This window comes from Crocodylus siamensis, chromosome 6 (assembly GCF_052110815.1).
Source record: "Crocodylus siamensis isolate JL-2025a chromosome 6, ASM5211081v1, whole genome shotgun sequence".
Taxonomy (NCBI): domain Eukaryota; kingdom Metazoa; phylum Chordata; order Crocodylia; family Crocodylidae; genus Crocodylus; species Crocodylus siamensis.
In genome coordinates this window covers 44,684,059-44,756,147 of record NC_143400.1, presented here as the reverse complement: position 1 = coordinate 44,756,147, position 72,089 = coordinate 44,684,059, and the positions used below count along the sequence as shown (strand labels likewise).

Sequence of the window (72,089 nt, the reverse complement as noted above, 5' to 3'; positions counted from 1 at the left end):
CAAACTTGGTTCACATCATAAACCCAGAGATTTCAGATAGGAATCCATAGTGTTAAAAACATTCTGCCTTGTTGTGGTGTTTCTCGGTTTTTGCAATTTTAGAGTTGCTCTATTATTTTTCTGCAGCTAAAAATGGAGTGAAAAGTAAGAGCTAGCTCTTTCTGAGGAGGACCATGTTCTAAATAGAGAGGGAGATGTTTGGGGCCAACAGTACAGGGGAAAGCCATGGGCGTGTACCTCAGTGATACCTGGACTCTAAACTGTGGGTACATGACAAAGATTGTATATTCATGAACAGTTTAGAGTCCAGATACCTATATTCACTGCATGCTTCCCTTCTGTACATATAGGCTGCAAGTGTCTGCTACAAGTAAAATAATTGCCTGGGCATGCATGTATTCCTCGGTGTGCCTCAAAGTACTGCTTCTAACAAAAGTGCACATTTGTTGGAGGAGATGGGGCAAGGTGTATTACTGACCAGGTGCCTGGCAGGTGGGATGCTTTACCACCAAAAGAGACACCTGGGTTCTGCCCTCTTCTTAACTCAGGGGTTCAGTTTGCATTCTCCCTTGGAACCAATAGCTAAAACCATCAGAGCACAGCTGAGGCATGACACAGTAAGACAATGAATTTGGCTGTATGCTTCTGGAGTTCATAAAGCATTCAGCTGCCACAACTCCAGGAGATGTACCTCCCTAATTCTCCTGACTTTCCTTGAGGAAGTAAATGTGGAGACCAACTATCCACTCTGCCTTGCTGGAAGGTGGCTGAGAAAGCTTTTCTTATCCTGTCTTTTGGAAGGTTGGTGGAAGCAGAGAATTGCATGGCACTTGTTGATTTCCAAGAGACAACATTGCATCTCTGTCATGATGAGCCAGATTCAGACTGGTCATTGTGATGCTTCCACTTCAACATTGCAATGTTCAGGAGAGGTGTCTGTCTGCCTGGCACTTAGGAACCTGACCTGGGATGCATATTAGAAGCATTCTGATTCAGAATGGCTAGGCCTAGTATTACCTAGCACACAAGCAGACAGCAACCACAAAGGAGCCAATCATATTCAATCACATCCTTTATGGGCATCTGGTAGAATCACTTGGCTTGACCATCTATACAGACCTCAGCCCTTGAACACTACAACCCACAAGTTATAGATTGATTTCATTATCTCTGCGCTAATTTTAACTGGGATAATTATAAAGTGAGATGCAGCTATTCCTGGGACTTCCACCTGAAGAGAGGAGAAGCTGCAGGAAAAGGAAATGAAGAAAGTGCATGTTATGTGGATGGTAATAGACAGGCAATCTGTATGGAGAATTTCAATGCATGTTGGAAGTGTGCTGAAATCATATGACCTAGTTAAACTTTTGTTTTGTTCTGATTTTCACTTCTCTCTCTTTCGCGCGCTCTCCCCCGCCCCAGATGGGGTCACTTTGTTCCAGCTGATGGGAACAAATGGTTTTTGGGTGAAGGTGGGGCAGCATTTCCCTTTGTTGTATAGATTGCTATAAGGGGCTAGAGTCCACACTATAGTACTTCGGGGAAATATTAGCTGGAACTCTCACAAGCTGAAATAGCTCATGTTGGTGGATTGTACCTCACCACTCTTTCCTATCTGTGAGCGAGTATTATTTCTAGGTAAGTTAAGGTTGCAAAAAAAAAAGAAATCAGAGTCTTTCCCGAGGTTTACTCTTCTGCCACGCCTTGATGAGGGTTAATTGAAAAAAAGAAAGCACATGGCCAACTCTGTGATGCTGTCCTTGTTGGAAAAACTCATTTTAGCCCACTTAATGACATTGTGACCCTCAGGTCTGCTCACTCTGAAAGAGGTTACAATGATTCACATTTTCTGTGGGAATGCTCTGCCCGCAGCACTACTCTTAAAAATTGCAAACAAAAAGCGGAAAGGAAAAAAAAAAAGAAAAACTTTTCCATGCTGTCTCTATCCACAACTTGTATATATACCAATTAATTTTGTATCTACAGTCCTGTTATCAAATCTGTAGCTTATAACAAAGTTTATAGTTCTCCCCTGTTACCTTCACTGGGGTTAACCATCCATCAGTTTCAGTCGGCAACTCTGCTCCTTCGGCTCTCACGGAACGCCAAGCTCTGTCGCTTTCATGCCTCTGCACAAAAATTATTACCATTGCAAAATCATCGCGGCTCAGGATTCCCCCTCCAAGGGATCACCACTCACTTGTCCCTGTTTTATCCTTGTTATTGCTAAGTAAATTATATCAGAGTCTCTTGTCTTTCAGGTGCGGCAAGCACTTCCAGCGTCAGTTGAGGACGTCAGCATTTCTCATCATTTCATCGCTCTCAGGGTAGGTTTCTTTCCTCGCTATGCTTGGGTAATGTGTCTCTGTTACATACCTCCCCTCTTAGCTTGCAGTCCAAAACATGGCGTTTCCGCTCTAGTCCATAATGCATGTTGACTCAAACAATCTTCTTGTCTTTTCAACTTGTTTCCTCTCCTGAAGCTGTAGATCTGGATAGAAAGTCTGCTACTACATTCCTCTTGCTGGCTCGATGTTGTACCAAGAAATGAAATGGTTGAAATGTGAGAGCCCATCACATTACACAGGCATTGTCCGTTTTTGCCATTTGCAACCACTTTAAGGGTCCATGATCGGTAATCAGCACAAATTTCCATCCTAGAATATAATAACAGAACAATTCTATTCCCCACCTTATAGCCACGCATTCCCTTTCTATGGTTGAATATTGTGTTTAGGCCTTGGCGAATTTTTTGCTGGCATAAGCTATTGGTTTGTCCTCTTCCTGTACTTCCTGGAATAAGACTCCTCCCATTGCACACCCTGATGCATCTGTTTGTAAGTAAAAGGGTTCCTGGAACTTGGGTACATATAAGATGGGTTCCTTGCAAAGTAAGTACTTAACCTCCTCAAAAGCGCTCACTGCTTGTTCTGACCATCATAGTTGTCTAGGCTTACCCCTTGTCTTGTCTGTAAGAGGTGCCGCCGCTTCAGAAAAGTGTCTGATAAATCTACAATAATAATTGGCAAAACCCAGGAATGACCTGAGTTGCTTCAGTGTTTTGGGCATTTTATATCTCCTTATTGCCTCCACTTTGTCTGCCAATGGCCTCACCCACCCTTGTCCTACCTGGAAACCCAGGTACTTTGTCTCTTTGTGACCCAAACTACATTTCTTAGAATTAGCAGTTAAACCTGCTTCTCTGAGTTCGTGCAGTACCACCCTCAAGTGCCGACAGTACTGTTCCCAACTAGATGAGAAAATTATGATATCGTCAGTGTATGCTGATGCATAGTCTTGATGGGGGCGGGGGGTAACGTCCTATCCATTAAGCGTTGAAAGGTTGCTGCTGCACCATGTAACCCAAAAAATATATGTTTGAACTGGAATAACCCCCAGGGCATCCCAAAAGCTGTTCTCTCTTTATCAGTTGTAGCCCTGGGTTTTTGTCAGTAACCAGTTGTTAAATTTAGCATGGAAGTATATTTGGCCTGGGCTGATCTTTTCTACCATCATCTCCACTTGCAGCATGGGGAAGGCATCAAATACTGCCACCTCATTCACTTTCCTGAAATCCACACACTCTAATAGTCCCATCTGGCTTTGGGACTATCACTAAGGGGTTTCTCCATGGGCTTCGGGATTCTTCTATAATGTCTAGCTTTAACATCTGGGTGATCTCCTGTTTTATGACTTGCCACAAGTGACTTAGCAACCACCACCAGTGGTCCCATATCACGCAGCTGTCAGGCATTCTGACACTATGCACCACCCTTTTTGCTCTAGCTGTTTTTTTCACTAAATATGTCCGGGAACTCTAGTATTAACTGTGTCAACTCCTTTTGGAGGTCTGTCAGCCTTTCCTCCACCCTAGAGGATGGAGGAATACCCTAGGTTCTCCCGCTGTGAGTTCGAATGCTATCGGATCACCTATATCGTCCATATTTCCCACCTCTCCTTCTCCTTGCATAAGCCATGCTTCTCTGCTCTTCCACTATTTAAACATGTTAATATGATCATTTTGTCTCCTTTGGATTGGGGTCATTCTTTGCACCTCATAGTTCACCAGTCCTAGTTTCTTGGTAACTTGAAAAGGTCCTTGCCACCTTGATAAGAATTTGTAATTATTATCCGGTAGTAGGACTAAGACCCAGTCTCCCGCTTTCAGTTCTCTATCCTTCACCTGGATGTCATACGCCCATTTTTGTTTTTGCTGACTATATCCTAAGTTTTGTTGTGCCACTCATCATACCCTCTCCAATCTTTCCTGAAAGTCCCACACAAACTGCGGGTGTCTCTCTTCACCTGGTAGGCTTTCTAGCCATCCTTCACAAATAACACCAATTAACCCCCTAGGTTTATGCCCATAAACTAATTCAAAAGGACCGCACCCTGTGGAGGCTTGGGGAGTCTTCCTGACTGAAAACAGCAATGGAGGAATTATCACCTCCCACCTTCATGGGTCACCCTGAATACATGCTCTTATCATTCCTTTTAATGTCCAGTTGAATCTTTCCACTAAACCGTCTGTCTGAGGTGGTACACAGTAGCTTGGAGCTATTTTATTTTAAGGGTCTGACAGACCCCTTGTAACACACTTAACATAAAGATCTTTCCTTGATCTGTCAAGATCTCCTGCGGGATGTTTTCCCTTGAGATCCACTTTATCGGTTTTTCTGCTGCCTTAGGGGCTGTAATGTTTTTCAGGGGTATCACGTCTAGAAACCTCATAGCATAATCTGTCATTACCAATGTATACTGATAGCCTGCATTACTCTTCATAAATGGTCCTGCAATGTCCAATGCTATTCTTTCGAATTGACGGGTTATCAACAGCATGGACACTAGAGGTACCCTTGCAGGTTTATACCCTGACACTCTCCAGCACTCTGGGCATTCTTTACAGTATTTTCCCATGATCTTATACAGACCTGGCCAAAAAATCCTTTGTTTTAAATGGGCTTCTGTCTTGTCCCTGCCCAAATGACCTGACGTTGAGAGAACTCCAATCAACTTAGGTTCCAGATTTGGATAGTATGAGGACCGTTGTTTAATGAATTCCTGTTGCAATTAGTGGAAGCAAGTAACAATTCCTTTGAATACTTTCAGAGTTAAGTTAATAAATATCACAGGTGCTGGAGGGCAAAGACCACACAATGAATATCTGCACCTGCACTTTTTATTGAAAGTTGAGGTTGTACTTGGAAACCACAGAGAAACCACAGATGTTTCCCATATTCTGTCTGTCTTTATCTTTGTCACTGGTCTTGCCCCTCTCTCTCTCTCTCTCTCTGGCCTCCTCTGTGACACACAATGACCCACACCTATCACTGGACTCTTCTAATAATCTGAATAGCTGATCAGGCCAGGATTGTTTCCAGCAGGATGTTTTTCACACTTTAGATCAAATTCTCACTTGAAATAATTCCAGAGACATTTCTTCTATTTCAGCCATCTCAAATGTCTTCCAAAATCCCCTGTATTGTTTTATTTCACTTTCACATGGGCCCTTATAACCTGCATTACAGGTAGAAGAAGCGAGTCCCTCATTTCATTTGTTTTTTTAAAGATGTTCAGGATCTAAAGGTAAGACGGATGAAGGAAAAAACAATACCAAAAAACAGAACAGAATAGAATAGAATCAAATAGATCTCCCTTTCCCTGCATCAACCTATATGGTCAATCTAAGACATGTACACTTACCTATGCATACACACACACATAGTTGCATCTTTCTGTATAGGGTCAAGCATTGTTGTTACTAAGTAGTGCATCAAGAAAGACATTTTTATTGATGAATTCTGTTTCTGTCAGTATAGATTTTCTGGGTTTTTGCCAGTAACCTTTTGTTAAATCTAGTGTGGATATATATTTAGTCTGGGCCAATCTCTTCTATCATCCCCTCCACCTGTGGCACGGGGAAGGCATCAAACATGCGGTTGATTTTATTGTAAGTTATCACCTGAGCATCAATATACTATATGGTAAAAAGCTCTTACATTTTGCAAGAAAACAGAACACAAATGTCTGCAATGTAATTCCCTTTTGAGTGGCACAGGAAAGCAGTTACCAAATACTTGAGAGAAACCACTAATAGGAAGGGAGAAATACTATGTTCCGTTCTCAAGAAGGAATAGCAGAGGAGATGACTCAGCATGAAAGCATCTATCAAAATGTGTTCTGAAAATCCCATTCCATGCCTCTTCAAAGGACTGTTTTGTGTACATCCATTCTGTGGTGATATTTGCCATTCTGAATTTTTTCCAATTGTTTGGAGAAGCAGCATTTCCTGTTGGTCATACTAATCATCTCCCAGAATGCTTGATGCTATTTTTTCACTCTCTTGTGGTCTTTAGAGATCTGAATCCCATGACTCTCTTAGTTCTTAAAAGGGATCAGACATTATAGTAATAAAAGCACCTGTGAAAACTACAACTGAACAGATGGGAATAGAACAGGTCTTCACAATTTTTATTTACTTTTTTTTTTGGAATTTCTCTTCTTATAAGATAGAACTGACCACACATTTTTTTCACCCAGGATTAATCCATTTGTTTTGTCTAAGACGCCTCTGTATACAGCTTTCTTCCTTGAGAAGGTGAGTACCAGTCTGTCTAATTTGGGAACACTGGCTTCCAGAGGAAATAGGTTGGAGAAATCCAGCTCTGACTGCTGTAGGTTGGTTTTATATTATTCTCTTAAGATTTAAACCAGTTCATTTTCTCATTCACAAGAGGGTGGCAGAGACCAGGGAATGAGAAGCAGCAGCTGTAATTTGTTATGCAAGTAGAAGTTGAGTTTGAAAACCACAGAGAAACCACCAAGAGTTCCCATTCTCTATCTGCCATTCTCCTTGTCTCTCCCTCTTTCTGTGAAAGGCGTTTTACATGAAGTAACTTGCAAACCAGACACTGTTTCATTCAAGGATTCTTCCCCCTGACACTCTCTCTCTCTACCCCTCTCCCCCCACCACCCTCTGCCTTCTCCCCCGAGTAGCTAAATAACCCCAGGGATAGGCCTTCCAGATGGGTGTTGTCAAGCATCTGTAGAATTCCCTGGGTTGTTCTCATTGCCATGGGGGCCCAGAGACTCGGAGCCCTGCCTGCCAAATGGAAGTTACACTGCTTACTGCAGTCCTTGGAGATGCCCTGATATCATGATGATGCATGCTACATAATCCTGAGCTAGAAGAGAAGAAAGTAACTTCTAGTTTAGTTTTGTCTTAGCTAAGCAAATAGAATGGACTGGGATAAAACAGCAGCATTTCTTAAAATGTTTTATACTATTTGGTTCTGGGTACTGAGATACCATCTTTAACTTATCAATGTAAAATGCTATCATTCGTCCATCTGGGCACCAGTTCCCAATGAAGAGCTCTGGGTCTAAAGTCAATTGCAAAGTATCCCTGAACAAGAGGCAGAGAATATCTCAATTGCACATTCTTTAAGGAGGCAAAATAAGTGGTCTGCTGAGTGTGCATGGGGAGCAATCTATCAGTATTTGCTGCTAGTAATGTCCCATTTGCAGGAGAAATACAAATGGTTTAATGTTAAATCAGTGCAAGCTGACCAGTTTTTTGAATTAATATAAACGTTAATATTTAAAAAAACCCAACCTCTGGGTCTTAGAAAATAGCACAGCAAAATGGTAACTGAATATAAGATGACACAGCAAAACAAATGATTCCCCAAGGCAAAAATCTAATGGGGCAGGAAAGGCAATTACAGGTTCAATACGTAGCACTGAATGTCCATTTCTGTACTCGCATTAGACATTCTCTTTTTTTCTACCCACCCATTTATTCATCCTGTGATTTTCACTGGTCATATGGCTGTGAACCATATTCATATTGTTTTCTTTAATTGGGTGGGTCTATTTTATTTTTCTCCACCTTGGTAATGACGTATTTTTCCATGGCTCTGAGGTCATAAACAATTTCTTCTTCTGTGACAGCAACCCAGTCCCCCAGCTGAACTGCTCTGATGTGCAGCCCATACAGCTGCTTAACCTGCTTTCATTCACAATTAGCCTTTTTGGAACAGTAATAGTCACCATCATTTGCTACAGCTGCAGGATCCAGACCATTTTGCACGTCCTCTTTGCCATGGGAGGGAAGAAAGCCTTCTCCACCTGCTCTGCCCACCTCATAGTCATCACTATCTTGTATAGCAGTTGCATCTTTACCTACCTGCGGCCAACACAACAGAGGCACAAGGGATTTTGATAAGGTAGTGGCTATTCTCAATACCATGGTGATCCCGTTGTTCAGTCCCCTCACATACAGGTTTTGGAACAAGCAAGTCAAGCTGGCAGTGAGAGATGTTCTTTCCAGAGCATTTCTTAAGCATCTTGTTCGTAATATATGAGACTGGAGTTTGCTGTTTGAAATCCTTGTCTAGACTTGGGCACCTGACTGATCCCTGCATGGAAAAGGCCAATCTCCTAAATGATTACTTGGTATGGAAAAAGCCAGTCTCCTAATGATTACTTTGTGTTGGTCTTCCACCTGTCCCAAGGAGTCACCCTGTCAGATAAGATGCAAAACATCCAGGGGGCGGGAGATGGGCCCACAATTGATGTAGATCAAGTAACGACTTTGTAACACACAAAGATAAGTAACTTCTGCTTTAACACCATATTTTAGTTTAAGAATGATAAGTTAAGGCACAGTAACCTTTAGCAAGGTTGAATGAGCATTATATGACTTTCCCAACAGAGCTATTGCAGATTTTGATAGTGTTGTGAAAGGCTTTTACAGAATCTGGCTGTTCAATAAAAGTGTAAAGGTAAGATAAGGCCATTTTCCTGAAGCTCTGCTATCTCCTGTCAAAGGTTTTTTTTTTTTTTATACACATTTCCTGTTTTCTTTGCAAAATGGATGGGGTCATGAGCAAATGCTCTATGTGAAAGGCACAGTCTCAGCTTAAAAAGTAGGCTGTTCATTTAGTCCAGATCTTGATTGTTGTTCTAAATCTCTGACCAGGAAGCTACTTCCTTCAGTTTCTAATGAGCTATGATGTTACTGTCAGGGTCATGGCACTGCTTTTGCACAGACATTAGATGGTCTTCTTATTTTTGTGCCTGGCAAGGTTTTCACTGTTACATTCACAGTTTCTCATTGCAGTTATGTAGCAGATTTATAACACCATCCAGTCTTCTGTTATACATCAGTAAACATATTGCACACACTGGCATTCACAATTCTGTGCTCCATTCCTCTGCATCTCCATTCTGATTCATGCACAGCCAAATCCTTGTACTTTTTTCTGGCAGTTTTTCATCACAGTGAAGGAACAAAGTTCTAAGCAGCTTAAATATAATATAAAAAGGGCATGGCCATAAGACCCGACACTATATTATCTGTTCTGTGGATGTGACAGTTTTTCAGCTGCACAAGCAAATTTGTGTGTACATCAGGGGAATACATCAGTGTTTCATAGCCATCCTCAACTGAAGGATAGAAAGTACCAGGCAACACTTCATTTAGGTCACCCATCATATGCTCAAATCCTCCTCCAGAGCCAGCCATTCTATGAGCAGGCTTGAGCCTTTCTTCTATAAGCTCAGTTTCCACCATCTCCACCAGCACAGTCCTTTCACACCCCAGAATTGGTCCCCACCACAGTAAAGCTGCACAGACCCTTTTCCAGTACAGCAAAGAGTGGTGGGGTACAATCGCTCCATCAGGACATGAGCCATTTTGGCTTCTAAGGGTTCCAGCTAATATTTCCCCAGGCAAAGTATTATAATGCGGACTCTAGCCCCTTAAATCAATCCATGCAACAGAGAAAGATGCTGCCTTATCTTCACCCAAAAGACCATTCCCATCAGCTGGAACAAAGTGATCCTGGCTTGAGGGGAAAGAGAGACAGAGACAGAGACAGAGACAGAGATATGAAAAAAGGTTTGTCTAAGTTTCAAGTCTTCACCACAATTAAATCATGCATTGCAATTATCTACTAAGATTGCCCGCTTTTAACAGCCAGATAATATGCACTTCCTTGATTTCCTATGTCTGAAGGTTCTCCTGAGGAACAGCTAGAAACAGCTGCATCTCATTTATAATTATTTCAGTTAAAATTAGTGCAGGGGAAATTAAATCTTACTATAGCTGATGGGTCCTGGTGTTCAAGGGTTGAGGGGCTGTATAGATGGCCAGGCCAAGTGATTCCATGAGAATGCCTGTAAAGGATGGGATTGAATATGATTAACTCCTTTGTGGTTGCTGTCTGAATATGATTAACTCTGTGTGTGTGTGGTTGTAGACTTGGTAGCACTAGGCCTAGGCATTCTGAATCATAAGTGGATAGAGGTTTTTAATATGCTTCCCAAGTCAGGTCCCTAAGTGCCAGGTAGACAGACACCTCTCCTGAACATTGCAGTGCTAAAGTAGAAGCAACAAGATGACCAATCTAAATCTGGTTCATTGTGACACACATGTAATATTGTCTCCTGGAAATAACCAAGAGCTATGCAGTTCTCCGCTTAAACTAAACTTCCAAAAGAAAGGGTGAGGACATTTTTATCAGTCCTCTTCCAGCAGAGCAGAGTGGATACTTGGTCTCCACGTTCACTTTTTCAAGGATAGTCAGGGTAATTAGGGATGTACAGCGCTTGGAACTGTGGCATCTGAATGCTTTATGAACTCTAGAAGCATGTAGCCAAAGTTATGGTCCTACTGTGTAATGCCTCAGCTGTGCCCTGATGGTTCAGGTTGTTGGCTGCAAGGCAGCAGGCAAACTCAGGCCTTGAGTGAGAGATGCAACTGAACTCAGCTGTCTCCCTTGGTTCTAATGTGTCCCACCTTGCAGGCACTTGGTTAAATAGGCACCTTGGCCCATCTCCTCCAACAAATGTGCACTTTTGTTGGAACTAGCGTTTTGGAACCTACCCAACATTACATGTATGTGCATGCAATTCTGTTCCTCATGGCTGACCCTTGCAGCTAAGATGCAGCCTACCTGTTCAGAAGGGAAGCACAGGGTGAACATAGGTATTTGGACTCTAAACTGTAGGTACACGGCAAGCCTTGTAAAATCCTGAATATGTAATCTCCACTTAGATATTGAAAGGGAAAGGGGATTTAACCCATGTTGTCTCCAGAAAGAGAGAGAGACAGAAATTTAGACAAAGACCCCTGATTCTAGAACACAATATGAAAAATTGATCAAAGATATTCTGTCAAAAAAATTCCAAAAAAAAGCTCACTACTTAATTGGCATCTAAAGATCAACAAGTTCATACTAGATATAAGGAACAAGTTACTATTGGTGAGAAAATTGAAACAAGCTACACAGGGACACGGCAAATTCTCCATCATTTCAAGACATGATTTGTTCCTCAGATATAGTCTGTATCTTAAGCAGTAGCTACAAGAATGTTGTGGAATTACGTGGCTGTGAGTCAGCCATGATACTGGGTTAAAGGTCTGGAGTTTGTGAAACGATCACCATGGGTATTATATTTTATGAGTTTATGAAAATTCATTCCTCCAGAATGTATATAGTCATGGTTTCCCTAACAGCCCTAACAGGCAAATAATCATTTTGCCAGGGTTATAGACTGGAAGCGAAGCCTCAGTCACTGAAGTTTATTAAGTGAGGTGGCCAATGTGAATAACATCTTTTTGGTCTCAGTGTACCAACCTATGCTCACCTTGGAACAACCGTAGAAACATTTGGCTATAGAGAAGAGCAATATTAGTTTTTTAAAAAAATGAAGCTGTTAGCTCAGAAATCCAATATGTTTCATAGATTTCATAGACATTAGGGCTGGAAGGGACCTCAGAAGATCATCGAGTCCAGCCCCCCACCCAAAGGGCAGGAAGTCAGCTGGGGTCATAGGATCCCAGCAAGATAAGCATCCAACATACCCTTGAAGGTGTTCAGTGTATGTGCTTGAACAACCACTGATGGCAGGCTGCTCCAGACCTTGGGGGCTCGGACAGTAAAGAAATTCTTCCTTATGTCCCGCCTGAAACAGTCTTGCAGTAGTTTATGACTGTTCAACCTCGTCATCCCTTGGGGTGCTCTGGTGAACAAATGCTCCCCAAGATACTGGTGGTCACCCCGATAAACTTATAGGTGGTCATCAGATCACCCCTGAGCCTGCGCTTTTCCAGGCTAAAGAGCCCCATGGCTCTCAGCATGTCGTCATAAGGTCTGTTTTCCTGACTTCTGTTCATGTGCGTGGCTCTTCTCTGGACTCTCTCAAGCTTCTCCACATCCTTTTTGAATTGTGGAGCCCAAAACTGGACACAGTACTCCAGCTGCAGCCTCACCAAGGCCAATTACAACGGGAAAACGACGTCCTGGGATTTGCTTTAGAAGCATCTATGGATGCAAACCAGCATTTTGGTCACTTTACTAGCTTCATAATTGGATTGCATGCTCATGTTCATTTTGTGGTCAATGATGACCTCCAAGTCTCTTTCTTCCATAGTACTATCCAGCATAGCATTGCCGAGCCTATAAGGAAGCTGCAGGTTTTTCTTCCCAAGGTGGAGAACCTTGCATTTTTTGCTGTTAAACACTATCAGGTTCTCGTCCGCCCATTTGCTGAGTCTGTCTAGGTCAGCCCAGATCAGCCGCCTGCTTTCTGGTGTGGATGCTTTACCCCAAAGTTTGGTGTCATCTGCGAACTTGGCCAGTCCGCTTCTGACTCCAATGTCTACATCATTAATGAAGATGTTGAACAGTATGGGTCCAAGGACAGAGCCTTGAGGGTCCCAAATGGTCACAGGACACCATGATGACTGACTTCCATCAATTACTACCCTCTGGGTCCGACCAAGGAGCCAATTTCCCAGCCAGTGGATCGTGGTGGACCCAAGGCCACAATTAGCCAGTTTCACCAAGAGGTTATCATGGGGTACCACATCGAAGGCTTTTTTGAAGTCAAGATATATTACATCAATCTCTTCTCCCTTGTCCAGGTGATAGGTCACCTGGTCGTAGGAGGAAATGAGATTGGTAAAGCAAGACCTACCCACAAGAAACCTGTGCTGGCTATCCCTTAGGATGTTGGCATCAGCCAGTCCTTTAAAGATGGCCTCTTTAATAAACTTTTCTAAGATCTTCCCCAGGATAGAAGTCAGGCTGATGGGCCTATAGTTATCCGGATCCACTTTCCTCTCTTTGAAGATAGACACCACATTAGCCAGGCTTCGGGCACTACACCAGAGCACCAGGAGTTTTCAAAGATCCATGCCAGAGGCTGGGCTATGATGCTTACCAGCTCCTTGAGTACCGTGGGGTGCAGATTGTCAGGGACAGCTGACTTGAAGGTATCCAGCCTCTCAAGGTGTTCCTTCATGAGGTCAGCATTGATGGAGGGCAGGGGATCTCCCTCACCCAAACCTCCCTGTCCCATAGTGGGCGTGAGCGTTCCATGGGACTGACGAAAGACCAATGCAAAATTGGCTTTTTCCTGGGCATAGTTGTCAGTTGTCCCATCTGGTTTAGCAGGGGTCCAATGTTGCCCTTGCTTTTCCTCCGGCTCCCCACATATCTGAAAAAGGACTTTTTATTGTACTTGATGCTCGAAGGTAGTTGGAGTTCAGTTGCAGCCGTAGCTTTCCTGGTTTGCTCCCTGCAGGACTGGACCAGTGCAGAATATTCTGCCTTGGAGGTGAATCCCATCCTCCATCCTTTGTAGGCCTTTCTTTTTAGCCTCAGGATGTCTGCTAGATCCCTAGAGAGTCAGGGGGGCTGCTGTGCCCTCTTGCTGCCTTTCCTGAGAGATGGAATAGAATTAGCTTGTGCATTCAGGATCACTCCCTTGAGGAGAAACCACTCTTCCTGAACTCCCCTCCCCCAGGGGTTGTGATCCCTTAGGGCCTCACTGATGCGCCTCCTGAGCTGGTCAAAGTTGGCTTTCCTTAAGTCAAGGACTTCAGTGTTGCTGACTGACTTGCCAGCTTTATGGCAGATGGTGAAGATGATCAGCTCATGGTCGCTGTCACCCAGTGTCCCATCGATCACTACGTTGCCGATTAGGTTGTCCCCCGTAGCCAGCACCAGGTAGAGCAGCACTTTACCTCTCGTTGACCCATAGACTTCTTGAGTCGGGTAGAGGTCATCGACGCATGACAGGAAGCTTTACAACCACTTGGATTTTGCTGAGTGATCCTCCCACATGATGTCTGGGTAATTGGAGTTACCCGTGACAATGATAGTCCTGGAGCATGTGGCCCCAGTCAGTTCCCGGGTGAACTTCTGGTCAAGTTCTTGACTTTGGGTGGGAGGTCTGTAGTAGACTCCTACCGTTGTGTTCCCTGTGCCGTGTTCACCATGGATTTTAACCCAGAGGGTCTCTAGTCATTCACCCTGGTCACTAACATCAGCTTTCAGGGATGCATAGCTTTCCTTAACACAGAGAGCTACACCCCTGCCCCTTTTATCTATTTGATCTCTCCTGTACAGAGTATGGCCATCTATACCTATGGTCCAGTCATGGCTATAGTCCCACCAGGTCTCTGTTATCTCTATGACATCGTAATTATTTGTGTTAAGCAGGAGGATGAGTTCCTTCTGCTTATTCCTCAAGCTCCTGGCATTTGTGTACAGGCAGGCAAGTGTCCCCTTGGGGGCTCTTGCCTTGCCCACAGATTGTACAAGAGCAGGGGCAGGGGTGGGCTCCCTTAAGTGCCTTGACTTGCTGGCTTTGCAAGAGTTGCTCAGCAGGCCAGCAGTGGCAGTAGTCCCCCTGTCCCCCAGCAGGCTTAGTTTAAAGCCCGGTGGGGCAGGTCAGCCAGTTTGGCTGAGAAGAGCCTCCTCCCCAGGGGGGAGAGGTGGAGGCCATCTCTTCTCAGCAGCTCGCTGCCTCTCTCACCAAAGAGCGGGCTGTGGTCATGGAAGCCGAAGCCTTCCTGATGACACCAGTGCCGCAGTCTTTGGTTAACTATGTGGATCCTCCTCTCCCTCCTCAGCCCATACCCCGAGACTGGGAGGATCTAAGGTGAATGGGCCACCTGTGCACCCAGACCCTTTAGTCCTGCTCCCAAATCCCTGTAGCACCTCATGTCCCAGCTGGGAGCGTTCCAAGCCATGTCATTGGTGCCCACATGAATAAGGAGCATAGGAAGTGGTCTGTGGGCTGGAGGAGCTTAGGGATCCTCTCTGCAATGTCTTGGATGCAGGCCCCCGGGAAGCAGCAGACTTCCTGGGCTAAGGGGTCAGGGCATCAGGTTACCCCCTCAGTCCCCCTCAGGATGGAGTCTCCCATAACATTTTGTCTTGGGGAGAGCGAGGACGGTAGCTGCAGTTGGGCCTGTGTTGCCTGTGGGAGCTGGCAACTCAGCAGGCTCTGTTGGAACAGCAAGAGGTGTGTACCTGTTGCTAAGGTCCAGCAGGGTAGGGGCCTTGGTGTGGCGGGTCTTAGGGCCCTTGACCACCTTGGTCCATGCCCTTGACTGGACAGAAGGGGAGGTCCCTGAGTCCTCCTTTGTCCTGGAGGGAGACCGTGGTCTACCCTCCAGCTCCTGGGGGAGAAGGGCCTGGCAGTAGGAGTCTATCTCCTGCTCACAGTCCCTGATGGCACGCAGTCTCTGGACTGTGGCCTGAAGCTCTTCCAGCTCACGTGTCAGAGACCGCAAAAGGGAGCAGACCCCACAGAGGGAGGTGGCCATGCTCTAGGGCCCCAGAGCCTGAAAAAGGGACAGGCAGCCCACCCAGCTCCATGTGCATGGAACCTGGGACCATGGGCTCAGTCTGGGTTGCCATCTCTGAGGCACCAGAAGGTGGGGGCTGCAGAGCCCAAGGGGACCTGAGGGGTGTGGCGCATGCCCATCCGCAGCATGCAGCTGGTAGGTGGGCTGGGCCTGAGTCTATCTATCCTAGGGGGCTCACAGGCAGGGCCCTCCCAAGCACTCTCCTACGCGAACTCCGTGCTAACTCATGCACCAGCAGACAAGCGTGCCTGTTTGCACAGCCTGTTTGCATGACTCCCTGGGGGGTTGGGCAAAGTAGGGGCCTGGGCGGGGTGCGACTCAGCCCGGCTCCACTCAGCCACCTCCTCCCACTCACTAAGGGGTTAACCCCCTCCCAGCACAGGCCCCACTTACCTCCGGCTGTGCTGGGGGGTTTCTGGGGGGCTTTGGGGGAGTGGGGGGTGCAGCAGGCTTTCACCCGCACATCTCTTGCCGCTCCAAAACCTGCAAGAGATCATGTGTTCAATACATGGAAATAACAAACACAATCTTAATGCACATCAAAAATAATATGTCAAAATATGTTTCTGCCAAAAGTACCAATGCCATCCCTGAAGGGAATAAAAGTAACCATCATTCATAGCAGAAAAATTCTCAGTTCTATATATCTAAAGAAAAAACAGGTTAAGTGAATAGTTACTTCCTCTCTTTATGTACTGAGCATACAGTTATGTATTACCTGCGGCAGGAATACTAATGGGTGAAAATTAAAGTTTGAGTAAAGAAAAAATAATGCCCCATGTTAATTGTCTCTTGACACCTTTTAATTATTATAAGGTGTCAGAATTATTATTATCTACAGGTCTTAGAAGAGAACCTGGTATAAAAGTCCCTTAAAGCCTACATGACTTGCTTGTTTTGGAGACTGTAGATGAAGGGGTTGAAGAGTGGAATCACCACAGTGTTGAGAATGGCCACTGCCTTGTTAAAACTTATCCAAACACTCTGGGCTGGCCTCACATAGGTGAAAAAGCAGCTGCCATATGAGGTGGTAAAAACCATATGGTGAGCAGAACAGGTGGAGAAGGCTTTTTTCCTCCCTGTGGTTGAGGGGATGCGCATAACAGTCCAGATGATGTATGTGTAATAGATGATGCTGACTGTTAGTGTTCCCAGCAAGTTAATTATCGCTGTTCCCAGGATAAATAGCTGTAAGAACCGTGTATCAGAGCAGGAGAGCTGGAGGAGTGGGTTAATGTCACAGAAGAAATGGTTTATGATATTGGGTCCGCAGAAATCTAACTGGGAAGTCATAATGGTGGCAGGGAATATTAACAAAAAACTAAGCAGCCAGGAACCCAGAACCAATTGCCAACAGACAGTGGTGTTCATAATGGATGCATATCATAAGGGGATACAAATAGCCACATACCAATCCAAAGACCTCACAGCAAGAAGGAAGAACTGTGAAATGCCTGGGAGGAAAAAGAAAAACACTTGAATATAATAGCTAGGGAAAGATATGGTTTTCTTCTTGACTAGGAGGTTGACGAGCATCTTGGGGATGAAGTCAAGGGTGAAAACTATATCCAAGAAGAAATAATTCCGGAGAAAGAAGTACATAGGCATGTGGAGACGATGGTCCAGGAGGCTGATGGTGATGATGATGATGTTCCCCATCAGGGTTAAGAGGTAGACAAGTAAGAGCAGGAAAAAGAAGAAGATTTCCAGCTGTGGGTCACTGGTGAAACTTGAGAAAATGAACTCAGTCGCCATTGTATGATTCTCCATCTGTGGTTCATCTTGCAACAAATAATAGAATATGAATTCAGTTAACAACACAATAGCAAAAGAGCAAAATTCATAAACTTGGCAACCACCAAAAGAAGCACTGTCAGGAGAAAGAAAGATTTAGCAATCTAAAGAGTATATACACATGAGAAAAAAATGCATTTCGAAACATGCAGTACTCCATAATCACAAGCTCCAAAAACACAAGTGCTTGCCCATTACTTTCTAACCTCATTAACACAGGATGGCATGCCATGGCATCTTTTCTTCATGGATATTATAGTATTTTTACAGCATTTATGAAATAATAAGACCTCTGCCTTCAAACATGATACACCACTAAACCTTCTCTCTTTTCTGTGTCTCTACTATTTCTTGAACAATTCCAGTGTAGCCAGGACATTGTCATCTGTTATTTATCAACATTTGTAATAAATGAAAATGTTTAGAAAATTTCCTTGTGACTACTGCTAACTGCATTGCAGGAACAGTAGTGCGTGAAGCTGAAGGATGCATTCTTTAGTTTGGATGATGAGAGATCTGAGCAGCCACAATGCTGTTGAATTGCATTTCCCTGTGATTACCCCAAACCCCCTTGACCTTGAATCTATTCCCTCCATCTTTGCACCCTAGTCCTGTGTCAGGCACCAGGTCCCACTAAGACAGAGTACTTTGAGTAGAGAGTGGTCATCAGACAAATGGCAAGGAACATTAACTGGACAATTCTGTTCCCAGGGTTATGTGAATCTACATGGTGTTGGAAAATTTTTGCTAGATGTAAGTGCAAGTGACTAGTTAGTTATGAAGAGGAAAAGTCACTTTGAAAGGTGATAAGAATTGCATGGTTAAATGTTCATAGTCCAAAAACATTCAAGTTACTATATCTATGTAGCTTAATGCTACCAAAGTTACACTCTCATTACTGAAAACGGTCAAGTATACTAAACAATATGACCTTGTGAAGGTCCCTTCCAGCCCTACTTTCCTATGATCCTAATTTTCCTAAATGGAATTTTGAACACTATAGGAGTTGTATCTTACGTTTGAAGTTGCGTGGTATCTTTCCTGTGGCCTGAACACTTTAGACCCCATAAGAAGCTACAGAACTTTTGCTGTGTCTCCTTCTCATCCCTCCTAAAATACCCTTTTATTGCCACTCTACACCGTAATGGTGTAGGTATCACAAAACAGCTTCTGCTGATCACATTAAGCATTAGACTCTCATTTTTACCTTGTGTATCCTCAATCTGCTGGAATCACCTTTCTTTCTTTGCCTTACAAAAAGATAAGATGCCCAAGAAAGGGCATGGCCTCCTTATTCTTACATACTTGTGTGCACAGAGCACTTTGTCCAGTGGCTGATTTGTCTCTTCAACTATCTTCTACAATAAAGAGAAAAAACCCCAGAAGAATAAAGAAGATATGCTGCACTCTCATCCATCATTGTGGCAATGAAAAGGGAAACAACCCATAACAACAGCCCTTTCTGGACATTCCCCTGGCCCCAGTTTTATAAAGTCCCTTTTATTTTACTTGTACAAGGGTAGCTTCTCTTTTTACCTGTGCTGGCACCCTGGGGGCTAATTAGCTAGAAGCTTCCTCACATGCATCGAACAGTTTGGTTTACTATAAAGGAAAGTTTACTGAAAGCACAAGAGTTTGTTCAGCTTTTCTCTCTTGGGAAAAAAAATAATTCGGAAAAACAAATAATTCTAATATTTTCAGTCTGACTTCCTCTCTCTCTCTCTCTCTCCCCTCCTCCCCTCTTTTTTGAGACAGACACAGAACAAAAGATTCTTCAAAAGAGAAGGTAGCCACTATGGCTACCTTTGACAGTGGCCTTTGAATTAAGGTAGGTAATTGGCCGTGTTAGTGTGAAGTGAGGCAAAAAACAGGGTAGAGTTGCATCTAATACATTAACTATAAGCAATAAGCCATGATTATCAGCCATTAGATAGAAGAGAAAGAGATGCCTCGGTTTACTTGGAGCAAAGGGAGACTCTTACTTACCTTTATGCACCGACATGTAAGTTATCTAGCTGTGCAACTACTACTAATGTTTTTGGCAAAGTTTACTATTCAGCTATGGGTGCCACAAGCATCCATGATCTACTCAGGCCCTTGATGCTACCCTACTGCATGTCCATGGGAGCAAGATACGGTTAGACAGAAAGAAGCAGCAAGTCAGAAGCTGTGTGGCTCAGTGAGATGGTGGATGATCCAGCTAGAAGGTGGCCCTATAGTCTAACTTTGGTTATGATAGTGCCTAACTTATGGACCAGGCACTATACTACTGTGCTTAGATCTATGTTACAGCCTTCTCTGGTGAGGGGGGTTAGACCCCAGAACTGTTGCTTCCGTGGATTATGTCCCAATAAACTAGGCTATTGAGCTAAGTATGAGGACCTGACAATTTTAGACTTTGAATATGGTTTTGCAATCTGAAAATATAGTTGGACCCCTGAGTAGGTGATCAATATGGTATCTTTAGGTCTTAAAATCTATTAATCTGGGTGGGGCTGGGGTGGGGGGGAGTTACATGGTACCATGCTACAAGACAGCTGCCCAAACACTGAGCTCTGCAGCTCTCCACACTTACTTAGTCCAACCTGTCAGCATCAAGGTGTTTTTGTTTTTGGCAAGCTACATAAATAAATCCAAGCTTATGAAGAGGACAGAACCTGGATCTCCCAAACAAATTAGTGATGAGTGAGAAGGTTGCAGCAGCCCCAGACACAGGCTGACTTCCGCAGACCCCTTGCCAGCTGGGGCTGCTCCAACTGGGCTCAACCTCCTGCAGTCCTGGGCACACATTCAAATGCAGTGCTGGGGAGCAATACACTCCAGCGTAATATGCTTTTGTTGGTGGATTTTTAATGCCTTAGATAAGGTATTAAAATTAATACATGGTTGATGCTAAAATAGCAGTCTAATAGTTTTAACTGCTTAGTGAGTGGAGTGGGGAGTTTGGTTGTATTACTATAAGCTGTCAGGATGCCAAACTGGTGTGATATTAGTCTGTTTTCTTTTTTTATTTGGTTGTATTATTTTGCTTGTTGTTGTTGTTCTTATGTTCTCTCTTTGTCCTCAGGAGCTTGGCAATTTCATTCAGTATACTATGGGGATAACAAATGATGCTTCATAGACTCATAGATGCTAGGGTCGGAAGGGACCTCAACAGATCATCAAGTCTGACCTCCTGCCTAGACAGCAAAGAGTGCTGGAGTCAAATGACCCCAGCCAGATGCCTATCCAGCCTTCTCTTAAAGTCCCCCAAAGTAGTGGAGAGCACCACTTCCTTTGGAAGCCCATTCCAAATTTTGGCCACCCTTACCGTGAAGTTTTTTCCTAATGTCTAGCCTAAATCTGTTCTCTGTCAGTTTGTGACCATTATTCCTTGTTACCCCAAGAGGCACCTTGGTGAACAGAGCATCTCCAATCCATTGCTATGTCCCCCTAATGAATTTGTAGGCAGCCATATGATCACCTCTCAGCCTTCTCTTGCAGAGGCTGAAGGGGTCTAGGTCCCTCAGTCTCTCCCCATAGGGCTTGTCTTGTAAGCCCCATACCATATGAGTGGCCCTCCTCTGGACCCTCTTGAGGCTATCAACATCCTTCTTGAAGTGCGGTGCTGAAAACTGGATGCAGTACTCCAACTCCAGTCCGATCAATGCCACATAAAGGGGAAGTATCACCTTTTTGATTCCATTTGTCATTCATCTGCTGATACATGATAAAGTATGGTTAACTTTGCTGATGATTTCGTCACACTGATGACTCATGTTCATCTTGGAGTCCACTATGACTCTGAGATCCCTTTCTGCTTCTGTGCTGCTGAGAAGGTCATTTCCCAGCCAGTAGGTGTGCTGGATATTTTTGCACCCTAGGAGCAGTACTCTTCACTTGTCCTTGTTGTACTGCAAACAATAGCATAATAATATGTTATGGAATACGAAAGGATTGAATGAAGCCAGCAAAAGCATGGAAGTGCTCAGACATTTAAAAGCAATGGACATTTAGATTGCTTTGTTACAAGAAATGCATTTAAAACCTGAAGATAATTATAGGTAAAAAAACCCCCTGATGGGTAGGGTCTGTATTTCACTCTTCACTTAATTCCTGAAGCAGAGGCACGGCTATATTAATTCAAAAACAAATTAATTTAAATTAATTAACACATGAGTTTATCCTGAGGGGATGTCTATACTAATAAAAGGTATGTTTAACAATCGAGAATTAATTATAGGCAGTATATAATCTTAGAGGTTGAGATGCTACATTTTTGTCATTCATTACCAATATGCTAGCAACAAAGCCCTACATATGAATCATTTTGTATGGTGATTGGAACTATGTATTGCATACAGTGCTTGATAAATCAGTTGATGTTAATAGTCTATCAGAAAATGAAAACAAGCCCTCTTATTTACTAAAGGGCATAAGATTGGTTGATATATAGAGGCTTCACCACCCAAAGGTGAGAGGCAACACCTATTTTTTTACCAGTTCACTTATCACACACCAGGCTTGATTATTTTCTCACATCTCAGTCTCTGGTTACTGATTGTTTTTCTGCAGAAATATACAACATCTTAATTTCTGACTATTATCCTATTAAAATAGAAGTTGGATTAAATCACTGTATTAAGAAAAATGGGAGCTGGAAGCTTAATACTTCATTGCTCAATGTTTATATGCTTTATTGACAAAAACAAGCATTCAGTGTCATCTGCTGTGAACCAAAGGAAGTAGCTTCCTAGTCAGGGATATGCACACAGAAAATCAAGATCTGGATTAAATGAACAGCCTAGAATTTAGGCTGAGACTTTGCCTTTCTCATAGAGCATTTACTGAAGACCTTGTCCATTTTGCAAGGAGAACATGGAATGGATAAAACTTTAAGCTGACAGGACATAGATTCATAAATGTTAGGGTCGGAAGGGACCTCAACAGATCATTGAGTCCGACCCCCTGCATATGCAGGAAAGAGTGCTAGGTTCAGGTGACTCCAGCCAGATGCCTATCTAACCTCCTCTTGAAGACCTCCAGGGGAGGGGGAGAGCACCACCTCCCTTGGGAGCCCATTCCAGCCACCCTAACTGTGAAGAAGTTCTTCCTAATGTCTAGTCTAAATCTGCTCTCTGCTAGCTTATGGCCATTATTTCTTGTGACCCCCAGGGGTGCCTTGGTGAGCAGAGCCTCACCAATTCCCTTCCGTGCCCCCATGATGAATTTATAGGCAGCCACAAGGTCACCTCTCAGCCTTCTCTTGCGGAGGCTGAAGAGGTCCAGGTGCCCTAGTCTCCCCTCATAGGGCTTGGCCTACAAGCCCTTAACCATACGAGTGGCCCTTCTCTGGACCCTCTCCAGGTTATCCACATCCCTCTTGATGTGTGGCACCCAAAACTGGACGCAGTACTCCAACTGCAGTCTGACCAGCGCCTGATAGAGAGGAAGTATCACCTCCTTGGTTCTGTTTGTCATGCATTTGCTGATGCATGACAAAATGCACACATATCAGAGCTTCAGTAGAGAGGACCTTATCTCACCATTTCATTTTTATTGCACAGTCATATCCTGTGAAAGCCTTTCAGAACACTATCAAAACCCATAGCAGCTTTGTTGGTGAAGACATATTATGCTCATTCACTCTTGCCACTGGTTTAGTAAGTCTGGTTTCACAAGTGCTGTGACCATGAGCCCAGGGCTGACCCTCAAAGCCTGCTTCCAGCCTTGGGCTGCTCTGCTCTGGCTCTAAATGCAGTGGTCCAAACTGTGCTGGATTTTATTGTTCCATGTTAATTGCAGATGTAGATGTGCCCTTTGTGTGTTACAGACAAAATTATAACCAGTAAGTCATTGTTCCCATTTGAAACAGTAACAATTATTTATGACAAGTAATATAGTAGCAGCCATTTCATTTAAATATAAATAAACTTATCAGATTTCCACGGAACTAATCATCCAATCCTACTTAAAATACAGATATGTGGCCTATCATAAATAATAAACACTCCCAATTAATGCTAGAGGTTTTAAATCCTAGAACCTAATTAACCATAGGTGATCTTCAGTTACTCCTTGACTTGCTGATTCTGGAGAGTATATATAAAAGAGTGCAATGAGAATCACAACAGTGTGGAGAAAAGCCACTGCTTTGTTGAAGTCTATTGCAGCATGCTCTGCTGTTTGGACGTAAGTGGACATGCAGATACCACAGGAAAGCACGGAGGATCCTTCAGGTTTTGAAAAGCTCTATCATGCAATACCTGGGATCTGGGATCTGGAAGCTTGGACGTGGACAAGTTCATGTGAGATATTAAGAACACATTACCATTGATGAGAAAATCAAAACAAACAACACTGGGACATGGAAAATTCTCCATTAGTTCAAGACTTTATTTGTTCCTCAGCTACAGTCTTTATCTTAAACAATAACTACAAAAATGATGTGGGATTAGGTGGCTATCATTAAAATATTAGGTAGGGTTAGGGATCTGGAGTCTGTGATATTAGTCACGTTAGAGTAAACTAGTGAAACGGCCACACTAGGTTTTATAATTTAATTAATCTAGGGGTGCATCTACACATGTATTTAAGGCAATGAAATAAACTGTAGATTTTCTCGCTCTGGAATGTATTGCTCCTGGGCATGCTGTTTGAACGTGCACCCAGGAGCCATAAACTCTGGAGTTTATGGCTGTTTGCTCATGTACCCAGGATCACAGCATACTAAGCCATGTCAGAGCAACCCCCGCTGGCAGAGGATCCCAGGGGTCAGTCTGCCAGCCCAGGGCTGCTTCCTCTGGCTCAACATGCCATGGAGGGGTGGGTTGGGGAATACAATCCCAGAAGGCAGCCCCAAAATGAAGCACCCACATGCTCCAGGAAGCCAGGGCAGCATTGACACATGCTGCTGCAGAGTATTTACTCCACAGCAAGCAGGACAGTACTTGTAATTACAAGTACCATACCGCTACACAGTAAATTAGTTTACTCCAGCCTAATAGAGGCACACATGTGATTGCCAAGATATTTACTGTACAGCTATTTAGTCTACTGCACAGTAAACATCTCATGTAGATGCACCCTTTTTCCTAACTGGGAAACCGGATGTATTAAACAAATTGTGTGTTCTGCACACAGAAATTACAAACACAATGTTAGTGCACATCAAAAATAATATGACCCACTATGCTTCTGCCATAAGTATCAATACCATCCATGAAGGGAATAAAAGAGACTGTCTTTCACAGCAGAGAATTTCAAAGTTCCACATATCTAGAGAAGAAACAGGTTAACTGAATAGTTATGTCCTTCTTTATGTACTGTATTAACCATACTAAATACTAATGGGTGAAAATTAAAACTTAACTAAAAAAAAAAAAAGGCAATGTCCTATGCCAAAGGCCTTCTGACATATTGCAGTTTTTGTAAGGAATCTATACATTTTCAAATTCTAGAGAACTTAGAAGAGAACCTGGCATGAAAGTCCCTTAAATCCTACATGCCTTGCTTGTTTTGGAGACTGTAGATGAAGGGGTTGAAGAGTGGAATCACCACAGTGTTGAGAATGGCCACTGCCTTGTCAAAACTTATCCAAACACTCTGGGCTGGCCTCACATAGGTGAAAAAGCAGCTGCCATATGAGGTGGTAAAAACCATAAGGTGAGCAGAACAGGTGGAGAAGGCTTTTTTCCTCCCTGTGGTCGAGGGGATGCGCATAACAGTCCGGATGATGTATCCATAAAAGATGATGCTGACTGTTAAAGTTCTCAGCAAGATCATTATGGCTGATCCCAGGATCTATAGTTGTAAAATCTGTGTATCAGAGCAGGAGAGCTGGAAGGGTGGGTTAATGTCACAGAGGAAATGGTTTATGATATTGGGTCCACAGAATAGTAACTGGGAAGACATAATGGTGGCAGGGAACATTAACAAGAAACTAAGTAGCCAAGAACCCAGAACCAATTGCAAACAGACACTGCTATTCATAATTATTGCATATCGTAAGGGGATACAAACAGCCACATACCGATCCAAAGACATCACAGCAAGGAGGAAAAACTCAGTGGTGCCCGTGAAAAAATAGAAAAACAACTGAATGAAACAGCCAGAGAAAGAAATGCTTTTCTTGTTCACCAAAAGGTTAACAAGCATTTTAGGTATGAAGGCAAGGGTGAAAAATATTTCCAAGAAGGAATAATTCCGGAGAAAGAAATACATAGGTGTGTGGAGACGATGATCTAAGAAGGTGATGATGATGGTGATGATGTTCCCCATCATGATCAAGAGATAGACAAGTAAGAGCAAGAAAAAGAAGATCTCCAGCTGTGGTTCACTGGTGAAACTTGAGAAAATGAACTTAGTCACCACTGTCTGTTTCTCCACGTATGGTTCATCTTGCAACAAATAACAGAATGTGAAAACAGTTAACAGCACAATAAGGAAAGAGCAAAATTCATAAACTTGGCAGCCATCAAAAGGAGCCTTAGTAGATGAAGAGAGATAGCGGTAGGAATCTAATGAGCATGTACACATGAAAAGGAATATGTGCAAAACAGACATGCATTTCAAAAGATGCATTACTCCCTAAATACAAACTCCATAATAACAAGTGCTCACACATTACTTTGTAACCCCTTGATCAGGCGATGGCTTGTCATGGCATGTGTTCTTCATGGATATTACAGCATTTACCAAGTATGACCTGCACCCCCAAATGTCCTGCATCACTAAATCTCCTCCTTTTCCCATTTCTTATTATTTTCTGAACAACTCCACTGTATCCAGGACAGTGTCCCCTTTTATTTATCAGCATTTGTAATAAATGAAAATGTTTGGAAGATTTCCTTGTGACTCACTTAACTGCATTTAAAAAACAGTAGAGTATAAAGCTGAAGGATGTATAATTTTGTTGGATAATCAGAGATCAGGGCAGCCAACGTAGTGTTGATTTGCATTCCCTCTTTCCAACCCCAACCATCCCTGGCCTTGAGTCTCTCCTCTCCATCTCTACACCCTATTCCTAAATGAGGCACCATAGCCCACTAAGCTAAAGGAGTACTTTGAGTGGTGAATGGTCAGCAGAAATCAGCAAGGAACATAGATGGCACAGTTCTGTCCCCAGTGTTTCCTGACATAATCAACAGAAACCTAAATGATGATGGAAACATTTTGCTAGTTAAGTTGGCAGAAGATGCAAATGCCAGTGACTAGTAAGTTATGAAGAGAAGTCCCTATTACAGGGTAGTGTGAACCACATTATTAAATGTCCATAGTCCAAAAACATTCAGGGTACTATATCTACGTAACTTATGCCATCAAAGCTACACTCACATATGAGCAAAAATGTGCAAGTGCACTGGACTAGATGATCTTGTGAGTACCCTTCCAGCCCTACTCTTCTATGATCCTAGTTTGCAAAATGGGATTTTTATCATTATAGGTGTGGTATGTTACCTCTAAAGTTGAGAGTAATATTCTTCTGGCCTGAACACCTAAGACCACTTAAGAAGCTACAACACTTTTGCCATGTCCCCTTTTCATGCCTCCTAAAAATAGCCTTTTATAGCTACTCATAGGCATCGTGCTACAGCTTCTGCTCATCACATTAGCATGAGTTTCTCATATTTACCTTGTGTCCACAATCTGCTGGATTCACCTTCCTGTCTTTGCCTTACGCAAAGATCAGATGCCCAAGAAAGGGCAGGGCCTTCTTATTCTTACATACTTGTGTTCAGAGACCACCTTACTCAGTACCTGTTTCATCTCTTCAGCTGTCTTATAAAATAAACAGAAAAAAAGCAGACAAATAAAGAGGCTATTCACACAAGCCTTCTTCCCCTTAAATGCCCGTCTTAGAAATCTTTCACACAGTGGGACAATGAGTACTTAAGAAAGATTATAAGATAATCACCACTGAACACCAGCATGTCTACAGCTATAGAACTGGACTGCTGCATTCTCGTCCATCATTGTGTCAATGGAAAGGGGAACAACCCAAAGCAATGATCTGTTCTGGACGTTCCCCTTGTCCCATCTTTCTAAAGTCCCTGTTATTATATCCATGCCATGGTAACTTCTCTGCTTTTACCTGTGCTGACACCCTGGGGCTAATTAACTGGCCGCTCCCTCACACAGAGAGCAGTTTGGTTAAGTACAAAGGAAAGTTTACTGAAAACACAGGTCTTCGTTAAACTTTTCTCTCTTAGGAAACATCACTTAGAAAACAAAGAACTTTGGCATTTGCAGTCTGACTCTCCCGCTCTCTCTCTTTTTTATGAGGCAGACGCAGAAGAAAAGATTCTAAAATCCAGAAACACAATGGCCATATTTGACAGAGTGGCCTTCGAATTAAGGATGTAAGTTGGCCATGTTAGGCTGAAGTGAGGCAGAAAGCAGGGTAAAGTTGCCCCTTATAACCTAACTAAAATCAGAGCATGGTAGCAAAATCTTTCATGAGGATGGTCTCATATGACAGCATCTGGTAAAGTGAGGTCTGGCTTATGAAATGTATGCTACCCCTGGGCCACTACATGAAATATATGCTACAGGGGACGCTGACTGCATTATAGCTCTTTAGTAGGGCTGTGTGCAACACTATCATTTTGTTTTGATGTCCATTTTTCCATTTCAAAGGGACAGTGTTTTATTTCATGATTTCATTTTGAACCACTGTCCCGTTTTGTTTCAGCAAAACTGTTTTGCTGTTTCAACTCATTTCAACGTTGTGCCCATAGGCTATAGTGGGGAATCATGAAAATGCCTAAAACATTGTCATTTCTCACCTGATTTGGAAGCAAATTGCAGGGACGATAGCCACTTCTAAGGGAATGAAGTATGCCAAGTTTCAAGGAGATAGGTGCAGAGGTTTCCTGGAAACTACAGCTCAAAGTCTTGAAAGCAAAATTTGCTGGCAGCGGAAGTCTCCTGGCATCCAGCATGCACATCCAGGGGCTCACACCCCAGGGTGGGCTGCGGGACTGTGTCAGACTCCTCCCGGGTCTGTGAGCACCTGGATCTGTGCCGGATGATAGGAGGCTGTTGCTGCTGCCTGGGACTGGTGCTGGGAGCAGCCCGCACCCAGCGCTGGGGAAGAGAGATGCTGCTGCCCTCCCCAGGCAGTAGCAGCAGCCTCCTGTCATCTGGGTGCAGAGCCAGGGACCCACACCCCCAGGTGGCTGTGCCAGACTCCTCCTGGGAGTGCGGACTCCAGAATTTGCACCAGATGACAGGAGGCTGCCACTGCTGCCTGGGACCAGCGCTGGGCACAGCCCACACCCAACACCAGGCTCCATGGAGCTCAGCCTGGCAGTGGGAGGTGGAGCGCAGCCCCAGCTCTGCCCGCTTCCTGCCACTGGGCTGCACTACAAGCGGTTCTGCAGCCCCATAGAGCTCAGCCTGACAGCAGGAGGCAGAGCACACTGCTGGCTCTGCCCACCTCCCGCCACCAGGCTGAGCTCCATGGGGCTCTGGAGCCACTTGGGGCTCAGCTGGTGGTGGGAGGCGGGCAGAGCCAGTGCTCCGCTCCCTGCTGGGCTGAGCTACATGGGGCTGGGGAGCTGACTGGAGCGCAGCCCTGGCTCTCTGCTGCCTCCCACCACTGGGCTGCTTCAAAAGTTGAAACTTTTGACATGTTTTGAGTGCCCTCATTTCGTTTTGAAACAGTTTCAATGCTTTTTGTTTCATTTTGATTTCACTATTTCAAGCTCAAAATGCATTGAAACAGCTTCAAAATGAAACACGGGGCAACATTTTGCACAGCCCTACTCTTTAGAACTGTGTAGTAGCAGGATGCATGTTTTAGTCTTTTCTGCATCATGGGGGAGTTACAAGCCAGGACTGTTGCTTCTTAGTCCTGACAACTAAGCTATTGAGCTAAAGTATGAGGTTCTGAGAATTTTAGACTTTGAATATGGTTTTACCATCTGAAAATATAGCTGGAGCCCAGAGCAGATGATCAACATTGCATCTTTAGGCCTTAAAATCTATGAATCTGGGAGGGTCACATCGTATCGTGGTACAAGATGATTGCCTAAACACTGAGCTCCTCAGCTCTCCACACTTATTTTGCATCCTGTTAGCATCAAGGTGGTTTTGCTTCCAGCAAGTTCTGTTAATAAATCCAAACAATGCAGAGGACAGGGCCTGGATCTCTCAAACAAGTCAGTGATGAGAGTGAGATGCCTCAGGCCTTGGAGTCGCAGTACATTGCCTCTCTAAGGCAGTTCTTATCAGAGAAACTAGAGGGAATTTCTCAAGATACACATGGGTTTTTTTGTAGGCAATGGTGAGATAAAAGCATGGATTGTAATCCTAGAAAATTATGTGAATAATTATGTGAATAAGAACAGCACAGATATTATGAGATTATAAAAGAGAACGCTGTTCTTAAATTAAAGATCAACAGATTAGAACAGCAACAAGATGAAGTAGAGAATTGGCTAGTAGAAATAATTGAAGATTAACTGGGATTCCTGAGGGCTGTGAGGGAGAAGACATAATCAGATTCCTAAACATGTCCTGCCAGACATCCTGAAATAAGATCTATCATTGCCTCCAATGAATGAGCTGAACCGCATAGGATTAAATCCTAACCAGAATGGGAGCAAGCCTATGCCAATTGTATTTACGCTTCTGATAATCTCTGGCAAGGCTAATCTTTTGTCATAAACTAAGAAAGTAGGAAACCTCATGTTTAACGGACATAAACTCGCAGTGAGTGCATAGACACGTGATGGACCTCTGCAAACACTGCAATTCCAGCCAGAGGTTTCAAATTCTAGAATATAAGGGACAACAGACAGTGCCTTTTAGACTGGCTGATTCTGAAGTATGTATGAAAGAGTGGAACAACAAAATCACAGCTGTGTTGAGTAAAGCCATCTCCTTGTTGAAGTCTGTTACAGAATGTTCTGCTGGGTTGATACAAGTGAACGTGCAAATACCACAGAAAATCACAGAATCATAGAAAATGAGGGTTGGAAGGGACCTCAGGAGGTCATCTAGTCCAACCCACTGCTCAAGGAAGGACCATAGCCAACCAAACCATCCAAGGCTTTGTCTAGCCAGGGATCCTGCTAATCCTTAGAATATTGAAGACAATCCATGGAACTCCCCTGTGATACTGAAGAGCTCTATCATCCAACAGGTGGGAGTTGGGATCCGGAAGCCAGGAGCTGGACACGTTCATGTTAAATATAAGGAACAAATTACCATTGGCGAGAAAATAGAAACAAACAACACAGAGGAATGGCAAATTCTCCATCAGTTCCAGACTTTATTTGCTCCTCAGCTATAGTCTTTTTCTTAAACAATGGCTACAAAAATGAAGTGGGATTAGGTGGCTGTGTTTCAAACATTAGGTAGGATTAGGGGTCTGGAGTCTCTGATATGAGTCAAATCAGAGTAAATTAGTGAAATGGTCCCACTGGGTTTTATAATCTATGAGTCTACGCATACATCTACATGTAAAATGAATGCAAAGCAATAAATTCTGGATTTTCTCACCCTGGAGTTTATTGTTCCTGGGCATGACTTTTGAACACAAACCCAGGAACAAGAAACTCAGGAGTTTATTGATGTTTGCACATGTTCCCAGGATCACACACATTGAGCCAGGCCAGAGAAGCCCCAGCTGGCAGGGGATCCCAGAGGTCAGCCTCCCAGCCCAGGACTGCTCCCTGTGGCCCAACATGCCACGGAGGGGAGGGTTGGGGCATGAGAGTGCTTCAGTCTGGGTCTAGGCAGCAAGCAGCCACCTCACTAGAGCACCCTCATGCCCCAGGAAGTTGGGGCAGTGTCTACCCATGTGCTGCTAAACAATTTTTACTCCACAGCAGGGAGGATAGTATTTGTATTTACAAGTACTCTGCTGCTACAGAGTAAATTAGTTTTCTCCAGCCTAATAGAGGCACACATGTAGATGATGAAACATTTACTGCATAGCTATTTAGTCTACTGTGCAGTAAAAATCTCATGTATCTGCAACATTTTTCCTACTGGGAAACCTAATGTATAAAACAGATCATGGGTTCAATACCCAGAAATCACAAACACTATATTAGCATGCATCAAAAATAATATGACCCACTACACCTCTGCCATAAGTACCAATGTAATTCCTGAGGGATATAAAATAGAGCATCTCATGGCAGAAAGCAACTCAATTCCACATATCTAATGAAGAAACAGGTTATATGAATAGTAACTTCCCCTCTTTATATATTGAGCATACAGTAATATACCACTTGCAGCAGAAATAACAATGGGCGAAAATTAAAGCTTGAGCAAAAAAAAAAAAATATTTCCCATGGCAATAGTCTTTTAATTCTTCTAAGAAATCACTACATTTTCAAATTCTAAAGTTCTTAGAAGAGAGCCTGGCATGAAAGTCCCTTAAAGCCTCCTTGACTTGCTTGTTTCGGAGACTGCAGATGAAGGGGTTGAAGAGTGGAATCACCACAGTGTTGAGAATGGCCACTGCCTTGTCAAAATTCCTCCCAGCACTATGAGCTAGCCTCACATAGGTGAAAACGCAGCTGCCGTATGAGGTGGTAAAAACCATAAGGTGAGCAGAACAGGTGAAGAAGGCTTTTTTCCTCCCTGTGGTCGAGGGGATGTGCATAACAGTCCGGATGATGTATCCATAACAGATGATGCTGACTGTTAGTGTTCCCAGCAAACTAATTATGGCTGTTGCCAGCATAAATAGTTGTAAGAAATGTGTATCAGAGCAGGAGAGTTGGAGGAGTGGGTTAATGCCATAGAAGAAATGGTTTATGATATTGGGGCCACAGAAGAGTAACTGGGAAGACATAATGGTGGGAGGGAGGATTAACAAGAAACTAAACAGCCAGGAGCCCAGAACCAACTGCAAACATTCATTAGTGTTCATAATGGCTGCATATCGCATGGGGATGCAAACAGCCACATACTGATCCAAAGACATCACAGCAAGGAAGAAAACTCCGAGTTGCCCAGGAAGAAAAAGAAAAACAACTGAATGAAACAGCCAGAGAAAGAAATGGTTTTCATGATCACCAGAAGGTTAACAAGCATTTTGGGTATGAAGGCAAGGATGAAAAATATTTCCAAGAAGGAATAATTCCAGAGAAAGAAATACATAGGTGTGTGGAGATTATGGTCCAGGATGGAGACGGTGATGATGATGATGTTCCCCATCACGGTCAAGAGATAAACAAGTAAGAGCAACAGAAAGAAGATCTCTAGCTGTGGGTTACCAGTGAAGCCTGAGAGAATGAACTCAGTCACCATTGTCTGGTTCTCCATGTATGGTTCATCTTTCAACGAATAATATAATATGAAAGCATATACACATGAAAAAGGCAATGTGTTAAACAAGAATGCATTTCAAAACATGCATTACCCCATACTTACAATCTCTATAATAACAAGTGCTGGCCCATTATTCTGTAAACCCCTCAACACAGGATGGGTTGCCATGGCATCTTTACTTTGTGGATATCGCTGCATTTATACAGCATTTTCCAAGACCTCTGTCCCCAAAAGGATTGCAACATTAAGCCTTCTCCCTTTTCTGTGTCTTCACTCTTTCCTGAAGAACTCCAGTGTAGCCAGGACAGTCTCCCCTGTTATTTATCAACATTTGTACTAAATGAAAATGTTTAAATGATTTCCCTGTGACTATGCCTAATTGTATTGCCTGACCTATACAGTGTGAAGCTTAAAGACGTGTCCTTTTTTTTGGATAAAGAGAGGTAGGCATCCAAAATACTGTTGAATTGCATCTCCCCTTGCCTACCCCAACCACCCGTGACCTTGACGCTCTTCCCTCCATCTCTGCACCCTAGTCCTGTATCAGGACCCAGAGCCCATTCATCCAAAGCAGTACTTTGAGTGGAGAATGGTCAGGAGAAAAATGACACAGAACATTAATGACATGGTTTTGTCCCCCACATTATTTGATATACCCATCAGAAACCTAAATGATGATGGAAACATTTTGCTAGTAAGTTGGCAGGAGATGTAAATTACAGTGACTATTAAGTTATGAAGAGCAGAAGGCACTGTTACAGGGTGATGTGATCCATGTGATTAAATGTTCTTAGTTCAAAAACATTCAAGTTACTATATCTGTGTAACTTATGCCATCCAAGCTACACTCGTGTGACTAAAAACATCCAGGTAAACTGGACTAGATGATATTGTGAGGTCCCTACTTTCCAGCCCTACTTTCCTATGATCCTACTTTCCAAAATGGAATTTTTAACACCATTAAGCTGAGTAAAATTCTTCTGACCTGAACCCTTGAGACCCCATAAAAAACTACAAAACCTTTGGTATGCCCCTCTCTTATCCTTCCTAGAAAATACCCTTTTGTAGCCACTCTACACCATGATGATGTAGGCATCATGCTACAGCTTCTGTTCATCACATTAAGCATTAGTTTCTCATTTTTATCTTGTGTATGCACAGTATGCTGGATTCACCTTCTTGTCTTTGCCTTACACAAAGATCAGATGCCCAAGGAAGGGCAGGGGCTTCTTTTTTTTACATATTTGTGTGCATAGATGATGTTGCCCAGTGCTTGATGTGTCCCTTGAACAGTTTTACAAAATAGACAAAAAAGGCAGAAAAATAAAGTGGGTCTCCACAGCTCTGCAAACCTTCATCCTCTTGAATGCCCATTTTAGCAATCTTTCAAATTTTGGGACAGTGAGTATTTGAGAAAGATTACAAGATAATCGCCAGGGAAAACAAGCATTTCTTCAGCTATAGAGCTGGACTGCGGCACTCTTATCCACCATTGTGTCAATAAGAAGAGGTATAACCCAAAGTTACAGTCCCTTCTGAACATGCCCCTTGTTTCATTTTTATAAACTCCCTTTCATTAATCTGTATAAGGGTAGCTTCTCTCCTTGTATCAGTGCCTGCACCCTGAGATCTAGTTAACCAGAGCAGTTTGGTTCACTACCAGAGTTTACTGAAACCACACAGCTTTGTTAAACTTTTCTATCTTGGGAAAGAAGTAACTCTGGGAAAACAAACAGCTTTTGACATCATTTGCAGTCTGTCTTCCTCTGTCTGTCTGTCTGTCTGTCTCTTTTGAGACAGACGCAGAAGAAAAGATTCTAAAACACAATTGCCATGTCTGACAGAGTTGCCTTTGAGTAAAGGCAGGTAGTTGGCCACATTAGTCTGCAGTGAGGCAGAAAGCAGGGTAGAGCTGCTGCACCTTACAGACTAATTTAAACCAGAGCTTTGAAGCAAAAGCTTTCATGAAGCTGATCTCAGATGACAGCATCTGATGAAGTGAGCTCTGGCTTACGAAATAAATGCTACACCTTGGCCTTGCCTACATGAGACACTGACTGCACAGTAGCTTGTTACTACTGTGCAACAGCGTCATGTGGCAGGAAGTGTGACACAATGCTAGTGTGCAGCAGTAATGAGCTGCTGCGCAGTCAGTATCATGAAAAAGCGATTGGGCGATGCTAGTGTACAGTAACTGTGGTTGCTTTGCAACCATTTAGTATGTGTTTTTATGAGTACTAGATGATTGCCCAGTAACAACTGCACAGTCAGTGTCTTGTGTAGATATGGCCCTTTCTGATGTAGTTAGCCTTTAAGGAGCAAATCTGCCTGTTATCTTCTTAAGACTGGGGATGTGGCCACAAGACTTTTCAGTGAAGTTTTTTGGACTGGATGTTTCTGAGGGAATCAGACGCCGTGACCACCACTGAAAGTGTCCACATCTCATCTGGGTTTCTTCCCCCTGATTTTCTGGAGTAGTTTATGCTGCAGATACATTGGATGATTTATTCTGCTGAAGGTCTCCAACAGAACTTTTCTCATCTCTTTTTTCAGGAAATGTGATTGTCAGGGACTCGAACCCCGACTTCCCAGGTCTGTTGTCTGACCGCAAAAGACAGGCAACACCAGCAAGATCTTATTTCAAAGCTCTTTATTGAAGCGTGCACACAACAACAAAGAGCAGCCCGTCTCCTCCAAGAACCAGCCCCCCTTGATAATAAGTAAGCAAGTTTATATAGACAGTTTTGTGTCACAAATTCTACACTTAATTGACTCAACCTCTGTGGTTAGTTAAAAACTTCTAGTGCTCATGACACGATACGCGCGTAGGTGGGAATTTCCCACTGTAAGAGAAAGCAAGATATCAGGTTAGTGTGAGAAAACTTCTAATTAGTTCAAACTGGCTTTTGGCTACATACTTGTTTTAATATGTTAAATCAGGGAGGAGGATTGCATCTTTGATTGTTTCAGCTGTGTCTTTGAAGCACTGAGTCTGCTTTGTAGATTCATCTATGGTCTTGTTAATTTCTACAGCTACACAATAATAGGCTTTGAGCAGTTCTTATGCATAAGCATCTTCCTTATCATCAAACATGCAACTTTCTTTTCAGCACTGTTACTTATGCTAGTGGGTTCAAGGTAGGTTCAGTTTGTACCACCCCTATTTATCAACTCACATTCCAAATGTCATCCTGCATACAGAGAGCTCATGATTATCCTGTTTATGGCCTCTCAGCAGTATTTTTCTTTGTTGGCTTTTTGGCCTGCTCTCAAACATCATATATATCATGATGAAAGCATAGAATTTTGTGCTATCTTTTTTCTTTCTTCCCATAGAGAAGTTAATACCTCTGTCACTATGAGACAGATTCAGGTTGACCACTGTTCCCTTTTTCTGAATGCAGGCATAAATAAAGTGACTCAAGTAATAGTTGCAAGGCAGGTATATTCCTATGATGGACAGCATGGAATATATTCTGAAATTTAAAGTAAAATGATAAAATTAGTTGCCATTGCAGATTCAATGAACAAACAATTAGGCTTAAACTCCCATGAACATATTCAAATATCTCACAGTCACCTTGGCCCTGTTACTTTGTCAGTCAAAGACATATAAACATGATGTATTTTCCTCCATCAGGGGCAACCCAGTTTGACACAGCTGAGCAATTAGGATGCTGTCACAGTGAACACCTCTAGCACACTGTTCCCAGAAATGATGACATCATTATGCCCACTTCCTCCCACTTCCTGTGTGCTAGCTCCATCATATGAGTCCCAGTAGGTGACTTATAGCACCAATAACTGCATGCCCCATGCCAGTTACTATGAGGGACCACTCAGTTTCACCTTGGGGTAAGCGTTTTCATGCCCAGTCAGTCTTTTGGGTGCACTTATTGGTGCGTGTTCAATGCTGCTCTAAGGTGCATTTGCATTGCTTCACATCTGAGATTTTTATACTAGCAAAGCACTGGCTGGACATGCATTGCATCAGTACTCACAGCCATGGCAAGAAAATAGTATAGCCAGGCCCCTAGATACTTCCAAAAGGCATTCAGAGAGCATAGTAATATGCAGCCAGGGGCCACATGGTGCTGGAGCAGGTGTGAAGGTAGCCATTGTGAAGGTAGTATGTGAAGGTAGCCATTCCTCATATGTTGGAGTATTCCTCTCTGGACTGGAGATACCTTCCTCAAACCTCAGGTTAGGGGCAGAATCCTCTTTCACTTTTTTCATGCCCAAATGTCAGATTTCCAGCAGTGTAAAATGTTGTTTTTGGTAAGTATGCTCAATCTGCACTCCTATTCCCTGTACACTGTACACAACTCAGCATCTACCCAACTACTGAGCATACATGGTAGGCTGCTCCCTGCCCCGGGACACACGATCGTAGGCTGAGGGAAAAGCAGAGCTGGATGGAACCTCACAAGTTCTCTGGTCTAAACCCCTTCTCAAAGGCAGGATCTTCCTTTACTAAATTAACCCAGCCAAGTGTCTGTCTAACCTGTTCTTGAAAACTTCCATGACTTCTCTACATAGCCTGTTCCTTGACCACCCTCATAGTCAGAAAGTTCCTTCTAATCTCCACCATAAATTTCCCCTGTTACAGCTCGCGGCTATTGCTCCTAGCCCTGCTCCCTACAGCCACAGAGAAAAGCCATCTCCATCCTCTCTGTAATCACCCTTCACAAGTTCACATATGTGAAGATACTTACCAAATCCCCCCACCCCCACACACCCCCCCCCTCTGTCTTCTTTTCCTCAAAATTAAATCATCCTAGCTCTTTCACCCTTTCTTCCTAAATCTTGCCTCCCAGGCCCCTAATCATTTTTGTTGGTCTGCACTGGAATCTTTCCAGTCTGTCCACATCCTTCTTTAAATGCAGGGCCTAACACTGGACAAAGTACTCCAGGTGAATCCTCTCTGGTGCTAAACTGAGTGGAAAAATCACTTCCTTTGATATGCAAATGACACTCCTGTTAATACAACTCACACATGAATCCATATGTTCATACACTAGACAAGCACAGGTCCCAAACTTTTACTTTGCAACAGCCAATGAAGAGCAGACATTGGATGGAGGAGAAGGAAGTGCCTCTGTTAAATTGGACCAGGAAAGGCAGACTCTTACTACAATTTATGTAGCTGTACGTCAGTTATCTAGTTGTGCAACTACTTCTAATGTTTCCAGCTCTGGGTGGTACAAGCATCCATGATCCACTCAGGACCTGAAGCTAGCCTGCTGAGCATCCAAGACAGGGAGATATGTTCAAACTGGAGGAAGCAGAAAACCAGAAGCTGTGTGGTTCAATGAGATGGTGGATGGTTTAGGTAGGAGTGGGCCTTGTGTTCTAGCTTGGGTATGATAGTGCCTAACTTATGGACCGGGCATTATACTACTGTGCTTAGATCTATTTTCCAGGCTCTCTAGGTGAGGGAGGTTAAACCCCAGGACTGTCGCTTCCTTGGCTAATGTCCAAAGAACCTAGTCTATTGAGCTACATTGAGGGGTTCTGACAATTTTTACTTTGACTATGCTTTTGCTGTCAGAAAAGATGGGTAGATTATCAACATGGCATCTTCAGGCCTTAAAAATCTATGAATCTCTTAATATACTTATAACAGGCACATTAAAAAAATTCTCAGCTGCTCATAGTGTTCTAGGATGAAAAATAACCTCACTAGAATAAAACAGATTTTCACCAGGCTGCCCATTTCCAAAATCAAACTATCCAATCAGTTCAAAGCATTTATGATTTGTCATCTCTGATGTTGAGAGAACTCCAGTTAACCTGGACTCCAATCCTGGAGAGTGAGATGACTGTTGTTTAATGAATTCCAGTTGCAATTAGCAGAAGCAGGTGAAAAGTCCTTTGAATACTTTCAGAGTTAAGTTAATCAACACAACAGATGCTAGAGGGCAGCAGAGACCACAGAATAAATATCTGCAGCTGCGTTTTGTATTGAAAGTTGAGGTTGAGTTTGGAAACTACAGAGAAACCACAGACAATTCCCACTTTCTACCTGCCTTTATCTTTGCCACTGTTCTTGCCTCTGTCTTTTCTCTCTGCTGCCTCTTCTGTGACACACATTGACCCATACCTCTTATTGGACCCTTCTAATAAACTGAACAGCTGATCAGGGGAGGATTGTTTTTGACAAGATGGTTTTTCACAGGTTGGATCAGATTCTCACTTGAAATGACTCCAGTGATAGTCCTTCTGTTTCAGCCATCTCAAATGTCTTCCAGAATCCCTTGTACTGTTTTCTTTTCACTGTCACATGCACTCCTATTATCTGCATCACAGGTAGAAGAGGTGAGTCCCTCATTTCATATGTTTTTAAAGGTGCTCAATAACTAAACTAGAGAAGGACTAAGAAAAAACAGAACAGAATAGAAAATTAGATCTCTCCTCCTTTTCCCCTGAATCAACCTACATTGTCAATCTAAGACATGTATGTTTACGCACACACACGCGCGCGCGCACACACACACAGCTGCATCGCTCCTTATTATAGTAAATCCAAAGCATTATTAACAAGTACTGCCTCAAGCAAGACACTTCGTATTATGGAATCCACCTCCGATTCTGTTTGTGTAAAAATCATGCGGTTGATTTTATTGCACATGTATCACCCAAGCATCAGAATAGCGGATGGTAAAAGGCTCTTACATCCAGCAAGAAGACAGAACAAGAACAAGGGGATGGAATTTAAAACCAAACTATTTCACACTGGAAAGGAGATTCATAGATTCATAGAGTCATAGATGTTAGGGTCGGAGGGACCTCAATAGATCATCGAGTCTGACCCTCTGCATAGGCAGGAAAGAGTGCTGGGTTCAGATGACCCCAGCCAGATGCCCATCCAACCTCCCCTTGACCCCCAGGGTAGGGGAGAGCACCACCTCCCTTGGGAGCCCATTCCAGATTTTGGCCACTCCAACTGTGAAGAAGTTCCTCCTAATGTCCAGTCTAAATCTGCTCTCTGCTAGCTTATGGCCATTATTTCTTGTGACCCCCAGGAGCGCCTTGGTGAGTAGAGCCTCACCAATTCCCTTCTGCACCCCCATGATGTATGTACAGGCAGCCACAAGGTCGCCTCTCAACCTTCTCTTGCAGATATAAACTCTGGCTTTGTTAGTGCAATAGATGCATTTGTTTAGATGCAATATGCCAACTTGTGAGTGACTCATGCCATCATTTCACGGTACATGGTTGGGATTGGTGAACAGAGAGACACCTTCAGATCTGGCTGAAAGTCAAGGAAGGAAGAGAGGAGGAAAGAGGCACTTACATATCCCTTGGTGTCTTTCTGTAACCACCCTGACTATGTATCAATCAGAGAACCAGCTGGTGGCTATGATCAAGATACAACCATGCACCCATGTGCCTCATCTCTGCCTGTCCTCCTTAGACACAGTTACTGCGGTTGAATCATTTTTATCTAAAATAGAAATAGGAATGGTTGGAGAAAGAGGAATGGAGGCATTCATGGTCCACAGGGCAGGAGAGGAAAATGGGGACTTGGAAACCACTGGGATCTTCCTGTGTAGGTTTAAGCCTGTCAGCTATGGTGTCTGCAATGTAATTCTCTTTTAAGTGGCACAGGATAGCAATTACCAAGCACTTGAGAGGAACCTCTAATAGGAAGGCAGAAATACCATAGTCCCTTATCAATGAGGGATAGTAGAGGAGCTGACACAGTATGAAGGAATCTGTCCAAAAGTATTATAAAAATCCCATTTCATGCCTCTCTGAAGATCTATTTTATATATGTCCATTCTGTGGTGACATTTTCAATTCTGATTTTTTTTTTTCAGATTGTTTTGGAGAAGCAACATTTCCCATTGGTCACGCTAACCATCTCCCAGAATGCCTGACAATTTTCTCACTCTCACATGGTCCTAAGGGATCTGAATCTCACGACTCTCTCAGTTCTGAAAAGTGATCATGTATTGTGGTAAAAAGGGCCTGTAAGAACCACAGCAGAACACATTAGAACAGAAAAGGTCTAACCATATTTTTTCTTTATAAGATAGAACTGATCACACTTTTTTTTTCTTCCAGGATCAGTTCATTCAATCTGCCTAAGGCTCCTATATACAGCACTTGAGAAGATGAATCCCAATCTGTACAATTTGGAAATACTGGCTTCCAGAAGAAATAAGATGGAGAAATCCACCTGTGATTGCTACAGGTTGATTTTATCTTTTCCCTTCAGATTTAAATGAATTAATTTCCTCATTCACAAGAGGGCGACAGAGACCATGGAAAGAGCAGCAGCAGCTGTAGTTTGTTATGAAAGTAGAGGTTGAGTTTGAAAACCACAGAGAAACCACCAAGAGTTCCCATTCTCTATCTGCCATTCTCCTTCTGTCTGTGAAAAGCATCTTTCATCAAGTAACTTGCAAACCAGACACTGTTTCATTCAAGGTCTTCCTTCCACTACCTTTTGCCCCCCTTGAGTCTCTAAATAACACCAGGGATAGACCTTACATATGGGTATTGTCAAGCACCTGCAGAATTTGCTAGGCTGTTTCTCATTGTAATAGGCATCCAGAATCTCCAAGCCCTGCCTGCTAAATGGAAGTTACACTGCTTATTTTAGTTTTGGGACATGCCCTGATATCATGATGATGCACACTACATGATCCTGAACTAGAAGAGAAGACAGTAGCAAAGATAAAACTAAATTAAAGCTCATGGAAGTCGAATACTCTAGAATAAAACAGATATCACTTCCCAAAACAGTTTATGCTACTTGGTTCTAGGTATTTAGATGGCATCTTCAAATTACCTATGTAAAACCCAATCATTCTTGCATCTGGGCACCAGTACATAGGGGGCATGTCTACATGTGCACATTTACTGCATAGTAACCGAAATCATGCAGAAATCAAATTTATGCCTGATTAGTTACTGTGCAGTAACACTGTGTGTGGACTGACTTGGGACTAATGTTAGTCCTGAGTCAGTCAATGAACAGCATTAATGTAGTTTAACACCTGCATGTGTAGATGCCGGCCTATTCCTGCTTACTGTGCAGTAATTTACTGAGCAGTAAATTTAAGCTGGCATAAATACAAGCATAGACATGCCCATTGAAAAGCTGTGGATCTGAGGCCAATTGTAAAGCTATCCCTGAATATGAAGCAGATAATTTCTCAATTCCACATCTTTTAAGAAGGTAAAATAACTGTTCTGATGAATTTTTATGGGTTAACAACCTGTCCTGTATACAAAGTATCTGCTGATAGTAGTGTCCCTTTGGCAGGAGAAATACAAATGGTTTAATGTTAATCAGTGACAGCTGACCTTTCTTTTGAATCAATATAAATATCTATATTCTATAAAAAACCTCTGGGTCTTAGAAAATAGATTGGCATGAATGTGCCTCATAGCCTGTTTGCCCTGCTTACTGTGGGGACTATAGATGAAGGGGTCGGACAGTGGGATTACGTAGACACTGAGAATATCAAAATCTCTCCCAATGCATTGTGCTGGATGCATGCAGGTGAAGATACAGCTTCCATATAACATGTATTCAGCTGGTACAATTGGTCACTGAAGGGCAGCAGGGACCAGAGAATGAGAAGCAGCAGCTGCAATTGCAAAAAAAAGAGTAGAGATATTGAATGTGAAAACCACAGAGAACTAACCACAGATAGTTCCCACTTTCACTCTCCCTTTCTCTCCTGCCTTCTTCTGCTTCCCTGAACTTCTCTCTCTCATTTTATGCATGACAGGAGCTCCTTAAAAATGCAGTGAGAATATTTCCCATAGAATTTTGTTATTTTTTTGCCCACCACTAGCTCAATACTTACTTGAAGTAAGGGTCATACTAACCATCTCCCAGAATACTTGTCACTATTTTCTCACCCTCCTATGGTCTGTAATTATCTGTAGCACATTCTACTCTCTCAGTACTGAAAGGATGTCAGACATCAGTGTGATAAGGAACCAATGAACTCATGTACACATGCAATTAATGTGAATAAACTCTGGCGCAGTTTGTGCTAGAGTTTATTGCTCTTTTTTTTCCAGATTTTTTTCCATAATAGATAAATTAGGTTCCATTTTTTCTTCCAGGATTAACTAGTCCATGTAGTCAGTCTGAGAATGTTTTATTTATATATATATATATATATATATAAGGTTCCCCCCCTTGTGAAGTTGAATGCTAGTCAGAATAGTTTAAAAATACTTATTCACAGAAGAAATTGGTGGTAGAAATCCATCTCTGATTTCTCCCCACCCCCACTCTTAATATTTTAAGAGTAAATTTTATGGGTCGCTGGGGGGCAATAGAGACCATGGAATGAGAAACCGCAGCTGCAATTCTTAGTGAAATTAGAAGTTGAATTTGAAACCACAAAGAAGCCACTAAAAGTTCCCATTTTCCATCTGCCTTTAGCTCTGTCTCTGCTTCTCTTTCTCTGTGACAGATGTCTTTTGTCAAGCAAGTTACACAGCTGGCAGTGGTTCATTTAGGTATTTTCCCTCTACCCACACTTAGAAATCTCAAAAGAGAGGGGAGCTGTTTCCGTCCAGATCCAACTTTCCTCCTGTCTTGGTTTCTCTCTCCCACTTTTTCCTCTCTATTCCCATCTTTCTCCCTCAGACTGAAAGGCAGTCTCAGCTCTTTTTCTGTTCACCTTGCCTATTTCCATTGTACATATCTAAAAGCAGAGGCTGCTTGCTGTGTGTAGTGTACCATACCTGGCAAAATAGATTCCTTATTTTGCTCCCAGACTCTGGCTGTTCAGAGGAAAGAATGGAATAGAAGAGAGGAGAGAGACATAGGACACCAGGATTCAGTCACAAACCAGTTAATCAAGCTGGATTTTGGAGTGACGTAACATCTGCTTTGGAAACTGCATTTTCCAACTGTTTTCTTAAAGACATTGTTATTGTTGACTTGTGCAGAATAAATTTATCTGGATACACAACCATTCCCAGGAGGCTTTGCCACTTGTGCTTGCAGGATAGCGTGACCATTTCAACAGCAACAGCAATTTTGGAATTAGGAGGTATGGCAAGGGTTGCCCCAAATATCTTCTCTGTCAGAACCACTTTTTATTTCTTCTCATTCTGCTATACATTTATCTTGCAATACCTGCCCAAAACTGCTCAGCCTCTCATTGCTGCCTTGTCTGGTATTTGCCAATCTTCTATATAACACTCAACACCTTCAGACTGGTTGTATCACTCCCTGATGCACTTCAGGACCTCATCAGATACAAAAAGGTATTTGGGCAAAGCTGTATAAGCAAAATAGTGCCCCAGGTAGACAAATTCTAAAACTTTTGTCATCCAGCTGGACTTTCCAAAATCCACTACTAGCATCTAAGAGAGCAAACATTGTAGATCTTATGCATAACTAGTGCTATCTTCTCCTGTAGGCAAAAAAATATATATATTCCTTTCATATTGATCTGTTCAAATCTCTTAGATACAAAAGGTTCCTTCTTAGCTTTACTTCCCTATGATTCTCTAACATCTGCCATATGTCCACCGGGTAAAATATTAGGCTTTTTCAATAAGCATTAGACTCTTTACTTAAATAGTAACTAATATTGTTTGCATACATAGGTACCGTGTTTTTCTTATGCTCTCCTAGTCCTGTAGCAGAAAGCCCCCTTTGTACACTCCTCTTCTGGAAACTGATATAAGAGAAGCCCGTCTTGCCTGTCACTTACTGTCCCCAGTAGCCTTTGATCCTTACTACTTCACATTGCATTTTTTTATATTTCTCACAGTGCATTTTTATATTTCATCTATCCCATCTTTACCATGGCGTTTTGTATTTTACATTTTGGAGTTTTAAACCCTTAAGGAATAAAGTCCCTGTAGAATGAACTTACACCCTGGACCATTGTTAAAACTGCATCGAAATTATAATTGTAGTGATAAAATCTGCTATATTGGATGGTCCCTTGAGTGAATGCAAGTGAATGGTGAGCAGTAAGTAATTAAATTACAATAGCCTAGCCAAAAGAACTTACCATTACAAAACTCTACTCTACAAGCCATTTTAGCCTAGTCAAGTCAAGGAACTAATTCTTGGAACTTAGCACCTACCCTATTGACTATTCCAGCAACCCTTACCAATACCATTGTTACTTAATCAAAATCACAAACTGACTCCTGAAACTGCACTACCAGCAGGCAAGACCCCTGTGACTAATAGCTGTCAGGTACTACTCAAGACCCATGTGGGACAGCAAGGTCCAGATTGGGCAGCCAAGATGATGCTGGGGGATCACATAAGTCTGCCAGAAAGGGATAAAAGGCTGTGAAGCGTGATCCTCCATGGCACCCTCTCATCCAGCACCTGACCTACCAAGACAAAAGGACAACCAGACATTGCCTTGAAGGAAGCTGACCATTGACAGCAGACTCCAGGGCCTCGGATAGGTAGATATACTGACACCATGCTCTCACAATCACTACAGCAGCTACTATGCACTATACTACATAGGTTTAAATAACATGGGTTTGAATGAGTGAGTGCATGTGTGTGTACATGTGTGTGTGCGCACACATGTGCTAAGGTTCCCAATACCTCTCATAACTCCAAGTTTGCATTTATGATTTTATTGGTACCTTCACATCCCATCCAATAAACTGGAATTTTTGATGATCCCAAGAAGTGGTCCTTTGTAGCCAACAGTCCAATGCATTTAGGTTTTGCCTCATTACCTTCTCCTGACTCCCCATATAACACGTGCTTGTAACTTTATGGTAACTGCTTCCTACCATCATTACAGATCATACCTGGAAATGTGTGTGTCTAGTCCTAAATATGAAAGAAAACCCAGCACAAATCTTTATGTGTGCGCGTTTTGGCAGTTTAGGCTATAATGCAGACACTTTCTTCTAGGCCAGGTGCAGTCATTATACTTTTACTGGTATAAGTCATTGGAAACCAGTGTATACCCATAACAGAACAGAAGTTCAGCACGCAAAAACAATCTATACCAGTAACAGAATATAAAGGAAGCACACACAGACTGGTTTTAAAATGGCAGAACCCAGTCTAAGATTTGCCCCCATGCCAAAAGGCAGTCTGTTCACTACCAATCTAAATTATTCTGCTTACAGAAAACTGTGTAAATTAGGTCAGTTCTTCCTTGGGCTTTTCGAATGTCTGTACCTAGCTCTAAAGTTCAGTACACACACATATCTATGTATGTATATGAGTAACAGCTATGGCCACCAGATGGCAGCAAAGATCACATAGGGGAGAGCAGCAGCTGTGTTTGGAAAGATAAGAGACTTGAAAATATTATATCAATGCTACTATGTCTACTGATATGGAGAGAGAGAGAAAGAAAGGCTTTAAAAAAACTTTTTATAAAGTTTTATTAAAGGGAAAAGGGGTAACAATTCAACAAGGAAAAACAAAATACCCATGCAGGGGCCCTGATACAACAGACGGAGCCTGGGGATTTGGCCCACGAGACCTGCCCTCACAGTCTAAAAATAAAAATACCCAGTACAACATCAGCCTGCTGAGACCCCTGCAACTACCCCAGGAAAGGGCCACCAGTATCACAGTGCAAGGACTAAATGGCCACCCTCGACATTGCAGAGCACCTCCTGAACTGCCCAACATGCCTGGAAGACAGGCACCATCCACTGGAGGACTACATGCTCAAACTCCAGTGACAGGCTTGCCTGCACCACAAACTGGAAAAGTCACAGGGCGTTGTGTGTTCTGGCCCCAGAAAGCTGGTTTCTGTGGCTCTTGAGGATGGCCATTTTAGCCTAGCTGAGTACGAAGTTGGCTAGGCAGATGACAGCCCCATTAGCTGCCCAGTAGGAGAGGAAGAACAAGTAAATGGCCTCTTGAGAAGGCCAAGTCTAGCGCCTCAAGTAAGACATTGAGGGCACCAAATAGCAGCAGCAGCTGAGGACATCTGAGGAAGGCATGATGAGGATCCTCCTCCACTCCCCCCAGACAAAAGGGGCTGGCTGCCAACACAGATGGATGTATGTGGTGGATGACAGTGCCAGTGGCCAGTATCCCATGTAGCAGCAGCCACTGAAGGTCACCTATCTTTTTGGAGATGGGGACCTTATAAAGCATGCACCATGCAAGGTGGGCTGGTGTGAGCACTGGTACTATTATGTGCCTCTGCCACACCATGTTGAGCTGACTGGCAAGGATGTGGGCATGGTGAACTCGAATTGCCCACAGCTACAGGGCCTCCTGGGAAAGTGTGTTGAAGCGGATGTCGATGCCGCTGTCAGGAGGCATGGGAAGAGCCAATACAGTGCCGGGCCCACCACCCAGCTCACCATCCACAACCAGGACTATGGGCAGTGATGGAAAAGGCTCACCCAGGACATCCCCCAGTGGGAAGGACTCTCTGTGCCTGGAGGTGGTCCTCCAGGGCAGCTGCTGCATCTTCTGGGAGAGTGGACTGCATGTCCCCTAGGAAGTGGGTGGCACAGCGGACCAAGTGCATGCCCAAGTTGGCAGCAAGAGCCTCAGCTGACAACCAGTCTGACCAAGTCATATCGAGGTGTCCCAGCCAGATGGTATGTGACCAAAGGAGGGACTCAACAAGGCTGCTAGAAGTGACGCTTGGCAGACTGCACTGCAGCATTGGTTTATGGAGCAGGTGCTCTTGCAGTAACTGTGGAAACTACAGATGTCTGGCTTGGGGCAGAACGCACAAGGCAGGTTGTCAGGACCACGCGATCCTTCAATAGAAGGGCAGGAGGACAACCCAGTCCAGAAGGGTGGGGTCCAGAAGGAAAAGCTCCCAGTCAAAACCAAGGCCACCCACCCAGTGCAAAAACAAATTAGCTAGCTGCTGCCAGGGGAGGGAGTCCTCACAGTAGAGGAGCCTTTGGAGGGCCTGCAGGTAGAAGGCAGCCACACTGTCTACCAGGTCAATTACGCCCTGGCCTTCCTTAGCTACTGGCAAATAAAGAATGGTTTTGGGGAGCCCGTCCCAAATGAAGTCCACAAGAAGTCACTGGAGCGTCTCAAGCAGGTCCAGTGGGGGGGTCCAAGATGATGCCCTGGTGCCACAACATCGCAGCTGTTAGGTTATTAAAAATGAGGACTCACCCCAAGTAGGAGAGGCTGGGCAGATGCCAGCACCATCAGCACCAAGATCTTTCCTGTTCCAATAGCCTGAGGAACAGCAGCAGGGCCTTGAGGCCCTCCTGATGTTAGGTAAGACCCCCAGGCAAGTCAGAGGGGAGGGAGTTGCCCCAAGAACTGAGAAGGAGTGTGTTGATTTTGGTCCAGTTCATACATGTAGAAGAGGCATGCTCATAGGCTTGCTGACAGTTGACCAAGGACTAGATATCATCCTGGGTGCTGATGAGGACAGTCACGTCATCTGCATATGCTGTCAGCCTGACTGACAGGCAGCCCACTGAGATGGAAGAGTTAGTCTGGTCAGGCACTGCGGCAGTGCATGGAGTAGGAGCTCAAAGGACAAGGCATACAACGTTCCCGAGAGAGGGAAGCTCTGGCGGATACCCCTGCAGGCCAGAATTGGGGCACAGAGCATGCCATTCACCTTCAGGAGGTTCAAAATGTCCTGATAAAGGACCCAGAGGGCAGAGGTGAAGATGGGCCCAAAGACAAAGGCCTCTAGGGCCTAAAACAGGTATTCATGGCCGACCTCGTCAAAGGCTTTCTCCTGATTCAAGGCAACAAGCCCGATGTTGAGAATAAAGAGGTCTGCAGCAGTCAGTAGGTCTCAAATCAGGAACAGATTGTCCTGGATGGTACTACCTGGCATGCACTAGCTCTTGTCAGGGCTGATGATCAAAGTCATAACAGTGCGCAGCTGGTTAGCTAAAGCATTGGCCAGGATCTTGCAATCGGTGCACAAGAAGGACTCCAGTCGCCAGTTCTTGATGCAGCCAACCTGGTCTCTTTTCTTAGGCAGCAGGGTGAGAACTGCTCAATGACAGCTGGTTGGCATTGTCTGGTCCATAAGGCTCTCATGAAAGACACATAGGAGGCAGGGGTTGAGGAGAGGCCAGAAGGTCTTATAAAACTTGGCAGGCAATCCATTGATGCCAGGGGCTTTGCCTAAGGTGAAGTCCCTGACAGCAGCCCTGAGTTCCTCCAAAGACAGTTCTTATTCAAGATGGTCAGCCTCTGATGAACAAAGCCTAGGGAGGCCATCATGTGAGCGCCTAGCAGACTCTAGGCAAATTGGTTCAACTGCAAACAGTTCCTGGTAAAAGGCGATGGCATGGCATCAGATCTCAACAGGATCTGTGAGCATTTGGACATCTGGGGTCTTAAGATGGTCAATGACCTTCCGTGCAGCTCATCGTTTCTTAAGGCTGAAGAAGAAGTGAGTTGGGGTGTCAATCTCTGCCAGTTCTTGGCAGTGAGCATGGACCGTCTCACTCCAAGCTGCACTCTCTGCAAGCTCCTGCAGATGTTGCTTGTGGAACTTAAGACTCTCAAGCAGCCACACATCACTGCCAGCATCATACAGGGCCACCTCAGGCTGTGCCACATCCTGGTCCAACTCCCGAACATAGTGGCAAGGCTCATTTGCTGCCAACTGCATGGACTGCTGACAGAAAACTCTAAACTGCAGCTTTTCCACATCCCACCATCACTTCTAGGAGGGGAAGGTGACTCTTGTGGCCTCCCATGTCTGCCAGAAGTGAGCAAAGCAGTCTCAGAAGTGACTGTCCTGCAACAGACTAGTGCTGAGGCACCAGTAGGTTGTCTGGGAATGTGTCCTGCCAGATAGGCTCAGCGCACAAGAAAGCAGGTTGTGATCTGATAGTGCTGCTGTTGTAATGAGGCTGCTGAGCAGGAGCAGTAGGTGATGCTTGGTGACATACAGGAGATCAAGGCATGTCATGGAAAGCCTACCAGCGGTTGCCTCCAGCCATATGTACTGCCTCACATTGGCATGGAGATGGCACCAGACACCAACAAGGTCTGCTGCTTCCAAAGCTGTCCACAGCTTCTGGGCTGAAGATGGATGGGGCTCCAGCCCTTTCAGGTCAAGCTGTGCATTGACCATGCAATTAAAATCCCTGCCCAGGAGGAGGTCTTCACCATCAGCAGCACTCTGCAAAAAGTCACCCAAGGTCTGAAATAAGGCAGTCCATTCTCATCCAGCAGTGAGCGCATACATGTTAATAAGGAGGAGGTGATGTTGTGCAAACAGGATGTGAATGGTGAGCAGGTGGCCAGGGATGACCTCCTGGGCTATTGTCAGGTGTCAGCTGTGGTGACAGAAGGACTACAATCCTGTGCTGAAGGAGGTGCCATGAGTCAAGAAACTGTGGCCCTTCTAGGTGGCATGCCAGTCGGCTTGGTTAGCTACGTTGGTGTGTGCTTCCCGCAGAAAGACGATGTCCAGCCTTTTCTGGTGCAGGAAATCAAAAAGTGTTGTCTGCTTCACAGGGTCTCTGCAGCCATTGGCATTAAGAGAACCAAAGGTTGTGGCAGCCATGTGTGAAGGGTATAGAAGGGGGGACAGGCAAGGCTGAAAAACAGAGAAAGAAGCAGCAGAGAGGAGCAAACATGCAGGACAGGGAAAGATAGGGTCTACAACTCCCCAGCTGGTGCTTCTCATAACAAGAGCCCAACATCACCTGCAAGGTTGCTAAAGAGAAAACTATAATACTACATCTATGGATGGGAGTGTAGTGCTGCTGTTGTGGCCTTAGGAAACACTACAAAAGTCTCAGGGTCTGGGAAACATTTGTGCTGTGCAACCCTCTGGTGGTGCTTGGTCTGGTCTAGAAACTCAGTGAGGCATTCAACAGAGTAGCCAGCACGGGGCAGTTCCTCAGAAACAGAAACAGGTTCCAAATCCAGAGTGGGGATGCTCCCTTAGCTGAATTGTGGGACACTATCTCCCGAGGGAGGACTTCTGTCAACTCATCTTCAGTGGCAGAATCAAAGTCTGACTCTGAGGAGGAGGAACTGTACATGTCAGGCACTGAGAGCTGTCGAGCCCTGGGGGAAGTACTTGACCCCTCACCAGGACTCTGAGCATCAGGCCCTGTGGAAACAGCATCACCTAAGGGGTCCTGGAGGAGGACTTCAGTCCCTGATCTCTTGGGTGGGGCACTTTTGCTTCCAAAGCTGCTTGCAGCTCCCAGAAAGTCCAACCTCCATGTCGACCTCATCAGGCTCAAGGATCTGAGAGGTGGGAGGAGGGCCGTTGGACTCCCCCACCACCTCCCCTACCCCCAGGTCACCCCTGAGCATTACAAGGTCTAGGGGGGATGCCAAGGAGGCAGGCAGAGAAAGGGGGGCCTGCTCAGTAACCTCAGCTCCCCTCAAAATGGTGGGGAGGTATTAAGGGGATAACAAGGCCTTTTAAAAAGACCCCTTTTTTCTGGGACTTGCCCTTCCCAGCAAGAAGGGCCAAATCCTCCCCTGAGGGGAGGGGAGAGGAAAAGTTGTGTGTGTGGGGGGGAGATCCACGGCCACAGACCTAGCTGACTCCAATGAAGCAGGGAGCGGGTGGGAGGAAGGCCCTTCTCCACCACCCGATGGGGCTGCTGCACCAAAGGCAGATGAGCCACCATTGGGCATAGCTACAGGAGGCTCTGCTGTGGCCAGCTTCTTCTCGGGCACTGGGTAGATAGGGGGGACCTGCTACTGCAGCAGAAACACGAGGTGTCCCCAGTGGTAAGGTAGACCTCATAATGCTTCCCATCAAACAGAAAGGACATGCAAAGGGGCCAACCCTAACCCTCCTTGCTCAGAAGCATAAACAGCTGCCTTTTAAAAGATAGGACATACCGGAGCTCGGGGACCTTGCTGCCAAGCAGCGATCTATGAATTGGCCCTGTAACCATGCCATAATGCAATTAGTGAGATTATCAACTGAGAGAAATGGAGGCACGTTTGAGACTACCACGCAAATGGCTGGTGTGTCTAGGGGCCTTGCAAGGCAAAAACACCCCGTGCATAACCTCATGCACTAAAGCAGGGGAGCTGAGGAAGATAATGAGGACTGAACTGACCTGGGCATCACTGAGGACATGTTTGCAGCCCACAAGCACCCCCAGAGCAGCAGCATACTCGTTCGCTCTAATGGAGGGAGGAGCATGAAGCAGGAGACCAAAACTCCAGTCCACAGGGGCTGAATCCCCAGCAGTGAACCGCAGGGAGGTGCCGTCAGCAATTCCAGCAAAAAAAGTGTTAACCCTGCAAGGAACCAGAGGGATGGGGGATGGGCAAGGAACAAAGAAGCTGGAAACAAATGCCAAGGGAGATGAAAAAGGTAAGCAATGTAGCAGGGAAGGGAAGGAAAAAGAATAAGTAGTAAAAAGCTGCAGGGAGAGGGGGGAAAAACAACAACCAAAAAAACCCTCAACCTGAGGGACGGGAGGGGCAGAGGACGACTGCAGGAGAAAGGACCTAGTAAAGGGGAAAAAAAGGCAGGGAAAAGTAATGAAAAGTGTGCTGGGGGGGCGCTGCAGTGGGAAAGGGGTCTGACTGTTTGGGGGAGGGAAAACATAGCAAGAGAAGGAGAAAGGCTCACAAGACAGGGAGAAGGTCTCAGTGCTCTGAGCAAACACTTCTGTCAGTGGCCATTTTGAAAGAAAGAAGGATAATAGGATGGAAAGAAAAGTATTTTAAAAAGTAAACATCTATATTGGGAACTGTCCCAGAGACGGTGTGCAGACAGCCATCATTCAGGATTTCACTGATTTTCCTTTCTGATTCAGATTCCAAACAGGTTCCTCAACTGCCAGATTACAGATACCATCCTCCAGGCCACTACCCAGGAAGGGGATGCTGCTGCCTTCCTGAGGAAACAATGGTGTTGAAATAAGATTTCCTGGCCAAAACTCAGTTTCTGACTTGAGCTCACGTTCACCAGCCCCTCCCAAAATTCTTCTCATGGGCACCTATCTATGGATTTTCCTGGCACCCGATTAGGTACACAGAAAGCAGAGAGCTAGAAAGCCTATCCATTGTTTTCAAGGAAGAAGTCACAAGAATCTGTGGCTAGCATTTCTCAGTATTTGTGTGTGCTACCATTTCTATTATGGTAGATGCTGTGGACTGAATCCTATTTCACTTTATGTGCTTTATGTATCTATATAGCTATATAACTAGGGGTTTTCAACCCCCCCGGGAAGTAACTGGGAACTGCACAGATATCATTATAGAAGAATTTTTTTAAAATGTGAAATTGTAGGCCTAGAAAAGTGTAGGGCATCCAGTCCACCCCACTACCCCTGCACAGATACAGGATTTAATATTCCTCAGTCTTTCTAGAAAGGACTTGATGGCTAAGTGGGCAGCTGGCTCCAATAACTATCTTGTCTGACAGTTTAGTTCCTTCTTCTGTCTGACATTTTAGGATTTATTTCTCCCAAGGTTTGACCTGAATCTACTTTCTCAGACTAAAGACACTTCCTCTTACCCTTCACTCCATGCCCATGGTGAAGTAGGATGGGATAAATAGATATTCATCCTCCACTTTCTGTGGGTGGGCAATCATTCAGATATTTAAGGACCATTCTCCTTTTTACTTCTAGCACTGTATGCATCACAGCACCTTTTATTGACATATCTCACAGCACTTTCCACATTAGGTCAGCATCTCTCTCTTTGCTTTGTAGGGGCAAGGGCTGGAGGAGAGAGGGGGCTGAGGCCCAGAAAGGCACGATCACTTGGCTTAAAGATGCCCTCAGGATTGTGTCAGTCCCAGGGCTGGAGTTATTTTCTCCAGTTTCTTCCCACAACCCTGCTGCTCTTTTCACAGGACTTTGCTGCCAGCCTTGAGATAGTCATAGCCTGGGTGAAACAGGGATTCAAGAACTCAAAGTGTCTCTGTGTGTGAGAGATGTCTGCTTATAGCAAATATTGGTCTCCAGCTTTACATATACACGTATACTGATGTTGGATAAGCTACAGCAGCAATCCTTAACCAGGGTGCTGTGGCAGCTTGGGGTGCCTTGAAATCCTTTCAAGGATGCTGCTGGGTACCTCACAATATTAGCATGGTTAGTAGGGCTGTGCAAAATTTCGCCACCAGTTTTGTTTCGACACGGTTTCGACCTATTTTGAGGTCGAAACAGCAAAATCAAAATGAAACAGATATGGTTGAAACAGCCTCGAAACAAAACGAGGCAAGTCGAAACGTTTCGCTGTTTCGAGGCTGTTTCAACGTTTCGCGCATAGGCTATAATGGGAAGGGTTGAAACAGCCTATAACATCATCATTTCTGGCCAGATTTGGATAAAACTTGCAGAAATGGTAGCCCCTGCGGAAGTCACAAAGCCACATTTCAAGGAAATTCAGAGAAACTGCACCCCAAAATCCTGAAAGCAAAACTCATGTGTGTTAAGCCACAGCAGGGTCAAAACTACACAAATACTAGCCCCTGCTGAGGCCATGAAGCCTGCCACGTTTCAAAGAGATCAGTGCAGGGGTTTGGGGGAAACTGCACCTCAAACTGCGGACAAGCAAAACTCATGACATGGGTGACACTGTGTGTGTTAAGGTGCAGCTGTTGAGGAGATCAGTGCAGGGGTTCTGGGTTCTGGGACCCTGAACCTCTGGCTGCTGATGGACAAAACTCATGTCATGGGTGCTTGTGCAACTGTCTGTTGGGGCACAGGGGTGGGGAAACTGCTGCAGGCCTGGCTGCTAGGCACTGCTGTGGCCACTAAGCCTGCCAGCTGTCAAGGAGATTGGTGCAGCGGGGTTCTGGGGCCCTACACCCCTAGCTGCTGACAGGCAAACTCATGTCATGGGTGCTTGTGCAACTGCTGCCTCTCATCAGGCAGCAGGACTGATGATCCCCCATTTCTTGCTACCACAGACCTGGGGGTAATAATTGACCACAGTACGAACATGAGCCAGCACTGCAATGTTGTAGCCAGCAGTGCCAACAATATGCTGGCATGCATCAATTGATGCATCTCCAGCAACACCATTGCAAAGAAGTGGTTCTCCTGTTCTACTGGGCTCTTCTTAGCACTGGTGAGACCACAGCTGGAGTACTGCGTAATCAGGGGTGTCTTGATTCAAAAAAGGGTGAGAGCCACTGGACTAGAGTCTCTGTGCCCTTGACACTATTTTGCTAAGACTTCAGCAAAACCTTGGTTTACCAAGGTCTCCATTTCTAACAGATCTTTCCCCCCTTTTTAATACTTAGTTTAACAAGGTCTCAGCATCTAATCAAGCTCTTCCCCCTTCCTGGTAGGTGACCAGAGTTGGTTGGGTTGCATGGAATTTCAAGGCCCTTACAGATTGCATCTGAAAGATAAGTTAATTGATTGTTTTTTCAGGTGTGGAGGGTGGTTTAACAATGATTGAATAACTAATTGGCTTATATACCAAGGTAATTAAATCGAGTCCACCTGCATGTATATCTGTGTGGTGACTGGGTTTTTTATAGGATCATTACAATCTGATTGGTTTCCTGAGTTATTCAATGTATAGCAGAGGCACAAAAGATGTAACTTTTCTATCACACTTTGCATTTGTAACTGTTATGCATCCTGCTTCTGCTGGCAGATGTAATCAGGGGTTAAAGGCTCCCTCATTATGCTCAATGTGTCATGTGTGGGGAATGATTAGCTAGACCAATAGATTGAGGCGGGATTTCATAAATCTTCACAAATGTGAAGGGTGATTATACAGCTGGGCTTTTCTCTTTGGCTGTAGGAGAGAGGACTAGGACCAATGGCCTCAAACTACAGCAGGGGGAATCTAGGTTGGGCAGCAGGAAGAGGTTTTTGGATATGAGGGTGGTCAAGCACATGAAAGCTTTTACAGTTTCTCTATGTAGTCTGTTCAAGAGCAGGTTAGATGGGATGACCTTGCCTTGAGCAGAAACCTGGGCTTGATGATCTTGTGAGGTCCTTTCCAAGCCCTTCTTTCCTATGTCTTTAAATTTAGCAAATATTGTATGCAGCAAACAAGGACAAAACCAAACAGCCACTTGCAAGAGAGTGCGTGCACGTGTGCGCGCGTGCACACACACACTCACTCTCACTCTCTCTGAATTAGCAAAATTCAGGACTAGAAGATTTCCTGTAGAATGAAAGGATTCTTTCGACTCAAATTTACCATTCTTGCAAATATCTAGTTGGTTTAATAGAAGATATCACCTCTGCCACGAGTTCTGATTTCGTTCTTGCAAATTGTTTCGTGCATATTTGTGGCTCATAGATTTTTTTTTCATGTCTTCTTTCCTCCCTCTGCAGATAATATTCAAACAGATTGGAGCTCAGATAATGTCTGAGACCCACAACTCCACTCAGCAACCCAAAAGCTAGTTGAACCTCTCTGTATTTATGGAAAGCCTGTGAAATTTCTTTTTTACACTTCGTGAGGCTTGTGTCTTCAACCCAGTCTTGCCATCCTCATGGCATATAGACGGGGCCTTAGGGTAGGAATCTGGATGTCTGGGGCAGAGGGGAGTTTGGTCTGTATGTTCATGTTGTTTTCATGTTTGCTACTGTTGTGATCCAGAGGTGGAGCCCCAGGGTCTTGCACTGAAGGGTAAACTCCCAGACAAGCTGTGTATAGGTCAGAGGCCCAGTGTGCCCTCTGAATCTGTAACAGCATTCTCCCAAAGGGAGATGAGAGTGATTCTCACTGCTACATTGCAGATTGGGAAAACTGAGGCATGTCACTTTTTTTGTTTTGTTTTATTTTTTGGTTTTTTTGGGTTTTTTTAGAGGTCAGGTTTTAAAGAAGCAGTTGTTCATTATGGGGTTTCCTAGAATAATATCATCACCAGCTGCATCCTACAGAGGCAGGAAATGAGGTGCAGTGAGGCTGGGCTCACAGCTGCCTTCCTTCTGGAGGGTCTATATTCAAGACATCAACAGCCTTGTTTGTCCAGGCACTGACCCACTTGCAGGGATCCTTCCCTTCCTTGGAGTGGAGAGCACTGAGCCATTCTCAGACTTGGGTTCAGGGGACCAAATTCAGCTATAGTGTAGACGTGTATATAGGCTTTCTCTGTGGTGGAGCAAAACCTGGGGACACATGGATGGAGGGCCCTCTACAGCAGAGTATGGTGTACCCTGTGTGATAAGGTTTATCCAGAGGTGAGGGGCTGGCACGATGGAGGCACAGGTGCATTCAGCAGCAGCTCTGAGCAGCCACCCATTCCCCAAACACTCCTTCTCTGGGGTGTCCATGCGTAACACCCTGGGGGTACCCCAGGGGCAGTTGGGGTCCTGGGTGTCTCTGTTTGGGTAATGCATCACCCGCAGGCTTTTCTGCAGAAGCTGTTGCAGTCAGAAAGCTCTGCCTCAGTGATTTGTCCCAGGTTTCATAGTTTCATAGTTTGTAGGGTTGGAAAGGACCTGAGCAGTTCATCTAGTCTGACCCTCTGCCATGGCAGGAAAGAGTACTGGGGTCAAACGACCCCAGCAAGGTGTACATCTAGCCTCCTCTTAAAGATCTGAGCCCTTAGGAGCCCCACTGCCCACATCCCTCCAGGTTGAAAATGCCCCATCCACCACTGCTCTCTGGGTGTGGCCCTCCAGCCAGTTGGCGACCCAATTGACTATGTGGGTGTCGACACCACAGTCCCCCAGTTTCTTAAATGAGAACGGGGTGAGAGACAGTGTCGAAGGCCTTCCTCAAGTCCAGGAAGACTATGTCCACTGCTACCCCTGCATCTAATGATCTGGTGATCTGGTCATAGAAGGCCACCAGGTTGGTCTGACAGGACCTGCCTCTAATGAACCCATGTTGGTTGCCCCTAAGCATAATCTCCCCTGCTGGCCCCTTGTGGACATGTGCAAGAATAATTCTCTCCAAAAGCTTGCCCAGGATCGAGGTAAGACTAACTGGCCTATAGTTTCCCAGGTCCTCCTTACTCCCCTTTTTGAAGATGGGAACCACATTGGCCCTCTTCCAGTCCTCTGGCACCACACCAGAGCACCACAAGTGCTCGTAAAGCCGTACCAGGGGTCCCGCAATGACCTCAGCCAATTCCCTCAGCACTCTGGGGTGGAGTTCGTCTGGACCAGCTGACTTGAATACATCCAGTCCCTCCAGAAGTTCCCTAACTAGTTCCTCACTGACCCTTGGCCCAGGTGCACCTCCCCTGGGCCCTGAGGGGGACCCAGTGGGGGGGTGACTGTTTCGGTCCCTGCTCAGGAAAATGGAGGCAGGGAAATCGTTAAATATGTTGGCTTTGTCATCTGGTGTGACGACCAAATTTCCTAGCATGTCCTGCAGGGGCCCCATGTTACCTGGAACTTTCTTTTTTCCCCCTATATATTTAAAAAAGGACTTCTTGTTGTCCTTGATCTGGGTAGCTAGTCCCAGTCCCATCTCCGCCTTGGCCTTCCTGACTGCCCCCCTGCATCCCTGAGCAACCGCAGTATAGTCCTCCCTGGTGATGGCCCCTCCCTTCCATTGGGTGTGCGCCTCCCTTTTAGCTAGGAGACACTCTTGGATGCTTTTGGTGAGCCACGGGGGCTTTTGCACCCTCCTGCCCCCTTTGATCCATGTTGGGATTACCTCCCTTTGGGCTTGGAGGATCGTCTCCTTAAGGAGCGACCACTCTTCTTGGAAACCTGGCTCCCCTCCCCCCCGGGACCTCAATGCTTCCCTGACTATTCTCCTTAGCTCATTGAAGTCTGCCCTCCTGAAATCTAGGGCTGTTGCCTTGCTGCAGGCCTTTGTCATCTTGCACTGGATGGTGAATTCCAGCAGGCAATGATTGCTGTCACCCAGACGGTTGAGCACCCACAGCCCCCTCACCAGGTCATCTCCCATGGCCAGCACCAGGTCCAACAAGGCGTCTCCCCTGGTGGGGCCGTGCACCTCCTGGATTAGATGGAGGTCCTGCATTCTGGCTAGGAACCTACGTGAGCGGTCAGACCTGGCTGACTTCTCTTCCCAGCAGATGTCTGGAAAGTTCAGGTCACCCATCATGACCACGTCTTTTGGCTTCACTACCTCCATGAGCTGACTTAAGAATTCCTGGTCTAGCTCTTCCCCTTGGTTGGGTGGTCTGTAGTAGACCCCCACCGTTAAATCTCTTTCCCTTTAACTGTCTTGTATTCTAACCCAGAGCACTTCAGAGTGCCCCTACTCTGATTCTTTGCTAAGTGATGAGGATGTGTATTCCTCCTTAATATAGAGCGCCACGCCCCCACCTTTCCTCCCTGTCCTGTCCCTCCTGTACAGCCTATAGCACTTGATATGCACCATCCATTCATGCGTTGGGTCCCACCACATTTCAGTGAGCCCCACTATGTCTGGGTTGGTGTCAGCTGGCAGGAGGGTAAGTTCCTCTTGCTTGTTTTGCATACTACGAGCATTTGTGTAGAGGCATTTGAGGCCTCCTGAGGATGCGTGCACTGGCCCCCTACTTTCAGCATTGCCCTGGCCCCTGTTACTTACCTGTGTTTTACTCATCAGTCTAAGCTGGACTGTACTTGTAGGTGTTGCTTGGTTTGGCAGTCCAAGGCTTCTTCCACCCTCGTCTTCCCCTTCCCACAACAAGCCTAGTTTAAAGCCCGCCGTAGGAGGTCCACCAGCCTAGAAGAAAACACACACTTACCTTTAGGGGAAAGGTGGAGCCCATCCCATCCAAGCATGTCTCTTGTCCTGATGTGCGGATTGTTGTCAAGGAAACCAAAGCCTGCCTTTAGACACCATTCCCAAAGCCACTAGCTGGTCTCTGCGATGCATGTCTCATGCCGTCTTCTACGTCCACTCACTGGTAGGACAGAAGAGAAAACCACCTGTGCGCCTATCTCCTTCAGCACGCCCCCAGAGCGTGGTAGTCCACCATCAGGTGATCAGGGCTTCTCCTGGCTGCATCATTAGTACCCACATGGATTAGGACCATGGGGTACTAATCGGTGGGCTGGATCACGGCCTGGATCATCCCCGTCATGTCCTGAATCTTTGCTTTGGGTAGGCAGTAGACCTTGCGTGTCAAGGGGTCCTGGTGACAGATGGGGCCCTCTGTACCTGTCACCTATGACAATCACTCAAGGCTTTTTCCTTCGGAACTGCTTAGCTCCTTTGGCCTGCTCGGATTGTGGAGAGTGTGGAGTTGCCTCCTCTCCGGTAGTGCTGGGGCTCTGTAGCAGCACTGGAAAAAGGGTACCAGGTGCCTGAGTCCTTGGCCAGGTGTGCCCCCTCACCCCAGGAGGGAGTGGGATCCAGGATTAATAGTAATAATATCAATACCTGTAAAGGTAGTAATACTTATCATTATAATATGCTTAAGTGTGATACATGGTGGTTCATTGATAGACTACACATAAGAGGCCACTGTCATCCCAACAGATAATGAGATAATAATAGATGAGTAAGTTGAGGCACAGAGTTGGGAAGCAGCTTGCCAGAGGTCACCCTAAAAAACAGTGGTATGTCCAGGTCTGAGTCCAGGACTCCTAAGTTCCTGTCCAGTGTGGTCCCTACAAAGGGCAAGCTGCCATCCCTTGGGCTGAGCTCAGGAGAGGGGTGGGGTCAGTTCCCTGCTCAATTCCTGACTTCTTGTGATGTCTTGGAAAATTCACTGAGGTCTCAGTATTTAAAGGCATTTATCTGCCTGGCTCCCAGGCTTAGGTACTTAACCACCTTTATGTGACTTTCCTTAATTCTCAATGTCTGTTTCCCTATCTTTGTTGGTGCTTTGTCGGTCTTCTCTGGCTGTGTAAGGAACTCTTCAAGCCCAGAGGACATATGCTCTTACCCTGCCAATGTACAGCACCCAGCACTTCAGTGCTCTGAACTTGGATGAGGCCTTTCGTAGTTTTTACTAAAAACAAAAACAAACAAACAAAAATTGCCAATTCTTATGATATCTTCATGAATCATTCAGTATTTGGTATTTTTCCTTACAGTTCCTCATCATGGAATCCTGCGATTACGCTGGAATCTCAACTCTGACCGAGCAATCCATTTCTAGCCTGTGTGGGCACCAGTAATAGCTTGAAATCATTAAGCATGAGGCAAAAAAAAAAGCTGAATATTGTTTATCTTTTGTAAATATCTGCTTTTTTATATACATATCATATATGTTTTTAGCACGGGTGCCTTTTGACTTTTGAATGGCTGGTGTTATGAATCATGGGCAAAGGACTATTAATAGCCTCTGAGAAAAGTGTTATGAAGGGAATTTATCCAGCCTCTGAAACAGAGGACTGGAAAAAGAAAAAAGAGAGATCAGTTGGATACCTATTGCTTTTTTTTTGGTCATCAGCAGGGGGCACTTTGTCTCATTTTCCATGTCTGAACCAGGCAGAAGGTGAGGGATTGAGCTTGATGTCTCTGAGCTGGGCCTCACCAGATACTGTTCCTTGACCAAACTTGTAGTCCTTTTTGCCTGGCTAGGGCTATCATTTCCAAAGCAGCTGGTCTGGGTGCCTAAGTTTTGTAGTGTCCAAAACGAGGAACATGTAAGGGGTCTGATCCTCAGAAGTGGACTATGCTCTAAAATGCTTAACTCTTTTCTGGTGTCCAAATCTAGGTATCCAAACACTATGGTGATTTAAAACCATTTGTCAATGTAGGCCTAAAAACAGGGTTAAAAGTAGATAAATCTAATAGTTAAGCAAAAGTTCAGAACTCCAGCACTGTAGCTCCCTAGATGGTAATTAACAAATGTGCAAAGTTTTAATTAACATGGGACGGTCTTTTTCCTTCAGGGATAGCAGGTTCAAAAGGATCAGGCTGTGCTTTTTAATTGGACGGTCTGGGAACTAATCAATGGCTGAAAAGTTTTGGAGGAAGCAGCAACAAACTTGTACTGCTCCAACAGGGAAGCTGATAATGAGTGTAAAGAAAGGAGGGGGGTGGAAAATAGAAACATGGGTTCTGTTTGCAGCAGTTCAGCTACCAAAGGCAGATTAGGATACTAAAAAGACAATAAAAAAAAAAAAAGCCTTGGGTTAGATTCCTGGCTGGAGTCAACAAATGCATGGCCATTCACAAGACTATCACAGAATGATACAAAATAGGACTGCTCCATCAGAATGCCCTTTGAATTAAGCAGCAAAGCACTTTTAGCATTGTCCTCAATGATCTTTAGAAAACACACAGATACATGAAGTGTGTCAAAACAGATCAGACCAGACCAGTGTCCCTGTTGTCTCCAATGTCTCCTAGTCTATCCCAAGGGACTCCAAGGAAGTGCAGAACTCCCTGCAGCAGACAATTCTGAGATAAGCTGTTTTGAGAAGTTTTTCTTCTCCCTTCTATCAATTACAATCTAGGGGCTGAAGCTTCAGAGCAGGAAGGTTTATAACTCTTCCAAGTTTTTATTTTCCCCCTACCTCCATGTACAGTATTTCCCCCAATGACAAATACATAAATGAATTTTTTTGGGGGGGGGAAGGGGGTCAGTGAGTGAGTTACTGAAAGAGTCCTCCAGCTGGAATATTCAGAAGTGTCATTGCACATGCCTATACCTGCTTGTGGCCTTCCTGAGGAGCACCGCTGTGAAAATGTCCACGCCAACTGACATGCTTGTGGCATGCATTCAAAATGGTTTTAAAATGCAGTGTAGCTGCAGCTGTGGGTGGCACCCAGCACAGGCTCAGTATCATCCTAGCAATCGCTATGTGTGGAGTGGGACTGAATGGGTTTAGGGAAGATTCTCATGTCAGTGCTCCATAGCCTGGTCAGAAGCAGCATAGATGGGCCATCTATGCCTTTTTCCTAGACTGATGTCATTCAAGGTCAAAAGGGACTGCACCTTGTTTAACCTACAGCAGATTGCAGGATGGTTGAGCTATTCACACGTAGCCTAGCCACACTTCACAGACTTGAGCTGCTGACTTCTCAAAAAAACCGGCCGGGCATGACTTTGGCTCACTGCTTGGCTAGGAACACCTGCTAGCATTGACCCCTGCAAGCGTGAAGAATGATGCCTGTGATTCCCCGAGGTGCAGGAAGCCGCAGAACTGTTTTTCCTGTAGTTTCTGGCTCATTCACTCAGAAAATGGTTTGAGATGTCCAGTGAATGCGCTATGACTTAGGACAATGTTGGGGGCAACCTAGTGAGGTCCACTCAGCTCATCTTCTTGGTAGGAACTCTGTCAGGGAAGGCCAGAGGCATATATTTATAATAAACGATGTTTAATTATGACCCTCCTTCCTGCCCTGTGCTCAGAGCCCTGGGATCATTCCATCACAGCTCTGCCAGTGCCCCTCAGTCCTGACCCATAGACCCATTGCTCTCCTAGCGCTCAGTTCCCATTCCCCTCAGTCCTCTGCTGCATCAGCCTTGGTCTTATCCATCATATTGCTGCCCATTCCCCTTTGTCTTGACACAGAGTCACTCTATTTGGTCCTGGTTCTCTCCTGTCCATCACAGTTGATGTGTGTGGTGCACTTCCTTAGCCCCAGCTCTGCCAGGGGCTTCCTGTCATACCACAATGTTTTCCATTTAATACATACTCTTCACATAGGGATCAGAGGTCTGATAGCTGAAGCTATTCAGGTGCCTGATGGGAATCACTTCACTTTGAACAGTGTTGTCGAGTTACAGGCCCTTAAAATAACTGCATTTTCTGCCCCAGAACCAATAAGGCTTTAGTGCAACCAAAGGCTTTTGGTGATTCCTGGGATGCAATTAAATAGGAGGTTGGTTGTTCTGGGGCACAGGAGCCCAGTATAGGACCCAGCATTATCAGTGAAATCCTGGCTCCTGGGAAGACAGTGTGAGCTTTGCTAAAGACTGTAGACAACGAGGATTGTACCCTCAGACCTTACAATCAGGGGATCAGGCCACAGGTCCATCTCACTTGTTGTCCTATTTCCAGCTGCTGTTGGTGCCAGCTGTCCAAGAGGAAGTAGAAGGAATCCTGCAGTTAACAGTTCTGGGATAATATGACATGGGAGGTTGCCAAAAAGATCCTGGTGGACTTGGAAGAGAAAATGAAGGGGCATCATGCTTCTAATTTGAGTGGGTGCCTTGGAAAATCTCCCTTATCCAGTCTGGGGCTTTCAAAGTGATTTTTGGATTTTCCTAGTGAATCCTAACATTTAATTTTTATAAGTGATTGAGTGAGACAGTGCAATTTATTCCCGGTTTATTACTTTAATCTAAATTGATGTATCATTGACTTTGAAAAAATGGAGATAAGCCAGAGATAAACCTACATAAATATCTGTCAAAGCATTTCCAACAATGTAACATGAAATTCTGAACCAGATTAAAATCTTTGTCTTGTGTTAGGCAAGTGCTCAGACAACATCAACCAATGGCCCCTTCTGACACTGAAATCTATGGGCCTGTTAAAATAAATTATTTTTTTAATAACTGATAGCATTTGTGAAAAGCCAAGTCCTAAAGTGTAGCTAACAGAGACAAAAATGAGACCAATTTAAAAATGCAATAAAACAATTAAAGAATGACATTAATTGGTACATTTACAAGGCCTGTTTCTCAAAGGGCTCCAGATTTGCAGTTCAAAGGCAAGTTTCAGTTTTGGTTACTGCTATTCTAGTGACATATTCAAATGAAATAATATCTTCAGAAAAGTAGCACCTGGTTACCTTACTCTCTCCCCTGGTTTACAAGTAACATCTCTTAAAACACATTTTTATTTTATTTCTTGTTAAATGTCCAACAGACCAATATAGAATATAACAAACAGTGCAAAGAAAGGCCTTTAAAATGGATGTAACAGTAACCAGAAGAAATGTCTAGACAACAACAGCAATAATTCAGATGTGAACATTTGCTGCTGCATTCTCTTTCTCCCTTTCATGAACAAATGTGCTGTGTTACTACATACCTTTTCCTCAAAGTTATTTTAACTTCAAATTGTAGGTGCTGGCTGCACACAATTTCATTCCCTGTGTTATACAGGAAGAAAGGCAAGAAAATAGCTGGGATGTAAAATCTTTGGATCAATTATGCAGATGTACTGGAGAAGTTGGAAAATATCTAATGAAGTCTAATTTCATTTATACCAGCCAGGCCTTGCAGTCTAGTGGGAAAGGGAGATTCAGAGTCAATGACTCCCTTACTCTGAACCTGAATTCTCTGCTTCCAACCACAGTGCTTTAACCACCAGGACACTGGCTAAGCACCACGGAAGCCCCTTGCAAGCCTTTGTGTTGCAGCTGACAGGTAGCCAAAAGAGGGAAGTAGGAGCATCCAGGGGGAAGGAAACACATTCAAGGTTGTGTGGCTTATTGCAATGGCTGTTGATGCCCTGGAAGGGTGTAGGCCTTGATTTTTAGCCTAGCCCCATACCCCCGGTGGAGCAGAAACTTCCCTGCTGCTTTCCATAGTATTTATTAGATAAAATCAAAATGTAAAGTGCTGTATGCCAGCTTCAGAATGAGAGAGAGTGATGGGGGCCTCAGAAAAGCCTAATGTTTGGCGTAGTGGTTAGTGTGTTTTCTTGAGAAGCAGGTTTCAGGTTCAACTTTTCTCTTGTTCATGAGGCAGGCAGAACTTAGGTCTCCCAGTACCTGATCTGCACTTGATTTGCTGTCTTCACATTAAGGTCAGCTGCCATTTTGGGAAGGTGTGAATTAGGTAAATTAAAGAGACTTGGGTAACCTTCTGCTGCCCAAGTCACATGGGAAGCCAGATGTGATACTGTGATGGTCTCTTTTTGCCTCAAAATGCGTGAGCTCTAGAGTCAGTGTGGCCAGCAATTTCCATACATGGCTACACACTTGGGCAGAGAAGCTTTAAGCCACTTCAGACAGGCCATAGGAGGTTCTGGTGGCAAAATAAAGATTACAGTTTTGGGCTAAGGGAAGTCTCCATCTAGGGTAAATGGTCCTGGCCCTGTGAAGCAGCACCAGGTTCTGGTAATTAATACCATAACTATCTTAGAGATGAATACCACCAGAATAAGTGATTAGCACCCATAAGGAACTCACCTGGCAGAAATATCTTGGTTCAAATAAATCCACTTTACTGAACTGATAGAGACCCAAATTATTCAATAGCATTAATGGGGATTAGTCAATAAGACCCGTGCCTCTAAATACACTCAACCAATACAGTAAAGAGTGTTCCTTTAGAATCAGTTTCCTTCTGTAATGCTCACTCTTTAGTGTGAATCACCAAACTTAAGTTGAAGCTTTGGGCCCAGGTGGTTCAGTGCACAAAGTTAATCTCTCTGTAGTATTCAAAGAGGTTCTGAATCAATCCTACCTGTCCCAAATTAACACCAGTTCTCTAAAGTAATGGATTCTGGGAGACTTCAAAAGCATCATTATGGGATTGAATAATGATGTTTAGTAATAATATCTACTTTCTTTGCAAAGGGCCTGGAGATATATAGGTAAAAAAGTACTTCATAAGAGTGCTTTGTATGCTGCTCTAGTATTTTCAATCAATTCAGTTCATCTTTAGAGTAAGCGCTTTTGGACTGAATCAATATTTGTATCTGGGCCTTTAGTGTCTCCTATTTAATTGATCTGGGAATGTCTATAGTTCCTTTTAGCCTGATGCTATGCAAGCCCAGTCCATAACAAGGCTCCCTGCCCCAAAGAGTTTCCAACTGAAGTACGAAAAAAACAGACAGCCTGAAAGCACAGAGTGAAAGATGGAAGAGAACAACAATACATTGGTCAGTCTATCATTGCACTACTGGTTTCAGTAGCATATACTAGGGGTGCTTGAAAAATTCCCTCAAACTATTTTTTTGGTGGTGAAAATGGCATGTTAGAACTGAGAGCATCTGGCTCTTGAGCATGTCCCTTGCGTTCTGGGTGAGTCGAATCCTTTTGTTGGTGTTCTCCTAACTTGTAATGTGTGTGTTACATAATTCACCCCTTTCCCCTACCCATTGTCCAGTCAATGTTCTGGGGGTGTGCTCTAGGAGTCTGAACATGGGCCTGTCTGTCCTGTCACTTGCAATGCCAGAGAGTAGATGGTAAGGGGAAGAACATTTCTTCATATCTTGTTCAGACTGATCTGTCCCCTGCCTCTCTCCTCTTACAGCTTCCACCATTCAGAGGCAGAAGTACAGAGCCCTTCAGCTAGAAAAAAGCAGAACCAAAGCTCAGGACTCCTAAGCTTTTAGTTGAAACCCCAGTCCTCTGGGTCACTGTCTGTGGCAGCCAGATCCAAAGGAATTCCCACAGGACCCAGGTTTCCAACTCTTTTAGTTGCTACTGAAAAAACATCAGAGGTCCTGTCTCCAAATCTGAGTATCTCACAAGCCCTCTTTGGGCTATGGAGGTGCTGTGCACCCTTCTTTACTGACAGCAAACTGAGGAATGGGTTCTCAAAGGTGTTTATGTGTAACTTGGGTTGATTTCAGTAGCAGTTAGGAATGAAAATGCCTATAAGGACTGGCCTACTGTGCTACATGAAGTCTATGACAAAAGCAAGAGTAAAAAAGTAGTGCTAATCCTTACTGAAGTGCTAATCCAGCCCTGAAGTAGTGAAGAGACCTTCATGGTTATCTCACCTGCCCTTCTGTATGGCACAGGTCAGGAGGCAGAAGAGTTAGCTTGAGCTAAAGACATCCAAGTTTGGTGGAGTTGCAGATGCTTTAGAGAGTAGTAGTAGGATTCAGAATGATCTGCATAGACTGGAGAATTGTTCTGCAGTCAACCAGATGTGATTCAACAAGGATAAATGTAAAGCCCTGCACTTGAGACAGAATAACTGTGTGCCCCAATACAGAATGGGAAATGACTGACTAGGCAGCAGTACTGCTGAGAAGGACCTGGGGGTTACAGTGGACCATAAGACCATACAGTGAACCATGAGCAACAGTGTGTTCTTGTTGCAAAAAAGCCAAAACCAGACTCAGGTGAACTATGTGGAATGTGACCTGCAAGTCCGGGGAAGTGATTTTTCCACTCTATTCAGCATTGGTGAGGCCTCACCTGGAGTACCTGTGTCCTGTTTTGGGTCTTACATTTAAAGATGGATGTGGACAGACTGGAAGGAGTCCATTGCAGAGTGACAAAATGGTTATGGGTCTGGGAGGCAAGACTTACAAGGAAAGGCTGAAAGAGCTAGGGTGGTTTTAGTCTGAAGGAGAGAAGACTTGCAGGGATTTGATAACTCTTCACATGTGAAGGGTGATCACAGAGAGAATGGCAATGATCTTTTCTTAGTACCTTATCTGCTAGGCTGCTCACACTACATGGCAGGAGGGTCAGATTCTTACTGGGAACATGCACCATACACAGCATGGCAAGTGTCTGGGAGAAGGCATCTTGCATCTCAGTTGAATCTTGTACGTGCTACAACAGATAATGATGGGCTATCTCAATCACTTACCTATTGTAGCAGAGACATTGGTGGCACCTTGTCTTGTCTTGTTTGTGCTTGTGGTCCGTGGCTTAGCTTCCTGAGACCTGACATGGTTTGTTCTAACTCAAGGTTGAAGTAACACAGTGGTTCACCTGGGCCCTTTGTTTTTAAAATACTTTGTTTCACATAGATGCCAGTGGCTAGCCCATCAAATAACAGCATTTTAATGCAGCTAATGTTCGTAATTAGCCTTTGTCCCATCCAGATACAAATGCCCTGCTTTGGTTGTGCAGCTCTTTGACCCAGGATATGCAAGGGGATAAAAGTTCAGGATTGATGTGGGATATATGAGTGAGACTAGATGGTCAGTGATATGCAGGAGTTAAGGGAGGATGATCTGGTGATCCTTGCAGGCTTTAAATGCTATAGAACTATAATAATAATAATGATAATAGAACTGGGTTAAGTGAGACCAGAACCTCATCCCTTGCACTCTGACTGCCAAAAGCTACTTTGCAAGTAGTGGCTAAAATTACCCTCGAGTGCCTCAGCCTGTGCTTTCAGGAGCGGAGTTGATCAACAGATGCTTGGGGCAGACAGGAAACAGAAATGAATCATGCATGTTGAGCTCTGCTCTGAACTGCACAGATGACTGATTTCAGCTGTTTCAAAGTGTTATTATTAGCTCAGGGCTGTCAGTTAGGGACCTTCTCCCACATGGAAATAAACACGAGACTTGCTTTTTACTGGAAAGGGGTCAGAAAGATCACAGCTGACACGCTGGTGCTTTCTGTATTACACTAAGAGACACGGTGGAAAAACAAAAAAAACAAAAAAACCCAACCCCTGCTTTGGTGTCCAGCAGTGGAAATTCTTTGACAGAAATGGATGGGAATGGGGGCGGGGGGACACAACCGTGTTGCTGAGTGTAGCTAAATTAGCTCATTGAATTCTCACTATCCCAATGCATGGTTTTTAATGAGGAAAGAAAAAGTAATTAAATCACAACAATGATAAGTGAAATGTCTGCAGAACTCATTATCTCCCAGATATTATAGAAGGCAAGAAAATAAGTGTGTGTGTGTGTGTGTGTGTGTGTGCTTTTTGTTTTAAAGGATTGTGAATTTAATAGATGAAAGAGGCTTAAAACAGTACAAATTGGATTCTCTGGTTTAATTTATTTAGAAAACCACAATTGATACTCTAACAGTAACTTTTGGCCTAAAAATCTTTTAACTTCTAAAACTGAAATACTTCTACTGTTACAGCTACTAATATCACCAAATCCAAGTCTAGTCAATTAAACCTGCATTAGCAACTGTATTCCCTACCCCTTTCCCTCCCAATCCTCCTTGAGATCTTGGATGAGGAAGGGCAAATGATGATGATAATAATAATAATAATAATATTAGTTCTGTTATCAATAGTTATTGTTTGAAACACATGTTTTCCACAACAGATTTGAAGAGCTCATTTTGTTTAGCTTGATAAAGGGATAATGTGATCCTAGTATATGAAGCCTGTACAGTGACAAGAAATGTGATAATCAAGGTGTCTTCAATCTACAAGACTAAGAATATGAAAAGATGCAATGATTAGAAACTGAAGTTTGACACATTCAAACTAGAAATCAGGTGCACATTTTTTAATAGGAGTATCATTAAGGAGGAAAAGCAACTTATGACCATGGTGGTTTCTTTTGTAATCAACATTTTATCCCACCCCCTGGAAAGTAATCCATTCTGATTGGAATTAATCCTGATCAGTGATCTGGGCTAGGTTGTAGAAGAAGCTTGATGACATGAGGTCAGACAGGCCCCTCCTGGCTTTATAATTTACCAATCAGTTTAATTGGTTGCCATTTCTTCTTCATTAAAATATTTTTATACAATACAACTGTTTTGGCAAAGTGGATTTTTGGTCAAAAATACCCTTTCTATTTGTCAAGAAATGTAGGGCTTAAAACCCCCCACCTGAAACACCCAAATCTATTCCCTATCTCCATTTTAAGCTGTTTATTTTTAGTTTTAAACTCTTTATCATAAAAAAAACAGCAGCAAAACAAATGGATAGAAAAAGAAAAACAGTATTCCTCTCATAAAGAAAAATCAAATCCGATCTAATAATGCCTCATTTTAATAACCTGGGATTTCCTTAATTTGTAGAAAGCTTTGAGCTTTGGAATGCTTTTAGCTGTATAGAAAAATAAAATCTCTGTTTCTGTCAAGCAGAAGTAGATTTACCCCTCTTTAAGCCATGAATAGCATACCCTTCACTTTCCCTGGGACCAGCTCCAAACACCTTTACTCCAACTGGACAACACCTTGCCAAATGATAAGCAACCTCTGTGGAAGCAATAGGGCTCCTGATAAGCAAGTTATATTTTCTAAGGAAGGGCCATCAATGCCATTTGGGCCAGAGTTTTAAATACATTGAGGAAGACAGAAATGAAGATCCAGACCTGCCTCGACCTTCAGATGGGTATAAGGGCCATTTTCATGGATTTTAGATCCCACTTCTCTCTGGAAAAGCATGTAGCTCCATGTGAGTCACAAATAGATGACAGAGAAAGATCATTCCATCTTTTAAACATGTAGCCTAGTGGTTAGGCCACTTTCCTCAGGAGTGGGTGTGCCAAGCCCTGGGCCCTTTCACATGGAAGGGATCTGAACCTGTATTTTCCCTATCCTAGCTGAAGTGCTCTAACTCTGAGACCATGGATTAGGCATTGCCCAAAGCACCCTCCTGCCTTCTTCTAGAAGCTAGTATTAGAAAGCAAAGCAAAAGGAGTATGGCTTAATGAGATCAGCTCTGCCCTGGAAGGACAGGGGATCTTGGGGGCTTGAGACTCCATTGCTGCCTCCAGTGGTATGCTGCATTTTGCACTCAATAGTCATTGGATAAAAAGCAGTGGGACAGTGTCTACCCCACTGGCACATGGCTTCTTTAGGCACATAAGTTTTGTTTAATCCACAAAGGAAGAATTTGATCTGGGCTCCAGTGGGACTTTTAGAAGACCGTAAGCAAGTTAAATGTCTAATACCTATGATACGTGGACACCTAATATGCTAAAACACCTCTTAAACTCTCCCTGCGGACATGTCAGAATCATTACCTCCCTAATACCTTTGAAAGCTGGCCTTCTATAGTCCTGTGTCTCAGTGTCCCAGCTGTTGAGCAAGGAAGATAGCATCCCTGTATTGTGTAATGAATTAGAATGAGGCAAAGCTGCAGCAATGTCTCCACTTCTCACTTTTCTGTAGGGTAAAGATCTCATTTAATTTCCTCCTTAAATTTAGCCGTGGGCTGTTTTACAGTCTTCACCATGGAAGAGCACATCCAGTATATTTTTTTTGAAGCAATAATGAGTTTAAGACTCAATCTGGACTTATGCTGGAAACTGCCTTTAGTTCAGATAACTACTGATTCCTACTTGAACACCAAAGGCAAATGGACATGATTCTAGCTTCTGTGTGTACTGTTAGCTATAGAAAATGCCCTGGTTTAACCATGCTAGTCTGATAGGCCACCCCAGGCTTCATTTGATTCTTTTGTATCCACTTGTTTGTATACCAGCATTGTCCATTAGCTTAAATGGTTTTTCTCCTTCCTCAATGCTTAGACCTGAAGGACTGAAGAGACCTTCATGGTTATCTCACCTGACCTCCTCTATGGCACAGGTCAGGAGGAAGAAAAGTTAACCTGAACTAAAGACATACAAGTTCAGTGGAGTTACAGATACTTTAGAGAGTAGTAGTAGGATCCAGAATGATCTGCATAGACTGGAGAATTGCTCTGCAGTCAACCAAATGTGATTCAACAAGGATAAATGTAAAGCCCTGCACTTGAGACAGAATAACTGTGCCCCACAATACAGAATGGGGAATGACTGACTAGGCAGCAGTACTGCTGAGAAGGACCTGGGGGTTACAGTGAACCATAAGCTAAATATGAGCAGTAGTGTGTCCTTGTTGGAAAAAAGCCAAAACCAGACTCAGTTGAATTATTGTGGAATATCACCTGCAAGGCAGGGGAAGTGATTTTTCTACTTCATTCAGCACTGGTCAGGCCTCACCTGGAGTACTGTGTCCTGTTTTAGGCCTCACATTTAAAGATGAATGTGGACAGACTTGAAGGAGTCCAGTGCAGAGTTACAAAATGGTTATGTGTCTGAGAGGGAA

General features: G+C 44.2%; 4 pseudogenes; all 4 read right to left on the bottom strand.

The window, feature by feature from the left end:
• Nucleotides 1-16,501: 16,501 nt before the first annotated feature.
• LOC149862499 (olfactory receptor 6C74-like) lies at nt 16,502-17,440 on the bottom strand (annotated as a pseudogene).
• A 7,503-nt stretch (nt 17,441-24,943) lies between these two features.
• Nucleotides 24,944-26,026, bottom strand: LOC149862498 (olfactory receptor 6C74-like; annotated as a pseudogene).
• Nucleotides 26,027-31,796: 5,770 nt separating this feature from the next.
• LOC149862497 (olfactory receptor 6C4-like) lies at nt 31,797-32,734 on the bottom strand (annotated as a pseudogene).
• A 13,563-nt stretch (nt 32,735-46,297) lies between these two features.
• LOC149862496 (uncharacterized) lies at nt 46,298-47,217 on the bottom strand (annotated as a pseudogene).
• Nucleotides 47,218-72,089: the final 24,872 nt, after the last annotated feature.